This window comes from Asterias rubens, chromosome 7 (assembly GCF_902459465.1).
Source record: "Asterias rubens chromosome 7, eAstRub1.3, whole genome shotgun sequence".
Lineage (NCBI taxonomy): Eukaryota > Metazoa > Echinodermata > Asteroidea > Forcipulatida > Asteriidae > Asterias > Asterias rubens.
In genome coordinates this window covers 3,360,724-3,421,435 of record NC_047068.1, presented here as the reverse complement: position 1 = coordinate 3,421,435, position 60,712 = coordinate 3,360,724, and the positions used below count along the sequence as shown (strand labels likewise).

Genomic DNA, 60,712 nt, shown 5'->3' with positions numbered 1-60,712 from the left:
AACTGTGGTTCATTAAATGGACCTAAACAATGTATATATCCATGATTGTGGCTGTACACAAGTATTTTTACTTTTGTTTGTATTCCTTTTTAAGTGGGCAGGAAGGCGGTATAGTCTGGCCCTCTCTAGTTGCCCCACTGTTAGTATTATTAGTATCTAGATTACTAATATCATTTGGTGTGTAGAAAGGCAGGAATAATTAAAATGGGTGCATATACTGCTATACAAATGGACTCCAAGCATTTCAAACTTCTTTTAGATACTGAGGTAACTGAGTAAAAGCTTGAATGAAAGCTTCAAACATCCCCAACTGCCTCTATGCTAAGGTGATAGTGATGGGCAATGGGAAAACCCCTTGGAAACCCTGACTTGCTCTTTGTTTTTGCTCGGCCTGGATAAACCAATAAATCAAGACCACTGAAACTTTTCATTTTGTTTCTCGAGCGTGTAATGAAGGAAGTCAGGAAATTAATTTGTTTTTGTTTCATTAATGAATCAGCAATTTTTTATTATTTTATTTTAAAGGGACAAATTTGGCAGTACGTGATGGTCCCCCCCCCCCCTTTAACGCAGGGTTTTAACAATAAGAAGGATTGCATGCACCCCTAGGTTGTGACACCCAAGTGTATTTTCCTAATCTTTACCCTAAAGTGAAGATCACTGGGGGTGGATTTCACAAAGAGTTAAGACTTGTCTTATCTCGAGTTAGGACGAGTTACTCGTCTTAACTATAGGACTAGCCGTACGTTGTTAAAATATCTCCTTGGACTAGTCTTAAGTTAAGACTAGTCCTATCACTTTGTGAAATTGACCCCAGGGGGTTGTCGTCATTCATAGAGCAGTCATCATTCAGATATTCTACCATAAATTCTGCACCATTTCTGTGGCATGTCAAGGCTGAGAGGTTTAGTACATTGGTCTTAAGATCTTAAGTTCTGGGTTGCTGAGCAACAGGGTGTGGGTTCAAATCCCGGTCATGACACTTGTGTTCTTCAGCAAGTCGACACTCTAACTATAATGGTTCTCTTCAACCAGGGGTCAACTTGAGGGCAGAGGTGGTTCCTGTGATTGATTAAGCTTGGTTCGCTGCATATACTTGGCAGCACAGGTTGTATCTCAGTTCCCTGGGGAGTATAATAGGCCTATACTCCCCAGGGAGCTGAGATGGTTTAGGTAAAATTATAGGGAAGAATAATATTGAACAACCAATGTAGATATAAATATAATACACGATAAAACAACAACACAGAAACAAAACGAAAGTGTAAGGCCGCCAGGGCTAAGTACACTCATGATAATCTGAAAGGGGAAACCCCTTCCAGTCCTTTTAAATCCCCGTTATTGTTGGAGAGCGCCCTCTCTTGTTCAATGTGTGAGCAATGGAGGGAGGTTTGAGGCCGACACCAGCAGGAAAAAGACATCACTAAGTTTATGAAAAATCAGAAGTTTTTCCATCCGCCTATGATTCTTCAAAGTACACCTGATTGTTCACCAAAGACTTGCTATGTTTCAAAGGTATGTTTAGAGTAAACAAATCTTAAATATCTGTATTTTTCTTGTCATTAACCGCAAGTGAAGTAGGACTAACTTCCATGTGTTTTGCAATGAATGAATAAATCATACAATGATACATGTGACTCCGACCGGCACCGTACAATCTACGTATATCCTACTAACTATTCCTATTTAAGTACTAGCATAATTTATAACTACAAAGTATAACTTATAAGTAGGGATACACCGAATGAGAATTGCAATTACCAAAAGGTTTAGCGCCTTCGTAGGACGTCCTATTTTCAGGATGTCCCTAAAATCGTGGCAAATATTGTGGCGGGACCGGGGGGGGGGGGTGGGGCCAAAGAGTCTGGTCTTGTTCGACAGGGACACCGACCCCCGAGTTAATTATCACACCCCAAAATATATCTATGAGTCCTGGTGCTCAGGTGAGCGGCTACCCCAACACAACGGGGGGGGGGGGGGGGGGGGGGGGGCTAAAATATAACGAGAGGCGGCTAAAGCCTGCGGGCGGTTCGTTTGGTGGAGATGTACCTACGCCTAGACATAGATTAATCTCAAACTATGAACGAGCAGTTAGGAAACTTCACGAGGATTCATAGGTTTCAAGGCACAATTAAATGGTTTATTTCAAGTACAATAATCAATAGATAATTCCCAGGTTTATAATTACAACACAACCCAATAACCTCGCCTTATAATAATATCAGGCCCTTAGACAATGCAATGAATAAATGCAGTTATAATCGGGCCCAAGTGACAGGTGAACCTCACGCAAGTTACACAATCGTCTCAAATACAGACTACACGTATGCCTCACAACGGCGTAACGCCTCACAGAACCCGCAAGCATACAAGTCGTTATAATTAAACAAGAACACTGTGATTTATCTTAAAATTTAACAATAATCAAAATATAAATTTGACGGAATACTGCACTGATTTTTAAAAAATGTCATTGTGGCAAGAATAAAAATGATTTCAGTCTTAAGTTCATCGCTCGTCTACTCAGCTAGGGGTCCAAGGTGTAGCGGGAAGGGTCCACTAATTTGATATACACGCGTGCAGGCGTCCCTCTCATGATTGCCAACATGGTGCGGGGTTTGCCCCCCAACCGAATCGAAGGGGACCTTGGTGGAGCATGAAGAGGCGATATCGGGGATGGTGACAGGCTGATGCCTGGTTATCTTCGGTTGGAGCCTTGGGCGATGGGGGTGGCTTGCTCACCATAGCTGGGGCTAAGGACCGCTTGGTTGGGTCATCACCAGCTAGTCGTCCAACCAGCACTGACCGGTCCACCGAGATTGGGAGTGTCATTCCCCCATTCAACACAGGGGAACCTCTGCGAGGTTCCTTCTCGAGCTTGGCTTGGATCCTCGCACCCTCCGCCAGGTGATCAGGGTGGCAAATTCGATAGTGTCTCCCAAAATTATCTCACCTCTTCTCCTTAAAGCTACACCTCTTGCAGTGGAGAAACTTGGGCGGGCCATGCGTAACCCGAAGGTGACGCCACAGGCCCTGTTTGCAGGTGAAGGTGTCATGACACTTATAGCACTCCTCAACCATCCTGCAGCAAAACAAAAACAACCAAACAAAACCTTCAGTCAATACCACCATCAATAACCCTACTACCTAACAGTGCTACCTAAACCTCACAGGTAGTCGGTGTCCCCTTTTCGGATACCTCCGAGAGGTTTCCTGCCCATCAGGTAGGCCTATTATATCTAACCCTGTATTGCCCACTACATTAGTTGGACCAGTCTCAGAACCTGCAGTAGGTTTGAGCCCTTGTTCTGGTCCCTCACTCACATCCTCAATATCATTGTCACAAACTACAACTTTTACAAAATGCTGCCGCTCGTGTTTTAACCAAATCTAAAAAATGTGATCATATTACACCTATATTGCAGGAACTTCACTGGCTTCCCATTCGACAACGAATTCAATTCAAAATTCTACTTATTGCTTTTAAATCTCAGATCGGCTTAACTCCGTCTTATATTGCAAATCTCCTTGTACCTTATGCCCCCTCTCGCACTCTTCGTTCTTCTGCTAAGTCCCTTTTAACTATTCCTAGAACTTCGTCATCGTACGGCGATCGTGCCTTTTCTGCTTGTGCTCCTAAACTTTGGAACGCTTTACCTAATAACATCAGATGCTGTAGTTCTCTTCCATTGTTTAAAAACTTGCTGAAAACTCATTTATTTAAATCCTCTTACACTTAGCTCGTTACATGTCTTGACAGTAGATTATTCATTGTATATTTTTTATTATGTTCTACATTTCTTTTTTGTTGTATATGTATTGTTTTTTGTTCTGCGCCTCGAAATAGGGTCTTGTACACTAGATACATGTAGATGGTGCATTATAAATGCATTATTATTATTATTATTATTATTATTATTATTATTGTGCCCACTTTCCAGGACAACCTCAGGTTCATCACCTACGCTCACAATCTCACTCTCATAGTGCCCGTTTTCAGGGGCAACCTCATGTTGATCTCCTACGGGAACTTCCACAACCCTCTTAGGCTGATACGCCCAAGGCTCAAGGGGTTTACCCTGCATACCGCTTTAAGCCTATCCCAGTGGACCACAAAAGCCTTACTCCCACGTTTTAATTAAAAGCAGGCTGGTACCAGTCAAAACGTTACCACGACAATAAAAACTACAGGTCTTGTACACTCTTTAACAAGGGGTGTGCGTGCGACGGTTGATTGTATCGAGAAATGTCTCTTCAATTTCCTTTATCTTACCATGCTAGTTGATACAAATTAAGAACAAATCAAGAACAAACAAACAAAACCAAACAAACAAACAGGCAAACAAATAAACAAACAAACAAACATTTTTCTTTATTAATTTAAAACAAAGCCATTTTTCTAGACAAGTACACCCCTTACACATCAATCGAGCAACCCGGTCCAAAGTCTGCTAGAGTAGATCGAAGACCCTCATGACTGAGGGTCATGACCCTCCTCATAAAAAGGAGGTCTTATAACGCCTCTCATACTACTGCTCCATCGAGTTTTCCCTCTTTGCCGTTGCTTTGCCGCCAACGTTTTGGGGATTTTCATGTTCATTACCTTCCGTTGGGTCTTTGCCAACACTATTTGACCCAGTCTTGAGAATCTTATGTGATTCAGCAAGATGTTTTTACCTTTTTTATCTACTACACGTATTCAGTTTGGACGCAGATTCGTATTTTAAGGCTGGTGGCTCATTGATTTGTTAGGTTACTTCCATAAACAAACTGAAACTGATATTCGACCAAACTCCCTCAAAAACTTGGATTTAATTCAAAAGGTCCGCATTGATGTGTGTCATCATGCAGAACAACGATCTATATAATTTTTGAAATGTGACACTTTTGAAGTTTGAATAGGTCGAGCATATTAGGCCAATACATCGCGGAAACAGTTTCAATCAAACTTCCTTGCAAAAGGAATCTTTCAAATATCATTATTGTTCAATGTTTACTCAATGTGTGTGCTCCCCCAGGCGTTGAGAACAACAATGCAATTTTGGCAGCAGGGTACTTTCAGGGAACTCCTCAACGCTATGTAACCAATATGGGTGTGTTCAATTGCGTGTGAATTGTGTTCCTAGTGAAAGGGGATGGACACTATTGGTAATTACTCAAAATAATCATCAGCATAAAACCTCACTTGGTAACGAGTAATGGGGAGAGGTTGATAGTACATTGTGAGAAACGGCTCCCTCTGAAGTGACGTAGTTTTTGAAAAAAGAAGTAATTTTTCAAAAATTTGACTTCGATAAGTTGAGATTAAAAGTGTTATATGTTGGTACCGAAATAGACTATTTTGGTTTCGCTATACCGTCAACAGCCTGCAGCAGTTTTACGAAAACGCAGATCTAAAGCAAAACATAGGTTAAAGCAGTTATTATTGTTTTCTCTAACCAAACCAAAACCAGACAACAACAATAATCCTATATATTTGGTTTGCGGTAACACCATTTCAGAACTGAGAAGTCTCCCGGGGACATCCGAACAATCTACTCCGCGGTAGTAGAATAAAGCAAGACAGTTCTCTAAAGAACAAACTCTACCTGGCAAGTAGATACATATATGGTGTTACCGCAAACCAAATAATATATGAAAACATAAAGCAGGTTTGTCATTGTTTCTCAAAACCAAACCAAACCAAGACCAGGCAACAATATTCCTACGACGGATTTAATAATACTTTTCCTGTGGCAGTTGTATCTTGAATGGTGCCTCACAGACCGTGAAAGTCTGGCGACATCACCGATGAACTTCCCAGGCACTTCTGCAAGCCACAAAAGGTGGTTATTGTGTGATATGTACTGTAATTTCTTTGTGATTTTTTATACAACTGTCACATGACTGTAGTTTAGTTCCTTGTTTAGGTGTGTGTGTCGTAGGTACGTAGTCTCGGCTTTCGGTCTCTAAAACAGCTATTTTACCACAAATAAATCCTCTGTAGACGCAAACTAGTTTATGGGGTAAATTCTATGGGTTGTTTGAATTTTTTCCAATCATTATTGTTAACATATAAACCAACTTAAAAGGAGAAATGACACGACTCTCACCGATCCAAGTTGTTGCGGCAATAGGCCTATGTGTCGTCGCTGCAGTGAACGCCCAACAAGGAGTCGGTAAGTCATTTTTTTGGCTACAGCTCATAGATATATAATAGAACAACTAGATCGGCCGCGCGTACATACGCGGGTTCTGGCATGGGGGCTGCCATTACCTATCTCCCGTGTACATTTTCTGTGCGTTGCCATCAGCACGTGACTTTTTGCCGTCAGCACGTGACATTTAGCGCATCAAAGGCCTATCTCCCGTGTTCATTTTTGCGCGTCGCCTTTCGAACGTGTAATTTTTACTGCGTCCATGGCGAACAATTGTATTTTCTACACAGGCAATGGCGCGTATGTACGCGCGGCCGATCTAGTTATTTAATTATCTATCTATGCTACAGCTATGGCTAGATCACGCGCGTCTGCCTATTCTTCAACACTGACAGACGCGCTGATCTAGCCGTAGCTGTAGCCGAAGTCGCCAGTTCGGACACGGCCTCAAGCCGAAACCAAAGCTGAAGCCGTGGTTTCGAAAAGGGCTTAAGTCTCACCGCTCATATTATATAGAGGGCGCTTTCATAATTTCAATGTAAACAACTTCGTGAAGCCCTGAAAACAAACTAGGTTGAAGACAACATCTCTCACTTGTAACTTCTGTCCTCTTTTCAGATATCTTATTTCCATTTGGATCGAGACGTTTCATTGTCACGTAGTGATGACGTTTATTCAGGACGTGATAACTCCGCCGATATCCGTTCCTTTCTTTGGTCAGAGTTTCTCTTCTTTGTTTGTAAGTGGCAATTTTTTTGTTTTTGTGTTTGAAATTAAATTAAAAACTAAATTAATTTGTTTAATAACTTTTAGTTTTTATTATCATTGTTACTTTTTTTATTTTCATGTTGTATAATAATCAAAACCTCGGATTATTGGTTTAGTAAGGTTTCACACAGGGTTTCAACGGGTAAACTCAATACGACTCTACAGATGCACACAAAAGAGTTGTTCTGACTTACAAAACTGTTCAAAGACTTTATTCAAATAGACTTAAACTGATACAGACCTGACTTGGATCTGAGCTAGAAACGCAGACAATATTCAAAACAACTTAATATAGAAAACAAACTCAAACAGAAAACAGGCCCTTGTAAATAGAGAGTAAAATAGAAAACAAGGGTCTAGAATACACATCATTATTACATTATCATAACTGAGCTAAACACTAGTACACCAGTAGTTCAAAGGTCACTTTGTGAACAACCTTCACTGAGAATCAAAACAAACCATAAAACAGTAACTTTTACTTATCATGACAAATTACTAACAATGTTGGATAGTTGTTATGAGCTTCGTCCTTGTCATCAAACCCAGGACTCACATATGGATTTATGCATTACTACACGCACAAGGGCAACATGAAAACATTGTGATGCTACTGGTTACAACTCTTTAAACTATGGTGCAGTGTGGTACAATAAACACTATCAACATTAGTACCACAAAATAAAGTAATTTGATTTAACATATCTCAATCAAAACCATTTCTCTAAAAGTAGAGTTTGACTGTAAACCACTTTAAATTAGAAGAAATGCAATACAAAAATATGACTAATCAAGTTAATACAAGAAGTTAGAAGCTAACCTGAACACTTTCAGCCAATGCTTCTCTTTTTAACACATCATAAAAATATGAATAATCAAGTTAATACAAGAAGTTAGAAGCTAACCTGAACACTTTCAGCCGATGCTTCTCTTTTTAACACATCATAAAAATATGAATAATCAAGTTAATACAAGAAGTTAGAAGCTAACCTGAACACTTTCAGCCAATGCTTCTCTTTTTAACACATCATAAAAATATGAATAATCAAGTTAATACAAGAAGTTAGAAGCTAACCTGAACACTTTCAGCCAATGCTTCTCTTTTTAACGCATCATAAAAATATGATAATCAAGTTATACAAGAAGTTAGAAGCTAACCTGAACACTTTCAGCCAATGCTTCTCTTTTTAACACATCATAAAAATATGACTAATCAAGTTAATACAAGAAGTTAGAAGCTAACCTGAACACTTTCAGCCAATGCTTCTCTTTTTAACACATCATAAAAATATGAATAATCAAGTTAATACAAGAAGTTAGAAGCTAACCTGAACACTTTCAGCCAATGCTTCTCTTTTTAACACATCATAAAAATATGACTAATCAAGTTAATACAAGAAGTTAGAAGCTAACCTGAACACTTTCAGCCAATGCTTCTCTTTTTAACACATCATAATAATATGAATAATCAAGTTAATACAAGAAGTTAGAAGCTAACCTGAACACTTTCAGCCAATGCTTCTCTTTTTAACACATCATAAAAATATGAATAATCAAGTTAATACAAGAAGTTAGAAGCTAACCTGAACACTTTCAGCCAATGCTTCTCTTTTTAACACATCATAAAAATATGAATAATCAAGTTAATACAAGAAGTTAGAAGCTAACCTGAACACTTTCAGCCAATGCTTCTCTTTTTAACACATCATAAAAATATGACTAATCAAGTTAATACAAGAAGTTAGAAGCTAACCTGAACACTTTCAGCCAATGCTTCTCTTTTTAACACATCATAAAAATATGAATAATCAAGTTAATACAAGAAGTTAGAAGCTAACCTGAACACTTTCAGCCAATGCTTCTCTTTTTAACACATCATAAAAATATGAATAATCAAGTTAATACAAGAAGTTAGAAGCTAACCTGAACACTTTCAGCCAATGCTTCTCTTTTTAACACATCATAAAAATATGAATAATCAAGTGAATACAAGAAGTTAGATGCTAACCTGAACACTTTCAGCCAATGCTTCTCTTTTTAACACATCATAAAAATATGACTAATCAAGTTAATACAAGAAGTTAGAAACTAACCTGAACACTTTCAGCCAATGCTTCTTTTTTAACACATCATAAAAATATGACTAATCAAGTTAATACAAGAAGTTAGAAGCTAACCTGAACACTTTCAGCCAATGCTTCTCTTTTTAACACATCATAAAAATATGACTAATCAAGTTAATACAAGAAGTTAGAAGCTAACCTGAACACTTTCAGCCAATGCTTCTCTTTTTAACACATCATAAAAATATGACTAATCAAGTTAATACAAGAAGTTAGAAGCTAACCTGAACACTTTCAGCCAATGCTTCTCTTTTTAACACATCATAAAAATATGACTAATCAAGTTAATACAAGAAGTTAGAAGCTAACCTGAACACTTTCAGCCAATGCTTCTCTTTTTAACACATCATAAAAATATGACTAATCAAGTTAATACAAGAAGTTAGAAGCTAACCTGAACACTTTCAGCCAATGCTTCTCTTTTTAACACATCATAAAATATGAATAATCAAGTTAATACAAGAAGTTAGAAACTAACCTGAACACTTTCAGCCAATGCTTCTCTTTTTAACACATCATAAAAATATGACTAATCAAGTTAATACAAGAAGTTAGAAACTAACCTGAACACTTTCAGCCAATGCTTCTCTTTTTAACACATCATAAAAATATGAATAATCAAGTTAATACAAGAAGTTAGAAGCTAACCTGAACACTTTCAGCCAATGCTTCTCTTTTTAACACATCATCATCAACGCGTTCCATACTCAGGCTGATATGGAAGCTATATAAGAATAAAATGGAGTAACTCTCAGTACAATTGAAGCGTGAGACAACAAAAACAATCAGTTCCATCTCAGTAAAACCTAACATTGTTTCTCCTTATTGTAAGAAAGGTTAACGTAATCACAGTCACACTATTCTAGATATTTGGATTGAACACAAGTTTCTTGAGGAAGCATTATACACTTGTACTAGAATTAACTCGCATTTAAACACAAGAAATACAACAAAATCAGTACAATAAAATATCGACTCCAAAATTACTAACTGTTAAAACTACAACTTAAAACATCTTAGATCAAAAACTCGTCCTGAGCTATGGCTACGATGACCAAAATCTTCCATCTCACAGGTTTCAATTCACCACTGTGCTCATCAATTCGGAATCACTCCTAATCCTCTGTGCATCCCCTTTTAAACCCCTAACTTTACTAGTCACTGACGCTAGACCAATCTCCGATTGGTTAGTTTAAAAGTTCACTGAACATGTATACAATTAAGTTTGAATTTGATATTTGCTATTGGTCACTACCAATCGCTGACAAAGGAATTTCTCCTTGTATCATTTTACCTCAACTTGACCCACAAAGTCACTGTAAAGGCCATGGCTCAGGACTAGCAGTCCTTGAGGGACACTAAACCTTTCCAATCGACCAAGAGAATTTATAGCAATGAGGAAGTGGGTTTTCTCTGAAAACTCCCTTAAAACAATGAGTTTACATAGAAATTGTTCTAATAAGCTTGTCACTCTGTATTTCCATACATTTAAGTCACCCTGATGGGAACATATATGCAAAAAGTCTGTAAGTAGTGTGTTTGTTTAGAAACCATTATGATTAGCCTACATGTATCTTCAGGTGGTCACTTTGTATTAAAATAATATGTATTCATGTTACCCTTGTGGTAACATGTGGATACAATGTATAATAACTTTTGGTCAGCAGTTTTTGTACTCTTTTTGTGAGGATTTTGGATGAAGTTCTGTAATGAACTTCATCCTTAAAAAGCAAAGATTTAGTAGTTCTATAAAATATATTGAGGGTAAACTCCATTTCCCGACCTTCATAACAAAAATGAACATTAATAAATCTACTTTTAGAGAGCTACGACAATCTCGGCCAGCCAACAACAATCCCAGCCAAAGTGTGTGGGCCACGTGAAGTAACTAAACATCCTCAGGTCCCCTTGTTCCCCCGCGCTTAATTTTAATGTTGTTTTAAAGCCCCAGGCCCAGCTGGAGCGCAGACTGCGCAGTGACAACCATCGGGATATGGATGGAAATTGTAGCCTCCACACCTGATATCTGGGTAAACTATGACTCGTAAATTCTAACATTTTTGCTGTGTCTCTTTTGTTTCTTTAAGGTGTCCACCAATGGCTTAATTTCATTCGGAGAAGGCACGTCCGTGTATACTCCTAGACACTTTCCATGGGATATTCCAATTCTTGCAGTCTTTTGGAGCGATATCGACATATCAGAAACAACGACTGGGAAAGTGACGTACCTTCCATATGTTCGGACCTCTGACAATGAGGTTATATTTGAGCGTGGAGAGGCGGTTGTCAGACAAGCAAGTGACCAGTTTGGTTTCAGAGCATCGTGGATGTTAATAGCAACTTGGTACGAAGTTCCAGCCTACAGAACCAACGACATAACCATAGTAAGACAAAATTAACGTACACTTTTGGTAGACCCATAACTTGGGCGCTGTAAGAAGTACAGTAGCACACATTGTTGGGCTGCTATGGCTCTCTTTTAACTTAACTAAACTTAACTTAACTTAACTTAACTTAACCTAACTTAAATGCATTTATAAGACGCTTTAACACTGTTTCAAAGCGCTGTACAGTCAAGAAAAACATTAAAATGCAGGATTAAAAAACATGAGCAAAAATAGCAAGATGTTTTTTTAAAAAATACACAGCAGTTAAAAAAGTAGCAATTTAGTAAAAACCTTGCATTACAAACATTCATATTATACAGAATAAAATACAAAAAAATAAGCGTCTCTGGACCCAGAGTAAATTAATCCCACTATACAGATAAAAAGGAGACAGAATTGGAAAAAAAGGTAAGATCTCCTCTGCGACCGCAAAATGCACACTATAAAAAGACTTACATGACAAAGGCAACAGAGACATGCAGAAAAAATAATGTCCATAAAGTGGAAATCAGTTCAGTTTAAAAAAAATAGGTTTTCAACTTTCTCTTGAAACATGAAACCGTTGCGGCTCCACGAATGTCCTGGGGTAGACTTTACCACAATCGTGGCTCTGCAACCACGAAAGCTCAGTCACCATACTTAGTTTTTGTGCGAGGTCCATGTTCAACATCAAGCTTATCATCTGACATGTCTGATCATAGTCGCCGTTACATTATAAGAGAAAGCTATAACAGCCCAACAAGGGGGCTAAAAGACACCAGCGCCCCAGTTCTGGGTTTACTCTCTTTGTTATTTCTATAAAAAGAAAGATTGACCCACCAGTAGCCCAGCTTGTTGAGCTGCTATAAGTGCTAAATACTTTTAGCTCCCAATTATTTGTATAAATTCCAATATGTATCTTACCCAAATACCTTTTCTTTCCCAAATGCAGACTAATACATTACAAGCTGTTTTACTGACGGATGGTGCACAGTCTTTTGTGATTTATAATTACAAAGAGATAAGATGGGCAGCGGCAGGACGCCAGCCGTATGCACAGGTATGTCACCCCTTGTATCCCAGACGTTGAGAATTGAACAGTTTGGATTACAACGATGAATAAAATTATCTACAAGTTCATTTCGGCAGTGGGTTTAATCGCTAGAGAAGATTTTACCAGTCAGGGTAGTGTCATCTGTATACTTAATCACATGGGTGGTCGCCATTGAACAGCGCCCTCTTGTTACTGTGCCCTCTGGGCTTAAAGATGCTATGTCAGATTTTTGGCCCCAAACATTAAAAAATATATTTTTTTGAGTGAATGGTATTTCAAAGAGTATCACCAGCTCTAACGAAAAAAAGTTTAACTTTTACTTTTAATGGTCAGGAACCATGACAAAAATTTAAAACGTTTCTTATAAAACACATAAGAATTGGTCACATGATATATTGTCGGGATCCCGACAAAAACTAATTTTGAGCACTTTATTTCACTGCTACTAATAATTGGCGGACTTTTTCGAGCAATGGCTCAAATGAAAGCTTGTAACTTTCTCGACCCACATCAAAATACCTATTGAATTTTAAATCAAAATTTTTGGGTCAAATCGGCCAAAAATCTGACATAGCATCTTTAATCGTTTACACTGCACTTCGGGCTCCAAGACAGCATTAGTTACTAACAAGAGGAAAGTCCAGAGAGATACTTCTATTTTGAAAAAATGTTAAATAATAATAATAATAAATTAACAAAACTGTAAAATAATAATGCTGTACAATAATAACAATAATAATAATTAAATAATATTTCATATTTCAAATGCATCCCTCGCACCGACCAGCACTGTCGTCAACAACTTTAATTGATATTAAAGTGGCCTAATTGTTATTGATATAATCTTAGGTCTGATTTATACTTTCAACTTTTAAGGTTGGATACAATGCTGGCAATGGTGACACCTACCACAGTGTAGCTGGATCACTGACAGATGACATTGTGAACATCGACGAGCGTACCAATATCGGCACAAGAGGCCGCTGGCTCTTCAGCTTAACCCACAGCTTGATCCTTGGTTAGTCTTGATTCAAAACTCAGCTTTCTGATTCTATCTTGATACAGCTTCAATAGAGGGTCTACAATTAGTGTGACAGTTGCAAGGTTCAGTAAATCATTAGTTATTGTTAAATTCCGTCTTACATATAGCTACTGAATTTCTTTCCAATCAAGGTTGCCCTGACGACGTCATACTTCCTACAAGATCGACCAATCCGGTTCTTTATTCATGGATCCCTCCAGTCTTCCTAAATAATAGAGGGCCTGTTGATGTGGAGTTTGATTGCTCAGCAACCATTGACAGTGATTGTCAACAACAAGATGGATACGGAACTTTCTCAGTTGGAGATACGGAGGTGATGTACTTTGGAACAGACACATCTGGAAATCAGTATTTCTGTAACTTCACTGTCACAGTCACAGGTGCCTTGAATGTATTATGTTTTAATACTATTAAGTTTTTATTACTTTTATTTGCTTAGACCATGCATCAGACTGTTCAAACACCCATATTACTTAAGGGAATCAATGTGTGGTGAAGAGGTTTTCAACCAGTGGTTTAATCCCAACGTGGCGAGGTTCTTGGTAATTTGGTAAGGTAAGAGGTAAATTATCAAGAACCAGGCCTCGGCGGGTTTAAACCACTAGTTGAAAACCGATTCAACACACTTTGATTCCCATTCATAAATACCTTTTCGGTCAAAAACATCATCACTTTCTGGTCAAAAAGTAAAATAAATGCAAAAATTACAATTGTTAAATGATTTCTTTAAACACACCACCCCTCCAGTAATGAGAGGGAGTGCTGTGGGCGTCGGGTGTATCGCATGATGTGGCACAACTGTTTCAGCCGTTGCTCTCGACCAATAAGAATGAAGAAACTGTCTTATAAGAACAGGTGCAAGCTCGCGTGTCACGCATATGAATAACACTTTTTACCGGTCATTAACAAAAGGTTTATGCACACCCACGTGACGCGCTCTCCATCAATAGGAGTAGAGAAACTGTCTAGGGTATTTATGAATGTTTTTTTTTTCCTTTCTAAGATCTTAAAAATTATATGTATGGCCAAACCAAGTCAAATCGGTTTGTAAATGAAATTTACACAAATCAATATTGTGACCTTGTGTTGTCGCTCAACTGTGCTATTCTACCAATCATGGCAGTCTCCCTCTTTGTTTCCTTATATACAGAGGTTGATCTAGTCTGCCCGTTGAATGTGACGATCTCAACTGATCCTGGCTCGAGTACAGCCAGAGTCAACTGGCAAGAACCAGATCTAACCGGATGGGACGAGACAAACTTTACAAAGACCGCCGTTTCAAGAGAGGCGTTTCCAATTGGTTCACAGAGAGTGACATATCAGCAGTGGTTTGGAATCAACAATCTGGTTCTGACATGCTCTTTTGAAGTTGACGTTGTTGGTAAGCTTTGCCCCATTGTTATGTCTTGTAGTAGCTGCTGTTAGATCAGATGGGTTTGGGGTTTCAGGCGCCAATATCATTTCCCTGAGTATACATCTAGGATGAACATGATTGGGCTACGTCAGTACCACTCAAAAACGCCCTGGTACCCACAGTTCAGTTCTCTGGAGCTGCTGCCCCGTTCAGGGTCATGCTGTCTCATGAGGGGGCAGTCGTGCGGATCCCTGTCCGGTGCTCTTTCACACACTAGTTGCTTTTCCAGCAGATGCACAACAAGACAGGGTATGAGCTTGGTCAACCAGTGTGGCTCTAATACACCGAACCTAGCAAGTAGATCTGTCGTACACCAAAACTTCCGTGTTGGTGGGATTGGCCCTAAGCAGTAGCGCATCTGGACCAGGTCACCTGTACAGGATCCAGAAATCTCGACTAAGCCTGGGCGATAACACAATATTATCGAATATCGCGATATTAGTTTGGAAAAGATTTCGATATCGGATGGATTTGGTTTTAATCGAAATATTGATATATCGCGATACATCGCAATATCGATTAAATATCGCGATGTATTTGCTAGCTGAGACATCTTGCACCCCATAGGTTTGGAGTAAAACCAGAAGAATAGGTCATTAGAACACCTCTCTTAAGCTATGACTGTCTCTTCTACAACTTTCACTTGGAGTTTGAAGACTGATGATGTCAAATTTCATTAATCGCGATTATATCGAATATCGCGATATATTGTCGGCGATATATCGTGAATAAAATAAATTGATATCGCCCAAGCTTAATCTCGACAGGACAAAGCCAAAGTGGTCCATTTAAATCGCTTGAAGCAATACCAGGGCCAGATGGATGTTGGTGGAGGCACTGCCAGTCCAACAACCCAACCCCTGCGGGTGCACTAGACCCCGGGACCAGGATCGAGGGACTTTGGGATATGTGACCTCTAGAGCTAACCCACGTTGAGCCACCACCATCCACAGCCGAGAACCAGTTTGAGCGACCAGGGGTTTGTGTCCGCTCAGAGTAAACCACATTTGCAACATCTTCGCCCATCACACACAACTTAGGAAGTACATGAGAACCTGGGTGAGAGACCAGGCGCTTGTGGCTGCTTTAAGCAAACCCTAGTTGCAATACCTCAGCCAATCACTCACAATTATAAAACAGTTGTATTATCTTCTTTGTTTTCAACTTCTTGTTAGGAAATATTTGGTCTTTAGAATTCCAGTCAACCATTCCAGTTTCCCACTCATGGATCCTTCCAACTGTCTCTGATAACTTCGTCTAGTGCACAGTAATCCTTACAACAAATGTCTTAATAACTGCATATTATGTTATTAGTTTTCAAAGGAAATGTGTTGTTAGAATGCACTTTCTTGATTTGCTCTCTTTAATGTATTTAGATGACGAGCCTCCTGGTATCAATGGCTGCCCTGATGATGCGATAATTCCTGCCGCGTCAACCATTCCGGTACCTCACTCATGGGTCCCTCCAGTCTTCTCGGATAACTCTGGTCAGTCTGTTGATGTGGAGTTTGGTTGCTCAGCAACTGTCTCCAATGAATGTCATCAAGATGGATACGGAACTTTCTCAGTTGGAGATACCAAGGTGATGTACAATGGAACAGACACGTCTGTGAATCACAACTTCTGTAACTTCACCGTCACAATCACAGGTGCATTGCAATCTGATGATATTTTTGCTATTCTTATTGCTATTTGTATTTGTTATTTGCCTTCTTCAATTTGTTTTGTCTTGAAAATATTGTTCACTTGGTCATTCTTTGGGTCTGTACGTGGAAACGCTGCATTCAAGAAATCAATTTTTGTGTGGCAAACAATGTATGCATTCAGTCTATCAACCCGTAAACAAGAAACATGAGAGAGACTTGTTCAAATCTATCAATAATAGTTTTTTTGTGGGGTTTTAAATGTAAATTTTTAATTGGATCTTCCTTACAAACAGTGGTAGATCTGGTTTGCCCAACAACCTTTTCAGTCGTGGCGGATCCTGGGCTCACTTTGACTAGAGTCAACTGGTTGGAACCGGATCTTACTGGCTGGGACGAGACAAACCTTACATCAACTGCCGTTTCTGGGGGTGAATTTTCTATTGGTAAACAGAGAGTGACGTACCATCAATGGTTTGGAATGTACAATCTGGTCTTGCAGTGTTCTTTAGAATTTCTTGTGGTTGGTAAGTATACAGCGTACATGGGAATTTTGTTGTGCAACCTTTAGATAAAGACAAAATGTCTGGTGCATACTATAGAAGACTATGAGGCTATGTTGAATATAAAGACAATGCATAAATAACATTAAAGACACTCGACACTTTTGGTAATTGTCAAAGACAAGTCACTTGGTGTATCTCAACATAAGTATAAAATAAACCTGTGAAAATTTGAGCTCAATTGGTCATCAAAGTTGCGAGATAATAATGAAAGAAAATGCTTGATTTTGAGACATCAAATTCTAAACTTGAGGTCCCGAAATCAAATTTGTGGAAAATAACATCTTTCCCCAAAACTACGTCACTTCCGAGGAAGCCGTTTCTCACAATGTTTTATACTATCAACAGCACCCTAATACCAAGTAAGGGTTTTATGCTAATAAATATTTTGAGTAATTACCAACAGTGTCCACTGCCTTAAAGCCATTGAACACTTTCGGAACAGCAGAAAAAATAAAAGTTCACAGATTTACAAATAACTTACAGGGTTTACAGAAGGTAATAGTGAAAGACTTCTCTTGAAATATTATTCCATGAAATGCTTTACTTTTTGAGAAAACATTAAAACAATTATCAATTCTTGATAGCGAGAATTACGGATTTATTTTAAACACATGTCATGGCAGAAACAAGGGTGGGTTTTCCCATTATTTTATCCCGACTCTGATGACTGATTGAGCCTAAATTTTCACAGGTTTGTTGTTTTATATATAAGTTGTGATACACGAAGTGTGGGCCTATGGACAATACTGTTTACCGGAAGGACTGTGGTTTAAAGACTTTGTTTTCAGGTGTTTTGTCGGGCAAAAGTGGAGGATAATGAAAAAATAGTTGGAGAATAGAACAGAATATAATCATGAAAGCATTTTTACCTTTGCTGAGCATTTGTGTTGTTTTCAGAGCATCTATATATATGTATATCCTTTTTTTTTTGAGAGCTCAACATTGAACGTTTCCTTTCATGCACCACTCCAATATAGGTCAGTGTGCACCAGAAGTCACCGAAGATGCGGTGCTTGGTACCTTGTTCTGGCCGGTGACGATGGCTGGTTTAACTGCAGAGTCCATCGAGAGATGCCCGCTCACTACGACGAATGGTTTGTGTGAACAATAATTACAAACAAATGTTAACTTGGAGCAAGTGTTGTGATAATAAAGTGAAGGACAACATTAATAAGAACATTTCTGTCCAGTTCAATAGCTGCTTCCCCCACAGAAAACAAAACTGTTTTTCCTCTAGGTTCTCGCCTGGATCCTGCAAAAAATTCCTCCAAGTCCTGTCCGAATTCTGCTGGGAACCCGGCAGGATTTCCAATCAAACTCCTTCTGGATTCTGCTGGAATCTCAGGGAATTCTGTCTTCCGGTGATTTTGTCCCCTTGGGTAATTAACACTAGCTATAGGAGCATGGTTCAAAAGTGGGCACATGATCAGAAGAAGTTTGTACACAGTTCGCCGTACGGGGAATCTCCCAGTAGATTTTCCTTTCGATCACCATCTCTCCAATTTGTTTCATAGTAGTAAATATTTTTTTTCTGAAGAGAGTGTTTGTGATATAATGAAATATAATTTCTTAAGAATATTTTTTTTTAAATATTCACAGCTGGATTTCCAAGAGCCACAAGAAACTGTTCAACAGCACCTCCCCCTCAGTATTTCTATTGGAAGGAACACGTGATTCAAAGCTGCGGTGAAGCAATGAAGACTGTTACCGTTGAAGATATCGTTGATGTAAGGTTTGGTGAACTATGGAATTGTATAGTAAGCTAAATGAAAACATGAAAACATTGCAGAGTTTTATGAGTTTTTTGTTGTCAGAATTTGTTGTCTCAAACATAAATTTTTCATTTTGGCAGGTTGATGTGACGGAAGGAAATGCAGAAGAAGTAGCCGAGTTTCTTGTCAATCAGACTTCTTCAAATTCTTCATCCAGCGAAAGTGACGTGGAAGCGATTTCACAGATTTTGGAAAACATTGTCAGTGCAGGATCTGGGGATCCAGAGGTAAGAGTGAAGTTGTCTCTCTATAATGCACTGTCTTGTCCGCCTCTTGCCAAACTTTGAATCGTTCAATTTTATTTCTAAAATGTTCCCCTTCTTGCATGCTCGTTTTATGTCTTCTTATCACTGCAGCAAATACCATAACCATCAGACCGTACGATCTCTAGAAACTCAGCAGTTCACGCACTGAGTATAAACCTCGTTTGGCTTTACACAATCAGGTGACTGATGCCGTGATCGAGACAGTCTCTAATGTCATCATGAACGCCAAAGAGACGCAAGATTCCCCGGACAGTAGGAGCTCCTCGGCCATCATCCAGTCAGTAGAGGCTCAAGTTTCCCTGACCCTTCAGCAAGAAGGAAAGGTCAGCATACAACAGGATACCATCCATGTCGAGGCAGTGAGTATTGACCCCATAGACGCAAGTAATGGGTTCAGCTTTGCATCAGTACAACAGGAGACAGCTGGCTCGAGGTCACCACAAGAGGGCTCTCTAGATGGGACTGAGATCAAAACATTCACGAATGCCAGTGAAATACCAAATGATGTTGTTGCATCGATTAAGTTACCAGCGAACATCATGTACTTGCTACGACAAGGTAATAATAGAAACATAGAGTAGAGAAGACCAACATAAGTTTTGTTTAGCCAGTGAAAAAAAAACTTGGGTTTTTGCAAACACCAGTACAGCAAACAAGTTGTTAGAGAATGCCAGTATTTATTCCTGTACGTATATTGCCAAGACTATGCAAACTATCTTGATTCAAAAGCTGGGTGATGATACCGTACACACGCTTTGAGTAATGTGCCTTTGGATTAAGAGCTGGCAGGCTTCCAGATGTCTTGCTGACCCACTATGCTAGCTAGGTTCTGTGGTTTCCATTACACCCCTACCATTGTACCCTGCAAGTCAAATTTGCGCTGATTAGCGGTGTGCCAATAACTAGTTGAACCTTCCCACATTTGTGTAGTTCCTTTGGTTACTTCACTCTACTTTAAGGTTATAAATGATAGCTTAAAATAAAACCATTGATAGCAGGTAACAGCACAACATCACTACAAGCAAGTTTTATAGTCTACGCTGACGACACGTTGTTCCAGACTGGAGTTATGGAAGGTTCAAATGGCACAAACAACGTGACAACAAAAGTCGCTGGGTCCATCGTTTCACTGTCAGTAGAAGGTGTCAAGTTAAAAAACCTCACTGATCCAGTGGTCATTGACTTCAAGGTAAGACGATTTTTATAGGCCTGTTTGAAATACACTTACAAAAACAGTAATCTAAAATTTAACTGTAAACAAAATCTACGTCGAATGTGTTGGTTACTTTTTGTGCGACACAAAACTCCACAGATTTACATTAAACTTACACGGTTTAAAGATAATGATGGTAGAAAGCTTCCCTTCAAATATTACTTTCTGAGGTGCTGTAGTTCTTGAAAAATGAGCAGAACACTTCCACCAAAACTCTTTTAGTATGTACAAGGGATTTACGGAACTCTCCTGAAAAAATTGCTGTGTGATTTTTTTTTTTTTTTTTCTTCTAAAAAAATGACTACTAATGAAGTTGAAACTTCTTCAGGTGAATTATATTACATTCATCTTCATCCACTGTGTGTCAAGGCCAAAATTTTACAAAATGTATCAACTAAATCCTTTAATATGAATACACAGCTGTATTTATGCAAGCGTAGGGTACTGACTGACACTCGTAGGGATCAAGAACTACTTTGCATTAAGTATATAATGCCCGTCAAGATGATTGTTTTGTGATCTCACTATTATAGATTCTACCCAGTGTATCCCAAGAAGACATCGACACAATCAAATGTGTGTTCTGGGAATTTGGTGAGGAGTCCAGTTTCTGGTCCACAGAGGGCTGCCAGCTTGCTGAGATGACCGATGACAAAGTGTCATGTGATTGTGACCATGCTACTAACTTCGCCATACTTGTGGTATGTAGTTCTCGCCAAGACCCTGGAACACTTTACATACATTTACTGTATTTACGAGCCCGTTTTGAGCATATTAATTTCATTTTGCTAAAATGATTACAAGTTTTTATTTTAAGAGTAGTTGGATTGTACATGTTGAGATTACAAGTACATGCTGAGGTTTTGAGTAGTTATGTACTTGTTAAGGGGTCGCGTAGGTACATGTTGAGGTGTCACCAAGGTAAGTGTTGAGGTTTCAAGGAGGTATGTGTTCAGGATTCAATGAGGTATGTGTTGAGGTTTCACTGCGATACTAGTTGAAGTTTCAATGAGCTATGTGTTGAGGTTTCACTGCGATACATGTTGAAGTTTCAATGAACATTTTTGAGGTTTCAAGGAGGTACTCTCCAATAATCGTTACCAAGTCAGTTTTCAGCCAATACTTGTCCCGAGTAATTACCAAACGTGTACCTCACTTTTAAAGGCACTGGACACCTTTGGTAATTGTCTTCTCACTTGGTGTAGCTCTACATGCATAACATAATAAACTTGTGAAAATTTGAACTCAATGGGAGACTTTCTGGCACGATAGAGGGCAGCAGACTTACCGGGTAAATCCATTGTTCTCAGAATTATGCGCATGTTCAGAACTACGTAAACAATGGAAATTTACCCGGTATGTCTGCTGCCACCTAGCGTTGGAAAGTCTCCTATTGGTTGTCGAAGTTGCAAGATAGTATAGGTAGAAAAAACACCCTTGTCACAAAAGTTAGTGTACTTTCAGATGCTTTAATTTGAGACCTCAGCCTGAAGTCTTGAATTCAATTAAGAGGGAGCCGTTTTTCTCAATGTGTTATACTATCAACAGCTATCCTATGTTCATTACCAAGTAAGTTTTTATGCTCAAAATTACTTTGAGTAATTATCAATAGTGCCCAGTGCCTTTAACTTGTGTAAAACGCACTTTGTTAGTAGATGTCCTTTAAAAAAAAGAAAACGGACGTTTGCCTAAATTAATATTTTGTAGGCCCTCAAAAATAATTATATTCGAGACAGATTTTAAAGCCTGAGAAAGGTCAAACAGTGTAAAAATGTTGCCCATTTGTGACCTGGGGTTGTTGAATTCTAACTTTGGGTATTAACCCAATTCACCTGACGTCATCATCAGAATAATCTTGCATGCGCCATATTGGTTGGCAATGTCATTGTGCGTCGTTCAGCAGAGAAGTGCGCATTTTAGGCGGCGCAGCGTTTACACGTTAACCTATTGACCACCAGAACGGTGAGCGTGGCACAGTCGCGGCGTGTGACATGCCTGCAAGGGGTCAATTGTGGATGGATAAAAAAAAAAAATCAAGATTGATGCTCAGACTTTTGTAAAGTTACACTGGTGAAGTTTTTTTTTGTTAGGGAGAATAATTCAATGGACCCTACGACTCCCCGTATATACATGAGCAGAGGATAACAGTTCAAGTGTCAAAGATTAATTTGCCCTTACTGTACAAAGCTGTGAGCCTTCTTAGTATTTTTGTGTGTATTTTTTAAGTGTTTTAGAGTTAAAGAAAGTGGACTCTATTGGTAATTGTCAAAGACCACTATTCTCACTTGCTGTATCTCAACATGTGCATAAAATAACAACCCTGTGAAAATTTGAGCTCAATCGGTCATCGAAATTGCGAGATGAAAGAAAAAACACCCTTGTCACACGAAGTTGTTTTCGCTTTCAGATGCTTGATTTCGAGACCTCAAGTTCTAAATCTGAGGTCTCGAAATCAAAATCGAGGAAAATTACTTCTTTCTCGAAAACTACTCCACTTCAGAGGGAGCCAATTCTCATTAGGTTTTATATTACCAACCTGTACCCATTACTCTTTCCCAGATAAGGTTTTATGCTTATAGTTATTTTGAGTAATTACCGATAGTGTCCACTGCCATTGTATGCTCAGTCTTTTAAGTTGAACACTTCCTGAATGTTTTAGCTGTTGGTGATTTTTTTTAAATGCTCTCATTTTTGAAAGAAGTTTATAGGTTTATTCAATATTGCAGAAATCATCGTAATTCAAAAGGAATAATACAAAATGTTATATAATCAAATTGATTGTACACAGACTTATATGAGTAATAAATAATGATAATAGTATAGGCCTGTATCTTTTATACAAATATTTAATGAGTAGGGTAGATGGCCTTAGCTTTTGATCCAAACCGGACCTTTTACAGAGGCATGAAACAAGTACAAACAAATACAATCCATTTATAGAAAAAGAGAGGAGAAATATATGATGTAATTATAAGTACATTATAGCAGAAGATAATCAGGAGATGAAATTATAGACTTTCATTTCACTTGACTCTGCCTTGTGAAAGATGAAATCTAGACTTTCATTTCGCTTGACTCTGCCTTGTGAAAGATGAAACCTAGACTTTCATTTCGCTTGACTGTGCCTTGTGAAAGATGAAATCTAGACTTTCATTTCGCTTGACTCTGCCTTGTGAAAGATGAAATCTAGACTTTCATTTCGCTTGACTCTGCCTTGTGAAAGATTAAATCTAGCCTTTCATTTAGCTTGACTCTGCATTGTGAAAGATGAAATCTAGACTTTCATTTCGCTTGACTCTGCCTTGTGAAAGATGAAATCTAGACTTTCATTTCGCTTGACTCTGCCTTGTGAAAGATGAAATCTAGACTTTCATTTCGCTTGACTCTGCCTTGTGAAAGATTAAATCTAGACTTTCATTTAGCTTGACTATGCATTGTGAAAGATGAAATCTAGACTTTCATTTCGCTTGACTCTGCCTTGTGAAAGATGAAATCTAGACTTTCATTTCGCTTGACTCTGCCTTGTGAAAGATGAAATCTAGACTTTCATTTCGCTTGACTCTGCCTTGTGAAAGATGAAATCTAGACTTTCATTTCGCTTGACTCTGCCTTGTGAAAGATGAAATCTCGACTTTCATTTAGCTTGACTCTGCATTGTGAAAGATGAAATCTAGACTTTCATTTCGCTTGACTCTGCCTTGTGAAAGATGAAATCTAGACTTTCATTTCGCTTGACTCTGCCTTGTGAAAGATTAAATCTAGACTTTCATTTAGCTTGACTATGCATTGTGAAAGATGAAATCTAGACTTTCATTTCGCTTGACTCTGCCTTGTGAAAGATGAAATCTAGACTTTCATTTCGCTTGACTCTGCCTTGTGAAAGATGAAATCTAGACTTTCATTTCGCTTGACTCTGCCTTGTGAAAGATGAAATCTAGACTTTCATTTCGCTTGACTCTGCCTTGTGAAAGATGAAATCTAGACTTTCATTTCGCTTGACTCTGCCTTATGAAAGATGAAACCTAGACTTTCATTTCGCTTGACTCTGCCTTGTGAAAGATGAAATCTAGACTTTCATTTAGCTTGACTCTGCATTGTGAAAGATTAAATCTAGACTTTCATTTCGCTTGACTCTGCCTTGTGAAAGATGAAATCTAGACTTTCATTTCGCTTGACTCTGCCTTGTGAAAGATGAAATCTAGACTTTCATTTCGCTTGACTCTGCCTTGTGAAAGATGAAATCTAGACTTTCATTTCGCTTGACTCTGCCTTGTGAAACGGAACAGTCCATAATTTCAAGGAGGGCTTATATTCTGCTATTTGTTTAATGAATAAAATGCATCCTATTTGTTTTTATACCTAATATCTTTCATGTGAAATATTTTTGGTGTATTTTTGAATATTTTAAATTTATAATAATATGCTCAGTTTTTGAAAGTTGAACACTTTTAGAAATTTGTAGCTGAACAGTGATTCTTTGGATTATATTTTACCTTTTTTAAACACATAATGTATTCGTAAGCTCTTTATTTCTATTAACGGAGTTGCTATATAGTTGTGCACAGTATAATATTATCTTAATATAATGGCGCTATCAATGGACCGTTCCGGCTTTCCACTAAGCTCCGCCCACCGCGCACGTGAGCAAGACACGTGTACGAGCACTCCCAATGACATTCTGCACGACTCTGCCGCGCGTGCCAAATTATACGTGCAAGCATGACCGAGTTTGTCCGACCACAATCATTGCTGTGATTGGTCAAAATGGGTGAACGCGCAAAATAGAAAATAAGCTTTTGTGTTTTCGCCTTAGTTTGGATACAATTGACACTTTTTACTTGTGCATTTAGGCTGGAAAGGTAACACTGTAAGAAGGATATAGGGTACGTTTATTCAATATTGCAGAAATCGCAGTAATTTCAAAATGTTATCTAATCAAATATTGATTGTACACAGAGTTATGAGAAATATACAATAATATAGGGTTATCTTTTATACAAATATTTGATGCTTGGTATAAGTACACTATAAGAAATTTCACTCGACTCCGCCTTGTGAGATGGAACAGTCCAGATTTCAAGGGGCCCTTATGTTAATGTTAATTTTGTATGAATACAATGCAGCCTAGATTTGTTTTATTGTGCATTCATTCAATAATAGACTTCTTACCTGTGACGTCACAATCCACAAGGGTCCTCACTGAGGGCAATTAATATGATTGGCTGAGAGTTGTATCTTTCCATTGTTCGATCTCAGTTTGGTGGACAATGCAAGGGGTCTATCTCTAAGCCAGGGCCCAATTCCATAGAACTGCTATGCACAACAAATTTAGCTTAGCATGAAATTTCTTCCTTGATAAAAACAGGATTACCAACCAAATTTCTTATTGTTGCATGTTGCTTGTTACTGGTATTCAGCTGTAGTTTGCTCATCCTGAAAATAACGTGGAATTTTTTGGTTGGTAATCCTGTTTTATCGAGGCAGAAATTTCATGCGAAGCAAATTTTTGTGCTTAGCAGCTCTATGAAATTGGGCCCTGGTAAATTGCTAAAGTGCCTTGCCTTATTCATAGAAAAATGTCATCTTCAACCTGGAGCTCCTTTATACACACATGAATAAGGACTGATTGTATTGAAGGTTTACATCCAATAAAGATAAACTAAATGACTAAAACATAACTTTGTTGAAGGATTTGTGTTCATTTCTAGCAATGACTCGAAAAAACATTTTTGTGTTCCCACCCCTTAAGATTTGTTCCCATACACCAGGTGCCGCTTGAACACCCAGCAGGGTGGATTTGTGCGCATTACAAGTCTTATTATTATTATTATTATTATTTCATTTTATCACAGCATGCAAAAGAAAGATCTCATTTTCCTTTGTGCCGGTAACTCCTCGAGCCGGGCTACGTCCCGTAGCCTTAGATCTCAAGGGTCTTTCTCAGGATCCTCGCTGTTCCCAAAAGCGCTGCCTTCTGTAATAGATCTACCCTCACATTTGTCCCTATTTCATCTAGATGTTTCCCCAGTGCTTTGGGAATGGTGCCAAGTGCTCCAACCACCACGGGGACTACTTTTACCTTTACCTGCCAAATCTTACGAAGTTCCCTGGCCAGGTCCTGGTACTTCTCGATCTTTTCCATCTCCTTCGAAGCTACCCTTATATCACCTGGCACAGCTATGTCAATGAGATGACACATCTTCTTCGTCTTATCTAATAGCACAACATCCGGACGCCTATGTTGTATAACATGATCGGTCTGAATGTTAAAGTCCCATAGGATCTTGACCTGGTCGTTCTCTACAACTTTCTCCGGAACATGGTCGTACCATTTCGCAAGTACTTTGACACCATACTTCTTACACAGATCCCAGTGAATCACCTTGGCCAGCTTGTCATGTCTTCCTTTGTACTCCGTCTGGGCCATCTTACTGCATTCGCTAACAATATGAAATACAGTCTCCTCTGCTTTATTGCACATTCTACACATAGGAGAGACGTTTGCTTTCTCTATCCTTGCCTTCATTACATTTGTCCTTAGAGACTGGTCTTGCGCCGCAGTAATCAAGCCCTCTGTTTCCTTCTTTAGTTCTCCACTCTTTAACCAATTCCATGACTTGCTGCTGGCCACTTCCTCAGTACACCTCAAGAACCGGCCATGAAGTGGTTTGTTCCTCCAATCTTGATGTCTTTCCTCCTTCCTTTCCCTCTTGTACTCTTTCGGCCCAACTTCGTCTGCCCTCGTGTACCTTTGTGCAACTTTCAACAAGCTCTCCTCGGTCCTCCTGACATGACAATGCAAGCTTCTGCGCTCGATGTTAACACTGTCCGCCACGCTAAGCAACCCCCTTCCGCCCTCTGACCTCGGAAGATAGAGTCTACTAACATTTGACCGCGGGTGTAGCATGCCATGCATGGTCATTAGTTTTCTTGTCCTCCTGTCAGTGACATCTAGATCTTCCTTAGTCCACTCGACAATACCCGCACTGTACCTCATCAAAGACACGGCCCATGTGTTAATCGCCTTAATCATGTTCCCCCCGTTTAGTTTGGACTTCAAACATTTCTTTACACGCCTGATGTATTCTGCCTTCAGCCTTACCTTTGATTCCTTGTGAAGGACATGGTCCGATTCAAGTACACCAAGATACCGATAACTCTCCTCCTCACCCAAAGCCCTCAACTGTGCACCATCTGGCAGAGCAATGCCATCGGAATGTACCCTCTTCCCCCTCTTCATGGTCATTGAAGCACATTTCTCCAGACCGAACTGCATCCCAATGTCATCACTGAAAATCCTGACGGTCTGCACCAAAGAGTCGATCTCGGCCTCATTCTTCGCAAACAACTTCAAATCGTCCATAAAAAGCAGATGGTTGATCTTACATCCGTCCTTCTTCATTACATAACCTGCACTCACCTTCCTTAGAATCATCGACAGGGGCATCATCGCAAGAACAAACAGCAGCGGAGACAGAGAGTCACCTTGGAAAATACCTCTTCTTATGCATACCTTGCCCAGATTATCATCGTTGGCTGTCAGATTTGTTCGCCACGTCTTCATGCTCTCACCTAAAAGACGTTTTACTGCATCAGCCACTCCAACCATATCCAGACATTCCATTATCCATGTGTGCGATACCATGTCATACGCCTTCTTGTAGTCAATCCACGCCATTGCCAAATTAGTCTTTCTGCTCCTGCAGTCCTTCAGTACAGCCTTATCGATGATAAGTTGATCCTTCGTACCTCTGGACCGCTTCTTACAGCCTTTCTGCTCCTCTGGAAACAACTGCTGGTCATCCATATGGCGATATAGGTCTTCTGCAATCATACTGGTCAAGAGTTTATACATCACAGGTAAGCACGTGATTGGTCTATAATTACTGGCAATGTTACCTTTCTTGACATCCTTCATGATCAGCACTGTTTTTGCCTCAGTCATCCAAGATGGGACCTTACCCTGTACAAGACAGTCTTGCAATTGTAGGGCCATTCGCTCATGCAAACTACGGAAGTTCTTCAACCAGTACCCATGCACATGGTCCATACCCGGGGCTTTCCAATTTGGCACCTTCTTTATCTGTCTCTTAACCTTGTCCACGTCAATCTGGAACCCTTCTTGCTGTTGTACCCCTCTCAATTCATCTTTCACATCTGTTAGCCATTCCGCTTGTCGGTTGTGTTTTACTGGTTTGTCCCAAATACCACCCCAGAAAGTTTTTGCCTCTGTTGGTCTCGGAACCGCTTGCGTGCTGTCAGCCTTCCCATCCAATTCCTTAAACAACTGACGCTGATTGGTGTTAAATAATCTATTCTGGTGAAATTGTCTAACCCTGTCGTCATACCTCTTCACTTTTGCAGCCTTAGCCTTAACCCTTTGCTTAATCTCCTCTATTACAACACTCACACCCTTACGTTTGACGTTGTACTTTGTCATAATTGTATTCCTTAAGTCTGAACTATTCAATAAACCCTTATTCATTTGTTCTATTCTACTGAGATCTCTTCGCAAATCTTTAATTTGACCCTCCAGCCGACGTTTCCACCATGGTGTACTGTTCCCTTAATAATAATTATTATTATTATTATTATTATTATTATTATTATTATTATTATTATTATTATTATTATTATTATTATTATTATTATTATTATTATTATTATTATTATTATTAGTTAAGAAGTGTTGGCAGAATTACGGCACAAGGTGGCGCTCTTCCGAACCCGCCTAACTTGCATAATTATAATTTAAAGTCAACTAGTTAGCCTCCCTAAACTTGATATCCACTTGAAGGGATGGACTGGGAAACGCTGACTGGCTCACAAGGAACTTATTCGCGTGTACGCTTGTTAAATATAAACGATCTTTTCGTTGATGATCCACTAACAGTTTCAGACGTAAAGTAGTTTTGCCACATGAGATGCATTTGCGCCAAGCTAAACACGTGTTTAGTTGAACGCATCAGATCGAAGTAGCCTGCTAGGTCTACTTGCTTGCTTTACCAAGACTTGATGAAGTCTTAAAGACACAGCACACTATTGATAACTGTCAAAGACCAGTCTTCTCACCTTGTGTATCTCAACATAATATGCATAAAATAACAAACCTGTGAAAATTTGAGCTCAATCGGTCATCGAAGTTGCGAGATAATAATGAAAGAATAAACACCCTTGTCGCACGAAGTTGTGTGCTTTCAGATGCTTGTTTTCGAGACCTCAAATTCTAAATATGAGGTCTCGAAATCAAATTCTTGGGAAACTACTTCTTTCTCGAAAACTACTCCACTCCACTTCAGAGGGAGCCGTTTCTCACAATGTTTCATACTACCAACCTTTCCCCATTACTCGTTACCAAGTTCGGTTTTATGCCAAAAATTATTTTGAGTAATTACCAATTGTGTCCACTGCCTTTAAGTCAGTCTCTATTTCACCACACTTGATCCTGCTTTTCATAGCCTAAATTGTGTAATCGTGTTGTTCATGCAACGGTCGTTGGTAGTATAGCACGTGCGTGGTGTGTTCCTGGGAGTGATTCACACACGCACACAGTGGGATCGAGGGTGTGTGTAGCGTCCCCGCAGCTGCAAAGGGAACCGCATAGTGACTTCAGTGACCCGGATGTACACGTGCGTTCGTTCGCTAACAACAATCACACGTGTACTGTCAGTTTATACTTCGGAAAACCATGGAGGTGGGAAAACAAACGTGAAATTACAGTCAAAACTCTGGAAATATATGGTGTATAAGTGAATCACGATTAAAGAGGGCACTTTAAAGGTAAGAATAATGATAGGGTGAATTAAAGGCAATGGAAACTATTGAGTATTGGTAATAACTCAAAAAAAATGTTTAGCATAAAAACCTTTACTTGGTAAAACGAGTGACGGGGCTCAAATTTTCACAGCTCGTTGTTGTGTATACACCAAGTGAGAAGACATATTTTCTTTGATAATATTATCAATAGTGTCCAGTGTCTTTAAGTTGCTTTCACTGTGTTGGACATGAACATTTTTATAAGACCCTGTGTGTTTTATTTGTTATATAGAAGCAGATTTTGTTGTGATGAGTGCTACTTTTTTGTGCACACGGGTAGAAATTAATTAAGCCATGCAGAAACGATCTCATAGTTCATGCGCACAATGTTCCAATACTGAACACACGATTTCCTCTACCTCCAGAACAGAGAAAGTACCCCCCCCCCTAAACCTCTGCCCCCGAAACTCCTGAGATTACATGCTCACAATACCAAAGACCAATTGTAGCTAAACGTACTGTGAGAAACATGCACGGGTGTACAGAACCCCCCTGAGAACTAAATGTGAATGTCAAGAAACGACTTTCTTGTTGTGGTTACTCCAAACTCCTCATCAGCATGTCAGTAGGTCTATTAATATTCTGTTTATGTACTTTTTCCTAACAAAAAACACAAAGTCCACAGATATACATTAAACTTACACAGTTTGAAGATTATGATAGTAGAAAGCTTCCCTTGAAATTTTACTTACTGAGGTGCTGTAGTTTGTGAGAAATGAGTAAAAGTAATAATTTTCGTCTCAGTTTTAACATGTAAAAACGTATTAACCAGTTATGCTATAGTTTTGGTATTACATCATAACTGGTTAAGGGGATTTTACATGCTAAAATAATTTTGGTCTCATGAGACCAAAACTATTTTGTGACTTGTTTTACTCATTTCTCAAAAACTACACAACCTTAGTTAGTAATATTTGAAGGGAAGCTTTCCACTATCATTATCTTCGAACCCCGTAAGTTTAATGTCAATCTGTGGACATTTTGAAAAAGTAACCGAATCCTTTAAATTGATGCAACTACTTGGGGTTTGGAGGTTGGGTAAATTTGTATAATTGTTTGTGCAATTGAGCCAATACTGGTTTTGTAGCTGCACACCATTTTTGTCAAAATGGTGTCATATAGAAAACCTTTTCGGGGCCAATCACGCCAATACTGGCTTTGGCAAAACGGTAAAGAAATATGTTCTAATTACTAAACCGACTTGATATTTAAAAAGGAATTAGCCCATGCAAGTTATTGAAGCTGAGGTGGATTTCACAGACTAGTCTTATCTCGAGTTAGGAAGAGTTAGGAAGAGTTAATCGTCCTAACTTAGGACTAGCCATACGTTTCTTATATCTCCAAGGACTATGTCCTAAGTTCGGACTAGGCCTAACTCTCTGTAAAATCGACCCCTGATGGTACCGGCATTTTGAGAAACCGAATACTATTAATAAAACAAAATTCTAAAATGTATACCTCCTTTATTATTTTATTGGTTTTTACATAGCATTTTTAATTTGATTTATTCATTGCTGCTGTTTTTTCATTTTTTATGTTTTGTGTTTATCATGGACAACTACACTTTATTGTAATGAACTTTTTTTTGCGAAGTAATTGCATTTAAATTTAATATATTTGATATACTTTTTGCATTTTTATTTTATTAATAAAAACTTACGAGTTAAAATGCTGGTTGAATTTTCGTCTGATAATGAAAGTTTACTGTTTACTGGTTTGTTGGCGGCACACCATTTTGGCAAAATGGTAGAAAACCTCTAATGTGCCAATACTGGTTTTGTAGCTGCACCATAGACGATCTTTTCTGGGCCAATACTTTTTTTTTTGCGCCACGCCATTTTGACAAAATGGTATAGAAAACTTTTTTTGGGCCAATACTGGTTTCGAAGTGGCACACCATTTTGGCAAATAATGGTATAAACAACTTTTTTGTGCCAATAGGGCCTACTGATTTGGTAACGGCCACCATTGGGCCGGCATTGAACCGACATTGGTCATAATATGCAATTTTCAAGGCAGGGTGTCAAAGCTGTGGCACAGGATGTCTTAAGATTATCGAAACAATTAAAAAATTACAAAGTAATGTAATTTGTTGAGATTTTTTCTGCTATAAAATAACCCCAAAATTGTAGATTTTAATAAATCTTGATTGCAATAATGTAATAATTTAGAATAACTGATTGCCCAATGTATGTATGCTATCTGGGTATAAAATGGTACTCTTCTAAAAATGTTTGGCAAGTCAGTCAACCCGCTGGTGAGTGTAAGTTATTCCTCCATGGTGGTGTGAACTAGAAAATAACAACAACTAATATCCACAATCTACACAATCATAGGTTTTGTAGTAGGCCTGCACCGACCGGACGCAAAATTCGGATATCCCAAAATCCCATCACCGGTTGCAAAAGTTGACCGATTGCAAAAAGCCACCACCGATCCCTAAAGTTGACTGATTGCAAAAAGCCACCTCCGATCCCTTAAGTTGACCGATTGCAAAAAGCCATCACCGATCCCTAAAGTTGACTGATTGCAAAAAGCCACCTCCGATCCCTAAAGTTGACCAACTGCAAAAAGCCACCACCGATCCCTAACGTTGACCGACTGCAAAGAGCCACCACCGATCACTAAAGTTGACCACCGATTGCAAAAAGCCATCAACGGTCGTGAATATGCATGACCGATCGCTATATACCATCACCGATCATGAATATGCATGACCGATCGCTAAAATGGACCACCGATCGTGTTTTATCACCGATGCTAAAGTTGATCACCGATCGCATAGGACCACCACCGATGACAAATTTGATCACCGGTTGCAATAGACCACCACCGATGATTAAATGCCTCTTTGGCGTTCCATACTTTTCTCCTTATTTTGTTCAACCTCCAGGTATTATTTTAATATATTGTGCGAAACTGCAACTACCGTAAATCGAAATCAAATCAGCTAAATGACACAAGAATTTTGAAATCGAAAGGAAAACGCCTGCTTATGTTATAGTTATATGTTTAAAGGAACACGTTGCCTTGGATCGGTCGAGTTGGTCTATAAAAGCGTTTGAAACCGTTTGAGAAAGACTCTGCAAGGGTCGAAACATCAAGAAATTAACAACTTTGTGCACGCCAATAGGTGCCTTTGGTTGGTAAGATTATTGTTTGAGCTGGATGGGCAGTAGTTCAATTATCTAATTTAAATGTAAAAAGTTTTATAAAATTGTGGAAATTCGTTATTATAGGTTTTCTCGGTCAAATTCGGCAAATGAGCAGTCAATTTAATTTTCATGCGTTCGAATTAAAGCTGTTTTGCTTTTCCAGTTGTTACTGCGTTTCAAATTCAGAATTCGGCCATTCAATTTCGTTTTGGGTCGAGTCAATAAGCACTCTGTTCAATTTAGCGTAGAGTCATTCTTTTTCGTGACACACACGCCTCAAGAAGCGTCTGCGAATTTGAATGCTGCTTTGATGAATTGTTAAATTAAATGATTATTTTGTTAATTCGAATGACGCAACATTACATTTGACTAATCCCAAAACGAAATCAAATAACCCTTTTGAGTAGCATTCGATTTTGCACGAAATAGAATAGCTTGGTGGTTAAATTGGCTGCTCTTTTTCCGAAATTGACCGAGAAAACCTATAGTAAGGTTAAAAACGAGTTAAAATGCTGGTTGAATTTTCGTCTGATAATGAAAGTTTTACTTGTTGACATCTGTCTACTAGTTTTGTAACTCTAATGGACCGTTACTGCTTTTGTAGCTACACACCATTTTGGCAAAACGGTATATTTTTCTGGGCCAATACTGGTTTTGTAGCGGCAAAATGGAATGAAACCTCGATTGGGCCAAAACTGATTTTGCAAAATAATTTAGAAAATCTTTTCTTTTTTAAGAAAACCTCTTCTGGGCCAATACCGGGTTTTGGCAAAATGGTATAAAAAACACCTTTTCTGGGCCAATACTAAAATTGTAGCTGCATTTGGCAAAATGGTATAGAAAATCTTTTCTGGGTGTTAGCTGTTTGTATTTTGTGTCTAGTAGGTAATCTCTATAGTATTCTGTGCTTGTTTTTGTTTGACAAATACTCAAAAACAGCTAAATGTTACGATTTTTGTCTTGTCTTCTCCATCCCTGGAAGACTTTTGAAGTCACATCTTCGTTTATTTTGTAGCCCAACTAAGCCCGTTGAAGTTCGCCTTTACAATTCCCCCCTTGTGTTGCGATATTAGTTTGAGTATATTTTTGTTATGATTCTGATGACAGTTAAAGATCTATGGATGTGTGGTGTGGACGTACATTGGATCGGTCACCAAAGGACCAAGGTAATGACAGATTTGCCTTATACTCGACCTCCACTGTTTATGTTCGCTGGGTGTGATTTACCTCTTTGTAATTAAGTAGGATTTGAAACTTTGTAGAAAGCTTTCTCCTGCTTTCTCTTCTCCAGAAGACGATCAGAGCATACTGATCGAAACGTCGAGTTCAAACCAACGGTTCTTTTCAGAACCAGCCCAACTCATTTAGAGATTTAGTCAGGTGTTGCCGCAAACCTTTTAGCCTCTTTGTAACTGTTTAATTATTCTGTTATATATATGAGTAGGGTAGATGGCCTTAGCTTTCGATCCAAACCGGACCTTCTTTAGAAGCATAGAACAAGTACAAACAAATACATATCCATTTATAGAAAGAGAGGGGAAAGGGATTAAGGGAAGGATCCAGAAAGAATCGGAAAGATATAGCCAATCGAAGTTTCTATTTCAGAAACAATTGGTGGCTATGAACCAATAGTAGTAAAGTGGTGAGGACAAAGGATGATCAGTATGAAAGGATCGATTACTGGACCATATTTTGTTATTTTATACATATATATAAATACATATTTTGTAGTCTGGCGTCGAGCATTTGGCAGTATTTACAATGATGTTGAGCCATATTTAGGCCTATATAATGCCAATGTTTTGATGAAACTTATACTCTGCTGTTCAGTGGGAAAAAATCTCATGTTTTTAACATGATGAAAAAAAACAAATTTTGGCCTGTGTCTGTATTGAATGCTATATAATGCTATATAATGAGTTTTGATTTAAAATAAAACTGGCAATTACATAAAGTAGTTATAAACTATTGACCTTTCTCAAAGACACTGTACACTATCGGTAATTGTTAAAGACTAGTCTTTTTCTTTGGTGTATATCGACATTCTGCACAAAATAACAAACCTGTCAAAACACCTTTGTCACACGAAGTTGTGTGCTTTCAGATGCTTGATTTCGGGACCTCAAAATCTAATTCTGAGGTGAGGTCTCGCAATCAAATTCAAATAATAATATTAGTGGAATTTTACTTCTTTCTCGAAAACTACATTTTTCAGAGGGAGCCGTTTCTCACAATGTTTTATAGTATCAACAGCTCTCCCTTGCTTGTTACCAAGTAATGGTTTTTATGCTAACAAGCATTTTGAGTAATTACCAATAGTGTCCGCTATGGGAAAAAAATAAAAAAAAGAAACAAAGACCAGCGTTTTTTATAAAGCGCAATATAGTGGAGGTCGGATAGTGCAAGTTGGCTTTCAAGATCAAGATCAAAACAAGATGAAGACTGCAAAGTGTAAGAGAAGATCTAACCCGTTCTCTTGCAGAGTCCCACCCCTTTGTCAAGCCCCTTCCCCACTGAAGTTTGCCGACCTTGTTGATGTTGTCCTTGCTTATTATAGCTTTCAAGATGAACTCGAATTGGTTTTAGTGGCATTTCTTGATTGTTTGCACAGTGGTCGAATCCATTGATGCTTATTAATGTTTGTTACTGGAATTTTCTTCAGGGTTGATGCTTCATCAAATTAACAGTTGTTGTCATGTTTTATTCCTAATTGTCATGATTTGTCAATAAGCGTAACGTTTTTTGAAGGATGATTACAAAACTCAACTTAAAACTTCAACATAACGTTAATTCTTGAAGAAATAAAGCGGAGAGAAAAACATTAAATAGTAAATGAAATTATACTAACAATTGCAAAAAAAATGGAGGAAAAAATATTCTGCATTTTCTCTATACTGCTCAGTGCTTTGAACTGTGGGCTTAAAATATGACAAGTATTTTAGTGCAACCAATATTTATTTGCAGTGAATGTTTGATCTGTACTAAACAGATAATGAATACCAGCTAAATTAATATTTGCATATCCTCAAAATTAGCATTACATCAATCCTGAATAATTATATAATTCTTTTGAAAAATTAGTAACATAAAGTCCATTAAATACGAAATAAATAAGAAAAGAAACAACATGGATCTGCTAACCCTTGCCCATTTGGCAAAAAAAAGGAAGTCTTATATCAATTACGATTATTATGGCTCATTGCCAGAAACTTCCCTGAACTAATATAATTTTGTGAGCGCTTGGAAAATGCAATACACAAAACAAAACAAGACAGAGGAGACCAAAACAGTAACACAAAACAAGACGGAGAAGAAGAAAGAAAGAAAGAAGAGGAGAGGTGGAAACGAGCAGATTCTTCACGAAGGAAAGACGTCAGTAAATTTAAGGTTTGTATATAGATGGTATACAGTATAGGCCTAGTGAGTATTCACGTGTTGGCATAATAGATAATAGATACATAGGCAAGATAACTCATCAGTTTCTGAGAACAGGTTAAAAGGATCAGCTATATGACTTAAGTGTTAAGTTTTGATTATAAGATCCTCTCCCGGTGATGCCCTTGATAAGGATGCCAGTCCGTATTTCACTTTACGAAATTCATCACAAGAGGAGTGGGTTTGAATATAAAAAAAAAAAAAAAAAAAAAAAAACAGTAGGCCTAACAGTACTTTCAACAACCTCATTGCCAAATGAAGTATATATTATATTTTTTATTATTTTTTGTATAATTAATTATAACCTGTATACATTACCTTTTCATTGAGTTCTCCATTCAAGTAAAGGTTAGAAACATGTCAAATGAAAGTAGGAGGTGGTTTATTACATCGACCCAGCACCTCGAAGCCACCCACGGCAGCCGCCCCACCCCCTTGTTTTCGTGTTATAGATAAAGTACATAATATATAGTAACAAATACTAATTATTCTCTTTTTATTAAATGTTTCCCCGTGTTAATCAATCGAAAACACCAGGATATGTTATTAATTTTATAAACGCATTACCAATCCCGCCAGAGGGCCCCTCCTCCTCATGTCTTCTTATTCCCCGCCCTCTTCCGTCCCCACCCTGCCCGAAGGTTCACCTAGTATCCAATGCAAGCCGTTGTTATTGTTACAGTTGTGGCGCTTCGCTGCGTACGTGTAATCTGGCACGGTACCAAACAAGTAACAACGTCTCGAAATAAGATTAACCTCCCGTACATAAATGCAGGTGGTGTGGTGGTCGGGATCAGTGCTCAACAAGTTACGGCTGGTGGTTGCAGTGTGGTGGCGGTGGTTGCATTCGTCGTGGTTTACAGCCGATTACCGTGAAAATGGCACTACAGGACAACCAAGGAACTGGCAAAAGACTCTTCCAAATTCGTGCTAGAAATCGTCAGTTTGATGGGTTCGATAAAGGTATGATTTAATTCCTTCACTGACATGTTTACCTTGAGTTTTTACTGTGACCACCACGTATTTTATAGTGACCATGACCGAGTACAGTGCAGTGGCCACAGTGCAGTGCTACCGATTTACGTACGATACGAGTGTAACAGGTTGACTTCCTAATTGCCGAACGTACGATAACGAATGGTATATTTATTACCATCAACGGGCCACCATTGATTGGGTCTGTCAGGGGATAATCTTCCGGACGTCGCCACCAATTTATCCGCCGTTAATTAACTCCAAAACCACTGAATTTTTGTCTTACCATCATGTCCATGCAGCTATGCAGTTATAAACAGGGACCAGTGATGCAGATTAACTTTATCTGGTCACATAACCCACAACAGTTTCACTTTTATTTTTTTGTTAATTCATTTGTTTTGGGCTATATTTTGTATTGTGGATAGTTTGTTTATATCACTTTAATTGATTATTTTACCTGCTCCCATCATGGAGGTACCTCCATGCTCTCACCATCTCTCACCCCTGCTCTTTTTAGCACGGAGAGGGGTTTAATTGGGGGAGGGGTCAATGGGGGCAGAGGGGTTCAATTTGGGGCACTGATAGGGGTATGGCTCATAGAGTTCAATTGTGGAATGGGCAACAAGAGGGTTCCAATGGGGGGGGGGGCTTAATGGAAAGAGGGGTTCAATAGAGGAGGGGTCAATGAGAAAAGGGTTCAAATGGGAGGGGGGTCAATGGATAGACTGCTCTCTTGGGTTCCAATGTCAAATAAGTGGTGTGTAGCTTGGGAAGACAGTGCCAACAGGGATTGGTAGATTTGAGAATATGGGGGAACATTGGCCTGAAAGCCATTTTTCAGACTTGTTCACATTCACTACCTCATCCACATATGAAAAGTTGTGTGGTGTCTGAACATTTCTGGGGGGAGGGGAGGGGGTTGGGGAGGTGGTTGGGGGAGAACAAAATCAAGTATCTGTTCTCCCTCGACACCAAACGAAACTAAAACGGCCATTCCCTGCCTTTTCTCTTAATTTCTTATCTGAATATTTGACCAGGTAGACTCCCGTTTTTTTCTCAGTCTCCCCCCCCCCCGAGGCTGATTGGATGTTAGATATCTTGTTGATTCATTTCTTGAATCATTTACTAGAAAATCCATCTGGCCAGCAGGGCAACTTAACACGTTTTTTTATATTCATTTTTGTTGGTGCATATGTCTTTGGTTAATATTTAGCTTTCAATACATTGATTGCCAAATTGTCAATATCTGGAATGTCTGGTTGTTGCGAATGCAAACACACATCCATTTTTTTCCTGTCCGAAAGTGTACAATGGCTTTAATACAAAAAATAACAAAAATTAAATTGAAGCTTCATGCATTATTAATTAACCTGCAACAATCCTCCAGAGCAATATTTCTTTATTAATACAGTATGATGAATTGCAATAGACGCCGTCTTTACAGGCAAATTGCATTTTTGTTTGGGGGGGGGGGGGCGCCAAGTGTCCAGTTTATTAACGCTCACGCTGTTTACTAACCAATCAGGCATCGAGTTGTGTGAAATGTGCGAGTGGCTGTGTGTTCCGAATTGCCCATAAAGATGGTGGTTTATGTCATAGAACTATCTTTCTGCTATTGTAATTGCCTGCAAAGGATGATTAAAGTTTTTTTAATTGAATTTTGAATTGAATTGAATATCTAGGCCTATATAGTCAATATGCTAATTTCAGTCTACCACAGTTGACCATATAATTATTTCACAGCATGAGACCACTTTCATCGGCAAATTTCTCTGCATCACGACAGTCCTGCTGATTTGAAAATCGCAGGCGTATGGGAAAAAACACACCTGGGTTTTTGTTTAGGTGTGTGAATTTGCCGAGCGTCAAATTAGTGGTGCACAGGCTGGGACTGAAACCAAAGTTAGGCATATTATGTCAAGGTGTTGTTTACTGTTCATTTCCTTTCAAAATTCACACTAATTTGTATCCACTACAGCTTCAAGGGTTCCTTATTAAGACGTAACAGGTGACTGTACTTCATAATAATAAGAGTGGCTTCTTATACAGCGCTTTCTCATTGAGCTTCAACCTTATTACCCTCATCACTGGGCCATACATGTACATGTAAATCATTCCTCATCTCAGCTCCCTGGGGAGTATACAGCCTGTGCTGCCAAATATGTAGTGCACTAAGCTAAATCTATCACAAGAACCAACTCTGTACACATTTACCTGTGGTTGGAGAGAAGCTTGTGGTTAAGTGTCTTGTTCTAAAGGACACAAGTGTCACGACCGGGATTCGAACCCACACTCTGCTGAACAGAAACACCAGAGCTTGAGTTCCCGCTCAGCCACGACACTCCAGACTTGTAGTTTGAGCGCGCCGTTAATATTGGCCAAAATACTGCATCTTGAAATTGGTCTGATATGAGTAGCTAACAGATCATTGATGTGTTGAACACTACAACACACATATATTTACTCTCAAGGTAAATGACCCAGCTATCCCAAACCATTGTTTCTGCTGCATTTCTCATTGTGTAGTGCATTGTGTAGTGATGTTGGCCATTGTTCACTTATAGGCCCGGTGCCTCTCAATACAGTAACCGCAAGTAGTCCTATCACACCACAAAACTTGTAATGCATTGCATTGAAGGCAACTTATTTTATCAGTCGACATTATTGAAATCAATGGTAGATAGAATAGCCTCCCAAATTATTTTGTATTTATTAAAATACCCAAGTTTTTCCCTCTTTTTTATTTTTATTTTTTTAGAACATGAAAGGACATGGAGAGGGCCATTCACGTTCATCGCTTCAGCTGATATACAGTTTGGTATGTCAGCCGCATGGGACGACCCTACAGTACAGGATTGCGAGCCAGAGGTGAAGCTGATGAGGAAAGGGATTGAAAAGATTAATAAGATGCAACCGAGCCCACGATTCCTCGTCGTACTCGGTGATCTGATTGACGCAAACCCAGGTATGTGTTGGGGGATAGGAGATTTGGGATTCACAGAATTCTGCGTCTTTCCTTTTGGACCAAAACATTGCACAAAACATTGTATACTAAATAACATCTTGATTGGTGTCAACAAATCCCTAATCACTAAACTCCAGAATGTCCAACGCACCTCTGTTCGTGTCATTGTCAAGCGCAAGAAGTACGACACCATCACTTAAGATCTCAATGCTTTTCACTGGCTCCCTATACAACAGCAGATCAAATTCAAAGTTCTTCTTGTGTACAAATCTCTCTATAAACCGTCGCCATCCTACATATCTGACTTACTGCAACTGCAACCACAAAGCAGACAGCTTAGATCATCCACATCTTCTCATCAGTATACAATTGTTGCACGCTGTGACGAGATCCATGGCGGTTTGTATACCCGAGGGGGGAAATGGCACCCGAGGCGAAGCTGAGGGTGCCATTTGCCACTGAGGGTGTACAAAACCCATGGACCCCAGTCACAGCGTGCAACAATTGTTTTGTTATACCTTGGTAACATTGTTATTCCTCTTCTGGAAGTTCTGTTGTCATCTTCAAACATTATTAAAACGGAGCAATGCATAGTTCAATCATGGTTTAATAAGCAGACGAACAGTTCAAACAAGAAACAATTCTTTACCTGTTGATCGAACCCGCGTGTTTCGCACAGCGCTTGAAATCGACGAACGGTGGGAACGATCAAGGTGATGTACACCGGTGTACATCACTTTTCATGTTACCCGGCGCGCTGTGCATTACGCGTAGCGCGCATCATTAGCCATGATTCATGCGTATTTGTTGCACGGCACGTGATTGGTTCTCGACCAATCAAACTTCTCAATTTGCACAGAGGTCTAACAATTTATTGTGCTCAGAACCCATGGTGTGTTATTTGCAGATCACTTACTCTCCTGTTTTGGACCAGAAGAATGGAACACTCTCCCTAACAGCATTAAGGATGCTAATAATAATATCATAATAACAAATTCTTATATAGCGCATCACAATAACCGTATCAATTTACATTAGTGCCCTGGGGTTGATTTCATAAAGAGTTAAAGGCAGTGGACACTATTGGTAATTACTCAAAATAATTATTAGCATAAAACCTTTCTTTGTGACAAGTAATAGGGAGAGGTTGATGGTATAAAACATTGTGAGAAACGGCACCCTCTGAAGTGCCATAGTTTCCGGGTAAGGAGGTATTTTCCACGAATTTGATTTTGAGACCTCAGATTTAGAACTTGAGGTCTCGAAATCAACCATCTAAACGCACACATCTTCGTGTGACAAGGGTGTTTTTTCTTTCCTTATTATCTCGCAAGTTCGATGACCGATTGAGCTCAAATTTTCACAGGTTTGTTATTTTATGCATATGTTGAGATACACCAACTATGAAGGCTAGTCTTTGACAATTACCAATAGTGACCACTGCCTTTAAGACTAGTCCTAACTATAGGACTAGTCTTAGGAAATATGAAAAAAGCATGGGTAGTCCTACATGTAAGCTAGGACGGGTAACTCGCCCTAACTCGAGATAGGAGTAGTCTTAACTCTTTGTGAAACCCCAGGCTGGTCGTTGGGCCAATAAGATTCCTTTAATCTTTCTCAGCTCCCACTAGGGAGTATACAGATCGAGCTGTCGTGGCACTCCAAAGGCTTTTTCATTCACAATATCAACCTCTACCCTCGCAGGTACCCATTTATACTCATGGGTTAAGAGAAGCAATTATAGTAAAGTGTCTTGCTCATGGCCACAGGTATCACGACCCGGATTCAACACTATTCATATTCACTCCTCAAATGTTTTCTATTCCAACAAGTGAATCAAAATTAATTTCATCCAACGGTCTTGAGCGCCTTTGAACAACTTTGGTTGATTTTAGCGCTATATAAATTCCCTCTGATTGATTGATTGAAAACAGTCGCAGTTCCTTCATAAATTATTAATCTTTCTTTTTCAAGTGATTTTGGAAGACGACATTTGTCAGCTCAACAATCAAAACTAACAAGTAATATTGATACTTAACATTTTTACTCTTGGTGATATTTTGAGTACTGAATTGAGTAACCATTTAATGCCGTATTTAATGCTCCATGCCTTAGTGCCTCTTCAAAAGTTGCCAACAGACTTAAAGACACTGGACACAATTTGTTATTTTCAAAGACCAGTCTTCTCACTTGGTGTATCTCAACATATGCAAAAAATAACGTACCTGTGAAAATCTGAACTCAAATGGTCGTCGAGGTTGCGAAATAATAATGAAAGAAAAACACACCCTTGTCACACGAAGTTGTGTGCTTTCAGATGCTTGATTTTGACGCCTCAAAATTACTTCTTTCTCGAAAACTACATTACTTCAGAGGGAGCCATTTCGCACAAGGTTTTATACAAACCAAATTCATGGAAAGTTACTTCCTTACTTCAGAGGGAACCGTTTCTCACAATGTTTTATACTATCAACCTCTCCCCATTACTCGTTATCATGCTTATAATTATTTTGAGTAATTACAAACAGTGTCCACTGCCTTTAATGAACAGTCAATATATGTCTTTGTATTTTCATACTTTGTCAGGTACTGCAGGAAGCGATGGTCAGGTGACGTCTTTCATAGAGGAATCGAATCGTCTAAATCCATGCATACCGCTCGTTTGCTTACCGGGAAATCACGATATCGGTGACGTTCCAACACCTGAAGACATTCAATCCTACAGAAATACATTTGGGGATGATTACTTCGCATTCTGGGTTGGCGGGGTGAGGTTTATCGTCCTCAACTCGCAGCTGTTTGCCGACTCCAGCAAATGCGAGGAAGTGAAGAGGGAGCAAGACCTCTGGCTGGATCAACAGCTTGAAGGTAGATTTTAAGACAATTTTTAGAAGTCTTTAGTTGCTTCTGTAAGTCCCGTCAAAGGCATTGGACACATTTGGTAATTGTCAAAGATTAAAGTAACAAACCTACAAACCTGTGATTGATAATTTTGGTCATTGAATTTGCAAGAGAATAATGAAAGAAAAAACACCCTTGTTTGGTTTTATTAATTTGTATGCTTTCAAATGCATGATAAAAAAGGCTTCAGCTGAAGTCTTTTATTATTTGAATGAGAAATTACCTCTTTCTCAAAAACTACATGTACGTTTCTTCAGAAATCGGCGGTAAGCAGAGCCATGAGATTGAGTCTAGAGATTTAATCCAGTTGGCTTGACCGCTCTTCATATAGATGGTGATATCAACAATTAATTATTTGATCAGTAAAACTAAACACCCTGTATGTATAATCCCTGTTATTCCATACTTATTCCTTTTGGGGGGTTTAAGGCCCGGTCACACAGGCCGCAATGATGATAATGAGAACGAAAGCGCAAAACGATAAAATTGCAGGCCCTCGATTGGTTGAATGAGCTTAGGCGTGTTCTGCGTGGAGCAATTCAACCAATAGATTGCGTCGTTATCGTTTTCGTTATCGCTGTAGTCTGACTTGGCCTTTTAACTTGTCCTGATAACATTTTGTCTGGAACTGTTTTTACAAACTGTTGTATCTTGATGACAAAATGTTTGAAAACTTTGAAAGGAAATGTCTTTATTTTCTTTTTCTATTATCTGTTTGCAGACGCACAATCCTCTGGTTGTAAACACATCGTTGTGTTTCAGCACATCCCATGGTTCTTGAAAACGCCGGAGGAAGACAACGATTATTTTAATACTGACCTTAGCAAGAGAACGCCAATGTTGAAAAAGCTACATGAAGCTGGTAAGGGAATTGATAGTGTCACGTTTGTTGTTGACGATTCTGGTGAACACAAAGCAAAATTGTGACTTAAAGGAACGTTACAGAATTGGTAAGAAACAAAAATCGTGAAGATCACAGATTTACTTAAAACTTACACGGTCTAATGATGATGATAGTTGAAAACATTCCTTGAAATATTCTGTCTAAAATGTCATATTTGATGAGGAATAAATAATCTAACTTCGCGTTTGGAGTTAATCGCTCAGTGAGCGTTTTATTCATTTTCATTTTGGCATCGATGCAATGCAAATTTGTAATCGTTTTTTTCACTATACTTTCGTGACCCAGATGGCCGATCGATCTCAAACTTCTACAAGGGTGTCAGTTTATGTATATGATGGATTTACATAAAGTGCTTTACTGCCAGCAACTTTTTTGTTAGCAAAAACCAATTCTGTAATGTTCCTTAAAACTGACAAGGTAAATTTGAATAAATTTGGGGTTAAACAACGAAAATTTGACTAGAACCCAGTTACTTTCCTCTGTGGTTTACCACTTGCTTGGTCAAAAACGCAACTTTTAAAAATAAGTAAAATTTTAGTTTCCCATACTACACCAATCACTTTGAAAACTGCTTTTACTAAGAGCTATTCTAGTTCATTAAAATTACTCAAAAGCTAATTAACATCAAGCAACAAAATGTTAAAACTCTTTTTTTCTGCAGGAGTGCGCATAATCTTCAGTGGTCATTACCATCGTCGAGCTGGGGGTTTCTACAAAGAAATGGAGCATGTTGTCGCTTCAGCGTGGGGTTTCCCACTTGGGGAGGATAAGTCCGGAGCGTACGTTGTCAAGGTAACAGAGGATGCCATTTCCCATCAATTCTATCCAATCGATGAGCTACCTCTTGAAAGTTAATAGTCAAGTGTATATATTATTGTCAAAGATCGTTTGATGTTTAACTCACAGATAGCAGTTGCTCTTAAAGGAACACGTTGCCTTGGATCGAACGAGTTGGTCTTTGAAAAGCGTTTGAAACCGTTTGTTATGAAATGCAAATGGTTAGATAGATAATTTAAAAGTAAAATATAATGATCCAAACAAGTATCTCTCAAAATTGCACGATATTCTTTTTTTGTTGCGAACTAAACACTGTCGGCCATTTTATTCACAAAATGGCCGACCACGTTTCTTCACGACGTAAGAGGAAAACATGCAATTTCGAGGCATGTTTGTGTGGATCATTATATTCTACTTTTAAATTATCCATCTAACCATTTTCAATGCACAACAAAGGGCTTCAAACGCTTTTCAAAGACAAACTCGACTGATTCAATCAAGGCAACGTGTTCCTTTAACGACCTCTTGATAGATATCAAGTAGGCCTGGGTGACTAGTGAAATTATCTACTTGACTAGTCGAGCCTCAAATAGTAACAACTTGGGCACTAGTTGCGACTATTATTTTATTCCAAAGATGCAATGCAGCATAATGTTTGGGGCAGGCGTAATAGTGAAACTCATGCTGAAAGATATTTTCAGTGTCACTGATGTCTGATTGGTTTTGTAAGTAAATTATGTTGTCGTGAATAGTTGTGAGCAACACAATTGGTTCACCAACCAGGTAGTTGCGACTATTTATGTCATAGTCACGACTATTTTTTTAGTATTCATGGCGGCTTGATCAATCGAGTTGTTGAAAAACGGTAGTCGCAACTCGACTAAGCAATCAATGCTAGTCGCACTAGTCGCCCAGACCTAATGTAAAATAAGGTCAATATCTTGCCTGTAACCAATATTTATGTGAAACAGAATTGAGCCACTTGACGCCGAGTGACTATAGGTAAAGTCATGCAAAAGAATATCTTACTCTGAAGTATTGAAAACTCGCTATACAATACTGACATATTGGTGCTCCTGTGAATGTCAGTTGTTGTTTTGTTTTTATTTTAAAAGTTTATTTACTTAAATTCCATATCAATTGGATAGAGTAGAGGGCACTGTTTGGTTTGGACCATAGAAATAGAACCCAGAGAACGCTGAGTGCGTCGTTGTTCAAGCGATTTCTTTGCGAGACCATTTTTATGGATGAGCGTACGCCATTTTTTACGCTTGTATGGCAAAATAGTTTGCCAAACAGAACAGTTGACGTCATGAACATTGACCAATGAAAACACGTTTTATCGGTCGATGTGCGATGCAATTTTGCCATACACGCGTGTCACGCGATGATCGTTGCAGGAGTTATGATTAAAACATTACGCAGTGAGATCTTAGCCCCTGGGAACAAGGTTGCCACTGCCATACCAACTTGATAAAGACTTGTCCTAGTAATGAGATTTCAACAGAGCAAAACTGTGTAGATTTCTGCTTTTTAATTTGACGTTTTTGTATATTGACCCATTTCACCTGACGTCATCATCAGAAAAATCTTGAATGCGCCATACTGGTGGGCAATTTCACTGTGCGTTTTCATTTATAACTCTATGCATAGAGTATGCTGTGCGTTATGCAGTGAAGTGTGCATTTTAAGCGACGCGGCGTTAGTACACGTAAACCTAACTTGCCCACCAACATGGTGAGCGTGGCACCAATCGCCGCGTGTGACGTGCGTGCAAGGGGTCAATAGGTACAATGTATGCTGATAAGACTTGTAAAGCTAGATCTGCAATACATTTTTCCAGTAGAATAAATTATTTAGTTTACATAAACTGGAATCAATAGGCCTATTGAAATTTTAAAATATATTTTAGGTAGGCCTATCTTTAAGAACAAAGGCATCAGAATATAGAGCTGATTTTTATAATCATGTCCGCTTTCATATTATATTGTTAATAGTTCAGTTAAAAAAACAAAAACAGTACATATACAATTAAATGGAAATTCAAACAAAGGTTTTTAGAAAAGTATTTATTCATTCCTATATTCTAGTTTTTAAGAAACACACCATAAAGTCATTTATGTGTAGATGTTCACTATTCCAAGAACGAACCTAGAACTGTTGTAGACGCTCAAATATTTGCTTGTTTTTTTTTTTTTTATTGTTGAAGTTGAAAAAAGCAACAGGAGTTTGTGAGCGTGTCCTCAAATTCCAGCTTTTAAATTTTAACATAATTTTTTTGCTCTTTTTTTTTTTGGAGAAATGTAAATGGTGTTTGGCTATTGAACTTTCAATTTTAATTTAATAAATTTTGTAAGTTTGTTTAAAGGGTGGCTGCAGTGTTTTTGAAACTAGTTTAAACTATTAAACATGACTTTTTAAACCTGAAATATTTTGTATTATTTTTTATTAAATGCGCAATTATTTTAAAAATGGGTTTCAAGAGATTAGGGGAACCCACCCCGCCCCTAAAGGACTCTTTTTGCTGACGATATGTTTGAATTCCCGACGTGATGTCGATGGTAGGGGGGGGGGTAACAGTCCACAAAAGGGGGGGGGCATGACTTATTCGCTAATTACGCAAGTGAGATATGTCGGGAAAAAACGAAACGCATTTTATTGAGGTTCAATACATATATTAGAAATAAATGACAGCAAAATTAACTGTTTTATTTTATTTCACTGCAGCATCCCTTTAATCATTTTAAGAGTAGGTGGTGTAGTGGCTGTGGGGTTAAGAAGAGACGCAAGCTCTGGTGTAGGTTCGAGTCCTGGTACAGACACTTGGGTCCTTGAGCAAGATACTAACTACCATTATTTGTGGTTTTCCTTTTTCTTTTGGAATTATTTTTAACCAAATCAGGTGTTTTTGTTATACATGTATTATCCAGTCCGTTACTTTGTTAATACTGATGTAGTGGATTATAATCTTATTTATGCTGCAAAAAGACTGTAAAAACCCCCATGGAAGACATTTTGAATCTCTTAAGCCAACCACAGGTCAACCTACGATTTTCTTGCGCCCACAACAAACCGTCGACAACATGCAGACAAAAATATGCTCGGGTCACAACAACTGAGAGATCGAGCGCCTAAGATTGGTTGCCGATTGTCGTCAAGTCTTACAAGTTGAAGTTGTTCTATTCTTGCGACTGTTAATTTTTTTTCGGGCAGCGACTGTTTCAGATTGTCTTAAAATCACGCAGTTCGGCTCGAGTCGTAAATAATCGCCGGTTGAAAAGTTCCCAATTAGCTCAGGCTAAGTGTGATCCTGAAAAGTCAGTCATCGACTGTTTTTTGTTGAGGTAAGGTTGACTTGAGGTCGGCTTTAGAGTGTGTAATTTTGTGTCCTCCACTCTACAAGTTAAACAAAAAGGTTCTGGAAACTTGAGACTGAAGAGGTGTTCAGTGTCTACTCTTGATTTAGCCCTTAAAGATTCAACCAGTCACATATGTAGTATATTAATTGCATTTCGGTTATATGATTGGTGGAAGTCATTTTTGAATTTGATCAATAACGGGTATTTTTGTACGAATATGTTTTTGATGTTTCATATTGTAAATGAATGCTGGATCAACTTTAAACCGAATTTTTGAAGTATGGGAACATTTATCAACTATTAAACTATTTACAAAACACTCTTTACAACATACAACCCCCCATCCCCCCCAAAAAAAAAAAAAAATAAATAAAAAATTAGATAAATAGAATATAAAGGGATAAATACATACATTAATCAATCAATCAATCAATCATATAAACGATAACAATTAACTAAACAAAAATAACAAGACAAATAACACACTTACAAAAGACAGGTTTTTTATATAACCTCCCCCCCCCAATAATACAGTCTTGGAAATTTCCATTTGTATTTTAAAATGGTTTCCAACTTTTTGAAGTATGATTAGCATGAAAAAAAGCACACAGTTCAAGTCTGTTTGCCCAAAGGTAAATTGTTATATGTAACTTCTTAGTGTAAATAATGATTACAACTTCATAGTATTATATCCTGTACTGTACAAAAGGACTTCATCAAATACTTGAATGAGAAAATCATGATGCCTTCAATATTCTCAAAGTGATAAAGATTAATTATAAAATAATAATAGTAATCATCATGATCATCATATTTTTTTGATGTGATTTTATTGTAAACCAAATGCCATTAGTCTATGACTTTTTATTTGGTCTTGTATTTTTATATGAAAATAAAGCAATATTGAATTGAATTGAATTTGAATAAACACAAATTTGATTCATTCTAAATTATGTGTGATTATTAAAACCAATTACTATTAAAGCCATTATACACTTTCGGTAAACAGTATTGTCCAAGTCCCACACTTCGTGTATCACAACTTATATATAAAATAACAATCCTGTGGAAATTTAGGCTCAATCGGACATCGGAGTCGGGAGAAAATAACGGGAAAACCCACTCCTGTTTTCGCCCGATTCGCCGTGTCATGACATGTGTTTATAACAAATCCGTAATTCTCGCTAACGAGAATTTATATTGTTTTACCGTTTTCTCAAAAAGTAAAGCATTTCATAGACTAATATTTCAAGAGAAGTCTTACACCCATACCTTCTTTTTTTCTTTTTTTCTGTACCGAAAGGGTCCAATGGCTTTAATGTTCGGAAAATAGCTTTCAAAATGTCAAAAGTCACAATTTTTACCAATGACATGTATTAAGTATGATCAGAACTAGACAACATTCCTCACAGTGACAACATCTAAACTGTTTAACAAGGTTCACTTTTGTCTTGATAGGTTTAATTGGTTAGATAAAGTGCTTGTTTAAAGCCATTGGACACTTTCGGTTAACCAGTATTGTCCAAAGACTCACACTTCGTGTATCACAACTTTATAACATTACAAACCTGTGAAAATTTAGGCTCAATCGGTCATCGTAGTCGGGAGAAAATAACGGGAAAACCCTACCTTGTTTTCGCACGTTTCGCCGTGTCATGACATGTGTTTACTATAAATCCGTAATTCTCATAGTCGAGAATTGATAAATGGATTGTGAATGGAACCGACATCGGGGCCTTTCATGATCAATCAGTTTACCATTTGGATATTATCCAGTAAATCGTGTTGCGATATCGGCGACTACGCCAACAAAATGAACGCCTCGAATCGAGACTAATTTACATGCCCTGCCCTTGTTCACCGGTTTTCATATGCTTGCAATTAAGCTCAAATTAAAGGAATCTTTGGATTTATTACAAGCCAGGTAATTACAACGGGATGCATTGTTGAGTCAGCCATGACCTTTGGAACACAACAAGGCACAAAAGAAGTATTAAAGTCACCAACCTGTTATTTAAAGACACTGGACACTAGTTTGGTAAAATGTCAAAGACCAGTCTTCTCACCTGGTGTATCTGCATATTATGCATAAAATAACAAACCTGTATTAGTTTTAACTCAATTGGTCAGCCGAGTTGCGAAAAAAATGCCCTTGTCACACGAAGTTGTGTGCTTTCAGATGCTTGATTTCGAGACCTCAAATTCTTTAAATCCGAGGTCTCGAAATCTACTTCGTGGAAAATTACTTCTTTCTTGAAAACTACGTCGTCAGAGGGGAGCCGTTTCTCACAATGTTTTAAACTATCAACAGCTCCCCATTACTCGTTACCAAGTAAGGTTTTATGTTAATAGTTATTTTGAGTATGTACCAATAGTGTCGACTGCCTTTCAAATTTGGGGAACATTTGCTACACACAATCATGAGTCGGTGAAATTCAAGAGGCGCAGGCAGGATGGAAGTTTGAGACAAAACGTTATTGCTTTATTGTAGGCGTATTTGCAACGGTCTCCTTCACTTGTCTGCTCTCGCCGAATGCCAGTTAAAAGAATTGCAAGCGAATCTAGAATTAGAAACTTCAAACCAAAAACAATTCGCTAATCCCCCAGCAGCAACTTTCTAAAATAACTGTTTTTTATTGTTATGTAAAATTACCCGAGTGGTTAAAAATAACAAAATGCATTTGAGGACACACATGGTAAGACAACTTCAACATAAACATATTTCAACATAAACATAGCGAGGGGCAATTTTCCAGCATTATCATGGTTAAACAAAATCATATAATAATATTATTTCTTTGTTTTTTTGCATCTTTGTGAGTGACAACTTTTGTGACGGTTCTATAATGATTATTAGTAGTATTTGGAAGGGATTTCTCGTGGTGTGGTTCGTATTTGGGGATATTGTTTGTTTAATTTATTTTTTTTATCCTGTTGCGCTTGGTATTTTCATAGAGTGGTATTTTTAACCAGAATTAATCAAAATCATCCAGCAAGTGCATCAATTAACCATCTAATGCAGGCTCATTAACTTTACGCGGGAGACTCTACAATCTGCCGACAGAGGGCGCGATTCCTATTTAAATACTTAGTCAGATACCCTAAACCAAATTCAACGCTGAACGTATAGATTAAGTCGAGCTTGATAAATCACGTGTGTCCCATTCAGAAACGCATGCGGTATCAAAATTTCTCAAAAACATGGACGGAGAGGAGTGACTTGCTTCTTCGAGAGAATTTTGCCCGCATTTGGCTCCATTTTACCGTTTCCTGAAAAAGAAACGGTAGTTATGAAGTGCAAGACATGTGCTCACAAAGTAAATGCAAAAAGTAAGTTTGGAATATATATATTTATTGTGGAAACCGGAGCTTGTAAAGTTGTGTGTGATAACCCCCTTGACTTGTGCGTTATTTATAAAAGGGGTAGGCGGGTCGGGACGTGGTCAAGGAGGCGTTGGGGGAGGAGGCTGATGCATGATCGCAACACTCAGACTTTAAATATTAAACACAATAATGCAAATTCAGCTCAATGACTTTGAATCTGATGATGTAAATGACCTGTGACTGATAATTTTGTAGTTGACAAAAAATATTGACTATTTTTTTGTTATAACTTTCCGTGGGCCACCACTTTTTCACTCATTTTTACAAAAAGGGATATATTAATCAGGTAAATTAGTAGTTGCGATAATCGTAACCCTCCATCCTCCCGACGGTCGGAGACCGGAGGGTTACGACACAAGACTGATATTATCGGTGTAACTAGAAGTTTTGACCATTTTTTGCCAGACTCGTGATCAGATTCGTCCTTTTTTTCCACTTTCCAAAATCATGACAGACATTCTAAACACATGGAGTTGATCTTTATTGTATGACAACGTCATCTGGAACCCTTAAAACAACATCATGAAAATATTTGGCAGAAAAAACGACAAAAACTTACCAAAAGACTGACCGAATATATCCATAATCCATAGCGGGACCAACTAGTGATTTTGAACGTCGCACTTGCTTGGCAACAACCAATCAGCGTGACCCAACCATCGATGTCGTATGCGTATCGGCCATTCCAGCTTGCAAACTCACCGCCTGTGGGTGTAAGCACTGATCCCCCGCACCGAGTGCGCAGCATGCAGGCATGTACATGTACATGTACATGTACTGTATGAACATCGTGCGTGCACAAACTATACAGCTCGTAAGTACCGTGTGCTGCTCCATACCCCCACATGGCCAAACACACCCTGACGTTGTGTGTGTGTGTGCAAGTGTACACAATACATGTACATGTACATGCCTGCATGCTGCGCACTCGGTGCGGGGGATCGGTGCTTACACACACAGTGCGGTGAGTTTGCAAGCTGGAATGGCCGATACGCATACGACATCGATGGTTGGGTCACGCTGATTGGTTGTTGCCAAGCAAGTGCGACATCAAAATCACTAGTTGGTCCCGCTATGGATTATGGATATATTCGGTCAGTCTTTTGGTAAGTTTTTGTCGTTTTTTCTGCCAAATATTTTCATGATGTAGTTTTAAGGGTTCCAGATGACGTTGTCATACAATAAAGATCAACTCCATGTGTTTAGAATGTCTGTCATGATTTTGGAAAGTGGAAAAAAAGGACGAATCTGATCACGAGTCTGGCAAAAACTGGTCAAAACTGCTAGTTACACCGATAATATCAGTCTTGTGTCGTAACCCTCCGGTCTCCGACCGTCGGGAGGATGGAGGGTTACGATTATCGCAACTAGTAAATTAGATACTATATTATTTTATTTCGAATAAAAAAGTGGTGGCGCCATACGGAATCTTTTCCCTTTTTTTTTTTAAGATATAAAAATTACATTCCTTGTAACACTTGTGTAAAGTTGTTTTTATTAATATTATCAGTTTTTTTTTTTTCTTTGTATCACTCAGCGATGACCGCATATTTTATATCACTACCAATTAATAGCACAGACAGCATTTTTTGAATGAATGAAAAGTCACTTATTGTCTTCCTTCTCATTACAGTTGCATTACCCGGTGTGGTCTATCATTCATAACCTGCATCTCAACTCTCACAAGAATGTTGAAGGTCGTCAGGAGGTCGTCGACCCGAAAGACCTAGGACCACTGGTGAGTGAAACACTGGAGTTTTATCTTACATATGGTGGCTTTAAAGGGACATCGCAAATATATATTGACGCCAATATTGACGCCAATATTCGTGACTTTTACCCCAAGTTGCAAATATTGGCGTCAATATTTGCGACTTGGAGGCAATGTCGTAAATATTGGCGCCAATATTGGCGTCAATATTTGCGACATAGGGCCCATGTCGTGAATATTGGCGTCAATATTGGCGTCAATATTTGCGACTTTGGGCCAAGTCGTGAATATTGGCGTCAATATTTGCAACTTGAGGCTATGTCGTAAATATTGGCGTCAATATTGGCGTCAATATTTGCGACATAGGGCCCATGTCGTGAATATTGGCGTCAATATTGGCGTCAATATTTGCGACTTTGGGCCAAGTCGTGAATATTGGCGTGAATATTGGCGTCAATATTTGCGACTTTGGGCCAAGTCGTGAATATTGGCGTCAATATTGGCGTCAATATTTGCAACTTGGGGTAAAAGTCGCAAATATTGGCGTCAATATTGGCGTCAATATATATTTGCGATGTCCCTTTAAAGCCACCATACTTACATGTCTTAGGAATTGTCCAAATTGTTTAGGTTTATATCTTGATGTTTACATACAGAAATGTTTGTACATTATTGTTGTTTAGTCGCCCCTGCTAGAACCATCAAAACATTTTGTTTTTATTTTTTCTTGCAGAGGTTTCAACATTTATATTACTCTGAATTTTTAAAATTGGTTTATGAAAAAAAAGATGCACAATAGATGAAATTTATTAGGTGATTTATTGCATATGGTTTCTTTTGAAGAATATAACTCCAAAAATATTTAGGTTCACCATTTTGTTTTTCTTCAGGAAAGACACAAAACCGAATCAGTGTAAAGGGTTTGCCACCTGTAGGGGGACCTCTGGTCAATTATGAAATGGTTTGAAAGAAAAAAGCAAATTTTGAAAAAAAAGCAACCCCAACGTTCTTTGTTGGTACTTGTTTATTTTATTTCAGAGGTTTTATCCCTCTGAAAACAGCAAAATTCAGTGATAAAGGTTCGCCAACCATAAGGAAACCTCTGGCCAATGTTTTAACTGTTTTAGTTGAAAAATGTACCACTTTTTGAAAATTACCCTCCCCCTCCCCAAATATTTGGTCAGAAATAGTTTTGTTTTATTTCAGAGGTTTTATATTTAACTCTTAAGAAGAGCAACATTCAGTGATATGGGTTCGCCACCCGTAGGGAAACTTCTGGCCAATTTTTTAACTGTGTTTAGTACCACTTCATTTTAAAAGGCGATTTTTTTTTTATAATTTGGTAATTTTTGAAAATTACCCTCTCCCCTCCCCAAATATTTGGTTAGAAATATTTGTTTTATTTCAGAAGGTTTATATTTAACCTTTAAGAAGAGCAACAATCAGTGATATGGGTTCGCCACCCGTAGGGAAACCGCTGGTAATTTTTTTAACTGTGTTTAATTGAAAAAAGTACCACTTCATTTTAAATGGTCATTTTTTTTATAATATGGTAATTTGGGAAAATTACCCCCCCCCCCCAAATATTTGGTTAGAAACAGTTTTATATCGGAGGTTTTTTATTTAACTCTTTAGAAGAGCAAACTTAAGTGATATGGGTTCGCCACCCATAGGGAAACCACTAGCCAATTTTTTAACTGCTGTTTATTAATTGAAAAATTTGCCACTTCATATTAGGTGATTTATTTGGCAAGTCTTGAAAAATAAGCCCCACAATATTTGGTTTTATATTTTTAACTCTGAAACCAGAAGAGCAGAAATTCAGTAACAAAGGGTTCGCCACCTGTAAGGAAACCCCTGGTAAATTTTTTATCGGTGTTTGATTGAAATTAGGTAAAATTTGAAAACTAACGGAAGCCCCCAAATATTTTGATATACAAAAAGGTTTGTTTTATTTCAGAGGTTTTATGTTTTACCTGTGAAAACAGAGGAGCGAAAATCGGGTTCGCCACCCGGAAGGACACCCCTGGCCAATTTTTTTGAAAAGTTTGGAAAAAAAGCAAACCTTATATGTTGATGTATCGAAATCTTTACCTCTTATTGATTGATCGCTACTGTGCCAGGGTTTTGCTTCTTTCTGTTTTCTCAGCAAGTAGAACCAGTAGATCTGTTTTGCTGAAACTTTCACAGTTTTACTTCATCTTTCTATGTTTTGTCCATTAATCATTGAAAAACAAAACAAACTAGACATAGTGTTTTTTGTTAATTACAAAAACACGGTGTTCGGTTGGACGTTACGTGATGACGTAGTTCAAAAACATTGAACCATAAAGATGTTTTTTATACAATGTGTCGTTATTTTATAGTTAAACTTGTATCACACTTTTGAACGCCTTGTTTCTTCACAAATGCAATATGTTTGTGTGAGATTGTCATAAGTTTTTTTGTTTGCAACTTATGAAAGCCCTTTAAAATTCTAGCTCACCCCTGCACTTGATGCTGTACACAGATTTGATAATCAACAGCGCCCTCTTTGGTGGGCAAAAAGAGAGCGCTGTTGGGAATTCCCCCAAAAATTTTCGCGCCATATGATTTTTACAAATTTTAAACGTTGTTTTATTGTTATTTAATACCCGATGACGTCATTTTGAAGGTTCAACTATCTGTTGAGTTTCAAGGTTCAAATCGATCTCAATTTTGAATTATGCCGTAGATAAGCTCAACAGTTGTTTTTTGGCTGAAAAAAAACACGAAGGCGAACTTTGACCCAGGGTAACGACCAGGAAGTTAAGGTCGTACGATTTTAGTGTTAATTTTTCAAATGTTTCCCAAGTCTTTTTCTATCCGATGCCCGAGTATGAACATCATAGCTTTTATATTCGTTGATATACAGCAACAAGCAAATGGTAATTTTTGAACATTAAAAACCTTGTCATGACCTCATCAATGACGTCATCATTCCGTAAAAGTGGCGGTTTCTTCTACTCACTATTGCCTATGTACATAGTAAGTTTTAAGTTTGTACAAGCTTTACTTTTGTTTAAAACCTCAAAAGTTGTTTTTTTTATGTTAAATACACGAAAGCAAACTTTGACCCAGGGTAACGACCCGGAAGTTAAGGCCGTACGATTTTGGCGTTAACTTTTCAAATGTTCTCCAAGTCTTTATCTATCCGATGCTGAAATATGAACATCATAGCTTTTCTATTCGTTGAGATACAGCAACAAGCAAATGGTCATTTTTCAAAATTAAAAACCCTGTCATGACGTCATCAATGATGTCATCATTCCCAAAAAGTGGCGGTTTCTTCTACCCACTATTGCCTATGTACATAGTAAGTTTTAAGTTTGTACAAGCTTTTACTTTTGTTTAAAAGCTCAAAAGTTGTTTTTTTGATGTAAAATACACGAAGGCGAACTTTGACCCAGGGTAACGACCCAGAAGTTAAGGTCCTACGATTTTGGCGTTAACTTTTCAAATGTTCTCCAAGTCTCTGTCTATCCGATGCTGAAATATGAACATCATAGCTTCAATCTTCGTTGAGATACAGCAACAAGCAAATTGTAAATTCTCAACATTAAAAACCTTGCCATGACGTCATCAATGACGTCATCAATCCAAAAAAGTGGCAGTTTCATCTACGCACTAGTGCCTATGTACAAAGTAAGTTTTAAGTTTGTACAAGCTTTACTTTTGCTTAATAAAGCTCAAAAGTTGTTTTTTGATGAAAAATGCGAAGGCGAACTTTGACCCAGAGTAACGTCCGTCGATGTCGGTTTTTTCCCATAACCGATATATCGAAAATTTAATATCGAGTATACTCGATATATCGAGTATTTCCCGCGCGCAAGATGGAAGCCTAAAAACAGCACTTAGTATACTCATGGAGGTAGAAATATATATACCATAGACTGACAGTTTAATAGGGTTACATTTCAACCTGTTTTTGTCTGATCCCCCGAACTTGTTTGTAGTCCAAACAAATTCAGATTGCGTAGTCCCGCCCCGATTATTTCTGGTTTTACAACAAAGTATGATCGCCGCTACCGCTGGCTTGGCCAATTGGTGAACGCTCACCACAATTCTCGATTCGTGATTGGCCATGATTGGCCGTCTCAAAATGACACAGAGCCTTTGTGAGTTGCGTGACTCGCCGACATTAAGGTGTCAGTTGCCGATGCATTGACGTAGAAGTGTCTATCAAGTTGTCCGACGGGCGCGCGGACTACCTTTACGGTTGAAAATGGTTGAGATAATCATCGAAAAAAAATCACTAGAAAGTCCCGCAAAACACAGACCTACCACTCAGCAAACACAATATACAACGCACGCAGCATGCAGTCACATAGTCTCCAATAAAGGCTCGTAGTCTTTTTACTTTGCAAAGGCAAGAAACATTGAATGCTAGAACGCCCTCTATTGTCGAAATAACGCAGTGCATCACGCGATACCGCCTTGACCAAAGACTGCATGTGTCTGCGCACGCTTGGGCAAACGGGTTTTCCCCCTGAATTGCAATAACCATACACGCTGGTGTGCACGCTGAAACCGTACAACAGCATAGTCTTCGCTGGTACGCACGCAAAAGCCGCCGACAGCGTGGTCTGCGAAGCATATAGTTCCTCGCAAATGTTAGCTTGTTTACCAAAAACAACACAACGTGTAGGCTTTATTTGACCAAAATGACGCCATTACGATACCTTGGATTGATAGAAAGATTATTTTACTGTATAACGTAAGATTGTTTTCTTCCTTGTTTTGTTTTGTTTTGCTATGGGCAGATTAAGTTAAAAGCCATTGGACACTTTCGGAACAGAAAAAAAATTAACAGTTCACAGATTTACAAATAACTTACAGGGTTTACAGAAGGTAATGGTGAAAGACTTCTCTTGAAATAATATTGTTTCATGAAATGCTTTGATGACACGGCCGGCAAAACCTGCTGTAACAAGGGTGGGGTTTTCCCGTTATTTTCTTCGACTCAATGACTGATTGAGCCTAAATTTTCACAGGTTTGTTGTTCTATATATAAGTTGCAGGGTATTTTTGCAAAGTCAATAATGCTGTGATGAAGACGCATTGATTTTGATCACATGCACAATGGGAAGTTGCATTTTAAACAGCCGATAGGCTAGGGCAGCAGCGGCGGTTTCTTTTGAGGTTTTACCGTGCGCTCGCCGCGGGGTCGTGAACTTCAGCGGCGGGCCGGCGGCTGATGGCGAAAACACAAAGAACATGCAGACATACTTGGTTGTAAAACGTATTTTATTTAATAGGGCAACTCAAAATGATGAAACTACATAACGACGACGGCTTTTCTAATACTCAAACACAGATTTCTTTTAAATAATCGGACAGTCCCACTCTTTTGGTATTTTCGATATCATTTAGGAACATCGAAATTTTCAAAACATCGAAATTTTCGATATATATCGAAAATCCGATATTACGATATGATTATAAAAGTGACATCGGCGATTTCGATGTCAAAAAAATATCGAGTTTTTTAGTATTTTCGATATATCGACGGACGTTAACCCAGAGTAACGACTGGAAGTTAAGGTCATACGATTTTGGCGTTAACTTTTCAAATGTTGTCCAAGTCTTTATCTATCTGATGCCCAAGTATGAACATCATAGCACTCATATTCGTTGAGATACAGCAACAAGCAAATGGTCATTTTTCAAAATTAAAAACCCTGTCATGACGTCATCAATGACGTCATCATTCCCAAAAACTGGCGGTTTCTTCTACTCACTATTGCCTATGTACATAGTAAGTTTTAAGTTTGTACAAGCTTTACTTTTGTTTAAAATTGCTGGAGAAGGTTCGCAGGGCCCTACCTTTTAGGCGTATTATCAATGCTTGGTTATTTTTCATCACTTCTTAATTTCATTTTTGTATCTGGTCTGGTTTCAGATTGACAGGGCATGTGCCAAGTGCCGTCACGATGGACTTCATTGCCACACCAGGCAAACACGATCAGCTGATGAAGGACAAACCGTCATCTATTTCTGCCCATCATGCAAGTAAGTTAATCACTACTTAAAGTCACCTGGAAATAGAATTTGTTTTCTTTCAAACATAAGAGTATATGCTTACGAACATTAAAACAATGTTTTGTAGTAATTGTTTATCACGATTTATATGTTTAAAAAATATATAAAGTTGTTTGGTGGGCTGACTCCGCCTACCCCTTTTGTGACGTCAATCGAGGCAGACTTTGCCTGCAATGCGTATAGTAAACACACGTGTAAACACAAGTACATGTACGTCCAAGTCAAAAGTTGGTACATTTCAAAAAGTGTTTTTCTGCATTCATCAGCAATACACCTGGTCGGTGTTTTGTTTTGAAACGTACAAACTCACGACTTGGTCCGTACATGTACTTTGCAATTGTGTTTACTCTACGCATTACAGGCAAAGTCTGCCTCGATTGACGTCACGAACAGCGCCCTCTCGGGTCGGGTCTACTCTTAAATTTGTAAATAACATAAGAACTGATTTTTTAAAACCTTAGTTAACTGTTTATTCACATTCCACTCATCAAAACACATATTAGTGACAAAAGCTTTATTTTGAAAAAATACCACTTCCAGGTGACTTTAAACCTGGTTCATACTTCCTGCAAATGCAAAGTGAATTTTGGCGACCCAGCCTTGTTTAGTTAACGAATGAATGTTTCAAAGAGGTTGAACACAGTTCAACTGTTGCGAGTGATTCATTGCGAGTTTGTGACAACAAAATTTGTTCGCATTTGCAGGAAGTATGAACTGGGCTTTAGGCTTGTAGATCCTTTTAGGTTTATCATACAGTTTCCATAGATTGCACAGGGGTAAGTAGGTACCTGTGAGGGCAGAGATGGTTCTTGTGATTTATTTATCACTACATATTTGGCTGCACAGGCAATTTTTGAGTTGGTTTGATGAATGAAATAAATGGTCCAATGATCAGGGGTAACA

General features: G+C 38.4%; 2 protein-coding genes and 1 long non-coding RNA gene across 3 annotated transcripts; all 3 read left to right on the top strand.

The window, feature by feature from the left end:
• Nucleotides 1-11,355: 11,355 nt before the first annotated feature.
• On the top strand, nt 11,356-34,505 carry LOC117292345. The gene is made up of 14 exons (XM_033774368.1): nt 11,356-11,412; nt 12,347-12,454; nt 13,325-13,466; nt 13,622-13,870; nt 14,641-14,871; nt 16,281-16,553; nt 16,844-17,074; nt 18,091-18,207; nt 18,713-18,840; nt 18,966-19,112; nt 19,331-19,709; nt 20,147-20,340; nt 20,898-21,065; nt 34,443-34,505. The coding sequence occupies exons 1-14, from the start codon at nt 11,356-11,358 to the stop codon at nt 34,503-34,505; spliced, it is 2,487 nt and encodes an 828-aa protein (XP_033630259.1).
• Nucleotides 34,506-37,589: 3,084 nt separating this feature from the next.
• LOC117292849 (serine/threonine-protein phosphatase CPPED1-like) lies at nt 37,590-45,499 on the top strand. The gene is made up of 5 exons (XM_033775018.1): nt 37,590-37,733; nt 40,507-40,713; nt 43,300-43,581; nt 44,336-44,476; nt 45,180-45,499. The coding sequence occupies exons 1-5, from the start codon at nt 37,649-37,651 to the stop codon at nt 45,371-45,373; spliced, it is 909 nt and encodes a 302-aa protein (XP_033630909.1). The 5' UTR covers nt 37,590-37,648; the 3' UTR covers nt 45,374-45,499.
• Nucleotides 45,500-51,945: 6,446 nt separating this feature from the next.
• Nucleotides 51,946-59,709, top strand: LOC117292106. The gene is made up of 3 exons (XR_004519255.1): nt 51,946-51,984; nt 53,672-53,776; nt 59,670-59,709. It is a non-coding gene; the product is annotated as an uncharacterized LOC117292106 (long non-coding RNA).
• The last annotated feature ends 1,003 nt before the right edge of the window (nt 59,710-60,712 follow it).

Coding starts and splice junctions, on each gene's coding strand:
- LOC117292345 (XM_033774368.1), top strand. CDS start 11,356: ATGTTAATAGCAACTTGGTACGAAGTTCCAGCCTACAGAACCAACGAC. Junction 18,208..18,712: donor CCCGCTCACTACGACGAATG/GTTTGTGTGAAC, acceptor AAATATTCACAG/CTGGATTTCCAAGAGCCACA. Junction 19,710..20,146: donor CATGTACTTGCTACGACAAG/GTAATAATAGAA, acceptor AACCATTGATAG/CAGGTAACAGCACAACATCA.
- LOC117292849 (XM_033775018.1), top strand. CDS start 37,649: ATGGCACTACAGGACAACCAAGGAACTGGCAAAAGACTCTTCCAAATT. Junction 37,734..40,506: donor GTTTGATGGGTTCGATAAAG/GTATGATTTAAT, acceptor TTATTTTTTTAG/AACATGAAAGGACATGGAGA. Junction 43,582..44,335: donor GCTGGATCAACAGCTTGAAG/GTAGATTTTAAG, acceptor ATCTGTTTGCAG/ACGCACAATCCTCTGGTTGT.